Genomic DNA, 71,269 nt, shown 5'->3' with positions numbered 1-71,269 from the left:
TGGGGAGTATGGTTTGAATTCTTTTTTCTTTTTCTGGGCCGGCTGTTTAGAGGAATCAGCCGCCCAGACCCCTTTTCGTTTTTCATCCTTGTTGGACGACTGTTTCTGTCGTCCCTCTCTATTGTCGAACCTCTTCCCGTCCGACTGTTTCATCGTACACAGATCAGTCGCCTGTATATAGGCTTCTGCTTCAATCAAGGCCTCTTGAAGAGTCGCCACCCTTTTTCGAACTAAATCAAATTTGAAGGTAGACCCGTCTTTGAGACCTCTAAAAAAGTCAGTATAAGCTACCTCATCCGGTAACCCTTGAATCTGTATTCTCATCAGGTTGAACCGCCTGATGTAGGAACGAAGCCCCTCCTTTTCACCCTGCTGAATTGTTCCCAAATCAAGGGTCGTTTTCTTCGCAGGGATGTTCATTGCGAAGTTGGAGGCAAATAAGTAAGCAAGCGTCCTGAAGCTGTTTACACAACCAGTCGGCAGGTTGCCGAACCATTGCTGTGCAATTCCCTTGAGAGTCGCTGGGAAACACTTGCACCAAGTGGGATCATCCAACCCTTGAAGGTACATCAGGTTGGTGAATGCCATCAGATGGTCTTCCGGGTTAGTAGTGCCATCATAGGCGCCTACTAAAACATTTTTTACTTTGGCCGGCTGAGCGGCTTCAGTAATTTCCTTGGAGAAGGCCGACGGCTGTTCACCAAGTCTAAGCAGCCGTAGCTGCCAGTCCATAGGTTGGACGTTTTTTGCTGCAGGTCCACCAAATGGAGGTGGCTGCATAAAATACTGTTGTTGCGGCACAAATGGTAAGTTTGGTACCGCCTGGGCACTATGAAAGTCGGACTGACGGGAGGTGCCGCCTGACTGACTCTCATGGTACGACTGAGTTGGCCTCATCGAGGCGTTTCGCAAACTGTCCTGAAAATTTGAAGTAGAAGCCGACTCTGATAATCGGTCACTCTTCTTCTGCTCTAGCAGGTGCCGAGCATCTGTGAACGTTTGCTTTGACCCGTCCGCCTGAATATGACGAACCGGTTTCCTATTTCCCGTAGGGTAACGGAATTTTGTGAAATCAAGAGCAGACGGTTCCCGCTTCTTGGATTTAGGATGGGGAGTCGCCTCTCGCCCTTGAACTGGCTTCCTCCTCAGTGAAGTGGAAGGTTTCTTGGCCGACTGCTCTTTGACTGAAGCAGGCGGTTTTTTGTTGATCAACTCTTGGATCTCTCCCTTGAAGTCCCTCATGAAGGTCATGAGTTCGTTCCTTGTGATGGGAGCAGACCCATCAGTCGGCTGTTGCCGAGCAAGCGGTGCGCCTGCTGGCTCGCTTCCTGTTTGAAGATACTCCCGTTCCCTTATTTCAGTATGACGGGTACGGCGGGCCCTTAGGGTCCCGTCTGGAGCTGTATGAGTTTCAACTTCAAATTCACTTTCGGTATCATGGTCCGACTGAACTTGAGGGTCGTCTAGGGGACGCCTCTCTTCTGGAGTCGGTACAGACTTGGATGCCATCTCTGAAGTACTGTCCCCACTGACGGCGCCAAATGTTTCGGGGTTTTCTGATGTCCTGCGGGAGAGTTACAATTCCGAGACTGGAACCGGACGTCTGTACCTGCAAAATAACGGAGACTCCTGAGAGCTCCGCCTCCAACGGTCAAGTTAGTACCTGATTAAGGAGTAATCAATACAGAAAGTAAAGTAATGAGATCTCTCTAGGTGAGAGTGCTTAGTGTTGGTAATCTGCGTTGTTAGCGTGATTAGCCGGTTGTTAATAAGTCTGTTCTTCTCTGCTTGATCTCTTAATTATTCGGTTGTTTTTTTGTTCCCTGATTAATGAGGATTAATCGAGTATTTATAGCCTTGGGAAGCGTGCAACTCTCTAGGTTTAAGGTAAACCTAGGGCTGATCGGGCCTCTAGACTGAAATGGGCCTTGATGGCCGGTTGTCCCACTTGGCATGGGTGGACACGTGGCGTGTCTTAAGTGGTCCGTGGAGGACGTATCTGTGACTGACACGTGGCAAGCTCCTGTTGGCCTTCGTGAAGGACACGTGGCGGAACCTGGTTGGTCCACTTGTCAGACGGTGATTGGTGGATAAAAATCCCCTAATCAAAAAATATAATCGAGAACAAAGCTCATCAATATAAGAACATAAAATGAAAATCTAGGGTTTCAACAAAAACATAATTCAAGTTCCAAAAAAGCAAAAAATCAGCATAATGTAGGTCTAAAGTGATTAAAAACGTTAAAAATTCACAATCTAGGGTTCAGAAACTACCAGAAGCAACAATTGAATTGGTAGAAGTCGTTCCTTGAGTACGAGAACCACATTTTATCTTCAACACCACCATTTTAAGCAGCGAACAAGCGAAATTGAACGAGAATGTGAAGAAATGAAGAAATTGACAAAGAAATTTGAAGAACAGAGAGAATTAGAGGAGAAGAATTTGAGGAGAGAGAAAATGGAAGAAGAACAATTTGAGGAGAGAGAAAATCAAAACAGAGAAAACGAAAAAACTTTGGGTAAGAAGAAGGTTTTGATGTAATAAAATGAAAAAAAAGAAAGGCGCGTATTTTTTTTTTAAAATTAAAATAACAGAACCGTTTAGTGTAACAGAGCCCGTTAAACGGAACGGACTGGGCTAGCGAGTTGGGCTTATATATTGGCTGGCCACATGGTGTGGCCAGCCACATATAAGAATTAGTAAGGAAAGTGGTACAAATAATAAAATACGGAGGAAATATATGAGTGACACGTAATATTTTGTATTAACAAAATGTCATTTAAAATTACTTTTTAATGTCATTTTTAATTATTATGAACATTATGGTCATTTGATTTATCAATTTTGAATATCACTTATTCAATCTATAACTTTACATTAATTTTGAATATCATTAAGATATATATATATATATATATATATATATATATATATATATATATATATATATATATATATATATATATATAAATCAAGATCAAGAAGTTTACGGCTGATGATGATGTCCCTTTTGGGTTTCTATTGATAATTGACATTTATATGTTAAGAGTATCAGTATTATTGATAAAGAACATGATAATATTATGTAATGAACATTAGATGAAATTAACCAGCATGATCGATAGACAAAATTCAAATAACATTTCATATTACAATTACAATTGAAGAACATAAATATTCAGTACAGCTTTTTTTTTGGTTTTTTTTTTTAGGCATATTCAATATATTTATTGAAGAATGAATTGGATTCAGCTGCTATGCCATGGATGAATTCTATTGTGCTTTATGTGGTTTTATCAAAATATTTAATAAGAAAACATTATTTGAAAGAACATATTGTAATATTTTATGTTTATCTTTTCCTAAATTAAAGAATTTGAATAAATAAGCCGTATTGCATATGTATATAATGTTCTTTTTTGCTCCGTTTAAAGAAAATTTGAATAAAGTTACTCGTGTACTTTATATTTTTATGCAGTATTCTTTCTTTGTTTTATCTTAAAATTATTTCCTCCATATTTTATTACTTGTTCCACTTTCTTTTTGCGGTCATATCTTATTACTTGCTCCATTTTTTTATTTTTTTTGAAACTTTTAACAATATTTTACTGTTGTCCTCACTATTAGTGGTCACCTAATATCATATTTTACATTTTTTTGGGTGTTAAACACCGCCAACAATTTTTATCAACACCGCCAACATTTAAAGTGAATGGACACCAATACCCTTACTATGCCCCCACCTTTCTACCTCTTTCTCTATTTTTTTTCTCTATCATCACCCATAACCACCACTTATCTCACCGTTCTTTCCCTCTCATCACCCATTTCCCATCCACCATATCAATACAGCAGTGACCGTACGCCGAAGTTGAAGGGCAGCGATGGCCGTACAATTGAGGTGGAGGAAAGCATCGGTGGCGAACGAAGGTGACGAACTGGTATTGCGATGATCGGCAAAATCAGTTCGTCTTCCCTTATTTTTATCACCTCCAACGTTTACTATCGGCGCTCAAAACCGGTTGACGTCGCCGGTAACCGGCGCTCAAAACCGTTGCTTACCCAGGCCAACCGGTTTTGGGCTCCGATTCTAGGCCACAGTCAATCGGTTTTGGGCGCCGATCGACACTGGTTTTCAGTTTTCACTGCTTGAATTTTATTTTTTTATTTATAATTATTAGTGATTATTATTATGATTAGTTTTAAAATTATTCCTTTGTAAAAAAAAGTACTCCATAATTACTCCATCCAGTACTTGTTAATGCATCATGGTGGTGGCTTGGGAAATGCCGTAAGCCCGTAATGGTAGTGGCATGATGTACTTATAAATGAGGGTGGGTAATTTTGTTCTTTCATTACTTTTGGTGGCGATTTGATAAAAATACGATGGCGGTATATAGCAATTCACTTTTTTTTTCCATATTCTCTCTCTTCCCCACTTACCCTCACTTATATTTTATTTAGAATTTTTTTTTTCCAATTAACCCCACTTCTATCATAAAATAATAATTCTCCTTAATTTCTCCTAGAACTCCATGTTTGAAAAAACAAAGCAAGTAATAAAAAATAATAGGGGTGATGAAGAAAACAATCCTTAATTGACACAGTCTCACTTTGGACCTATTATCTGCTAGTAATATTGAAAAAAATAATCATTTCCCCAATTATTTAATTTAAAATTAAAAAAAAAAAAAAAACCTTTAATATAATGTACACTATGATAATGCAAAAGATAAAACGTTGCAATTTAAAAACCTAGAAAACATGTACTTTAGGCAATGATGACTCATGCAATTTGAAATTGTTCACATTATAGGAATCCATTGTTGAAGTTATTCAAAGTTTTGTCCATCTTTTGGATAAGGTTACGTTGAAATGCTTTTAATTTTCCACGAGGAATACAAGTGTTAATCTTTACTCCTATTATATTACTATTAATTATTCGAATCTTCTAGTAGTGCTTAAAGTTAAAGAAGTCGGTTTTTCATTTCTTAACAATAGCCTAATTAAGAAAAGGATCGATTCTTTATTATCACTAATAACACATGTAAGCACTGTATCTAACTAACCAACTAACAACCACCCTTTTGCAATTTTGCATCATAAGATGCACGTCATCTTTTGTGTCTCTTCAATCACACCAAAACAAAGATGTATGTATATGCATTCACCTCATTAACTTTTATCATATACTATTTTGCTTCCATTTGTTGTCTAGGAAAGATATCTCTCCACATGTAACTCATGAATCCCTATCCAAAGTTGGATCGCCACGTAAGTATCCACCTAGATGCTAACAATTGGAGAAGATAACCTTAGACGGTAACGATTGAAGAAGGCAACTAACTGAAATTGACCCAACTCAAACTGATCAGGAACAAATTTGGCTTTAGATTGTGTTGTTCGAATACAAACAACCCGTTTGCCTCGAGCAATAGGGTCTCTAATCTCTATTTGTTTGATTCCAAGTAAACTTAGTACTAGTTCACTACCCCACTAAATGTTGAAATGATAGCAATGTGCAACGTGATTCTCAACATACCTGATTAGTTAAGGAACTTAAGGACATACAAATCATGTGTCTACTTGAATGCCGAAAGCCAGGCAGTGAAAAGAATACAAAGGTATTTAAAGTAGACAAGTTCGATTGAATATAAGCATGGTATGCATTGATCAATTGTGTAGAGTGCAGCTATACACCATGAAAATCTGATGATTTTCGAGAAAGGAAATGGTGTTTTAAATCGGTAGGAAAGATTTCCTGGATTAATTTGTACAGAAAATCAGAAGTTCTATGAATAATGGATTTATTCTTAAGAACTGGAAATGGGAAATTTTAATACATGGAGAATTTAGCCTTGGTCTTCTCAAATACTTGCTCAGCAAGGACTGCTTGGTTCCCGTCAGCTTGTTTGATTTCAAGGTTAGCCTTTTGATAGACTCCGGTGCCTCTTAATGCATCAGCAATGAAATCATCAAAACCGATTGCTATGGCAGCTTCAGCTTTAGCCCCATACACTAACCTCTGTTTTAACCAAAATTATATAGATCAGCAAAAATCTGGGGATAATCATCAAGCAAAAGAGGTGTGCAGGAAATGATAAACAAACCTTGATTCTTGAAAGATGGATAGCACCAAAGCACATTGGACATGGTTCACAAGATGCATATATTTCACAATCTGCCAGCTCGAGTCGATTGAGCTTTTTACATGCCTGAAATAATCAACCTCATTAGAAAGAATTTAATTATTTGAAATATGTATAGTTTAATGAGACAGAACAGGGTGATTATATAATGGGACACTACTTTAATAGTGCAGATATAAACTTAAGAAAACACCCATGATCCTCGAACACAGGAATTCCTGTTATACTAGGGAAAAAAAAGGAGTAATTTCAAGCTTGATCTAGTTTATATTTAAAAGGCAGGTCAACCATTATGCTCAAAAAATACAACTAGCAGATTAATGCATCGTTACTCTAAGTGAAACAAGCAAGAAACAGAACAAAGAAACTGACTTGTATAGCCCTCTGTATGAACAGATTTCTTACCTTGAAAAAAAAACGTTCTCAGAAATGACTAAAAAAAACATATCATATCCCTCATACCCTTAATTTCTCTAGTCACTTAAACTGTATACTACAGCCAAACTAAAAAGGTAACGATCAAGGGCTAATAAAAAAAATGACTGACGTTTTAAAACTAGTAACATTAGATAATGCTGTGAATTTGCAGTAGTAACTTGCAAGAGGGATATTGTGTTTATTGGAGAATCCAAATACTCCTTCCTGTATTTTAGACATAACAATTTGTGAGGGCAAACACGTAGCTGAATTCAATTGACTTGAGCAATTTAGTTTTAATATATTGAATTCCTTAGCTTTCTAATGCTCAAACCCGACATTCAAGACACTATTGACAAACTTTGTTAGTAACCTAATCAATTTCCTCTCGTTTCAACCCCCCTGGAAGAAGTGGACACTTAGAAATACAAGCTATGTTCACGAATTCAAGAAAGCAACACGTTAAATATTACAATTCAATATTACAAAGCCAAACAATTAAATTTTCTAAATCTTTACAAAACGTATAACACTGGGTTGCTTAGTCAATGTTCTAAGCAAGAATGTACATAGGATAGCAAAGAAATGCATCCATAAATAGCCACAAACAGCCATAAAGCTAATCATCTAACCTCTCTTACGGCTGTGACCTCTGCGTGTGCAGTTGGGTCTGTGTACTCCAACACCATGTTGTGACAGCTTACAACTACTTCGTCATTACAAACAACAACAGCACCAAACGGACCCCCATGTCCACAATCAACCCCCTTATAAGCTTCCTCGACTGCTTTTGTCAAGAATTTGTGGTCTCTATCCTGTACAGCTGTTTAGATAGTACAAACAGGTGACGGAAACATTATGATCACTGGTAAGACATCATATAGGCGGTGCTTCAAACAAAAAGCGAATTAATATAATAAGCAGAAAACTGACAATAACATAGCTAGCTCACTCATCATACAACATATTTCAGACATCACATAAACAGATTTAGAATTGTGTGATTACCTTCTTGATGACCAGCAAATGCAGAAGCCAGAGAGATGGTTCCATCTATGGCTTCAACCACTGATGAAAGAAGGTAAATGCAAACAACTAAGTCAGTCAAATACGATAATTGATAATCATCAAAAGGAAAGCTATAAACACGATGTATAGGATAACATATCCATAAAAAGTTAAGCTAAGGCAAAAACTTGTATACAACGGGTGTATTGTATACAATAATTTAGTCATCCCAAATCACATAAAAGTCATTTTTGCAAAGGGACTACTAAACTTATTGTATACAATACACATGCTCTTTTAAAGAAGTGGATTTGTGATGTTGATACAGAAGTGATAAAGTCAAGGCAAATAGTTGAACCCAAATCAAATATACCAATGGTAGATTCCAAATAATCAAGGCAATTCATTGCCTCTTCAAAAATCATCAAACCCTAAGCAATTACACCCAATATTAGTAATAATAACAGAAATTAAAATTCTAATCATACAAAATTTTAAACTCAAAAGCTATTCAGATCACAATATAATCCTAGCTCATAGATTTATACCAAGAACAAACTCTTCAGAAGCAAATAACTACTGATCTTAGACCAATTTCAGGCCAAATTTTGCCAATCATATGATAAAATCTAAATGATCATCTCGGTTTTGTTTCAATTGCACATAATTCAAAAAGGGTAATTTTTTTTTAAAAAAAAAAAATTCAAAGTGGGTATGTAAATAAATAATTTTTTATTGATTATTCTTATCAAGAATTACATTACCAACCAGAACCTCGCACAGGTCAACCCCACCACAGTATATAAATCAACGATGTAAGATGAGAATTAACTAATGCAAAATCCAGAATCAATCAATCAAACACTATAAACAAAATCACCGGAAAAATTCAAACATAAAGCATCATCAATGAAACAAATAATTAAACACCCACAAAAATTCATCAAAAACTTGATCAATCACAACAATTAAATTAAGCAAAAACAAGATTAAGGGCTAAAAATTGATACATACCATTACCATTAGCATCACCCATGATTAAAAATTAAGATGAACAATGAGGGAAATTCCCAGATGGGTAATCAATAATTGGAATGAAAATAACAGATAATGATGGAAAAGGGTAGACCAAGAATTAGAAAGATATTGAATTTAATAGAGAAAGAAAAAGAGGAGTCAAATTTTTATAATATTCAAAAGAGAGGAAGAAGACTCCAAGAAAGTGTGAATGTGTTGAACTACCGATCACAGAAAACTACAAGGAAGAGAGAGAGAGAGAGGATGAGAACGAGATTGAGAGAGAAAGAGAGAGAGAGTGTACTCTTTATATAATAATGGAGGATTGGTGGTGGTGGAGAATGGAGATGGGAATTGAAGGAGAAAGGAGAGGTGGGTTGCTTCACTTTTTTTACGTTTTTTTTTTTTTAATATATAATTTTTACAAATAACCCATTATCGCTGTTTAAAAAAAAAATAAAATAAAATCCTACAAATAACCCATTATTGCTAAACATTGCTTAGCCGCAACCACAAAGGTTAAATGCGACAATAAGTAGCCTATAAACCGTTTTTTTTTTTTAAAAAAGTGCAATTATTTACAATATTGTCAATAGATTGATAAAATTTGTTAATTGTAAAGATTAACTTGTATTTTATGATTTTCACAAAAAAAAAAAAAAAAAAAAAACCTTGTATTTTATGATGATCATATCCTTTACGTTAATGGTAAGCCCCTAATCTCTTGTTTTCTTTTTCTTTTTTTTTTAAATATTAAATGTTCACTCTCTGTTTCTCTCTACTAGAGTATATCCGTGCAATGCATGGGATATATGTTTTACAAAATAATATTACCAAAAATCTAGGAAATTTTGACTTTTACCACCAAAAAATTTAGACAAATTGTTTTTTACCACCTGCTATTTTATAAGTTGTATTTTACCACCAAATAATGTTCTAAAAATTGTTTTTCACCACCTACCGTTAAGAAAACCGTTAAATCTAATGGTGTTAAAAAATATTCTTCGATTTTCGTGCCTGAAACATATTCTTTATAGGTTTGGGGGGCATTTTGGCCCTACGGATCAAATTTGAGGTCAAAATTGATAAAAAAAAAAAATGATCGAAAATACCTCGTTTTGCGTGTTCACGCAATTCGATGTATTTTTAAACACACAAAACGAGGTATTCCGATCATTTTTTTTATCAATTTTGACCTCAAATTGGAACCGTAGGGCCAAAATGCCCCCCTAAACCTATCAAGAACATATTTCGGGCACGAAAATCGAAGAATTTAAATAAATTCCGTTATATTTAACGGTTTTCTAAACGGTAGGTGGTAAAAAACAATTTTTTGAGTTTTATTTGGTGGTAAAATACAACTTTTAAAATAGTAGGTGGTAAAAAACAATTTGTCCAAATTTTTTGGTGGTAAAAGTCAAAATTTCCGAAAATCTAATAACAAAAAGTATATTTTAAATATGTTATATGGTAACTAACTCTTATATGTGGTTGGTGGCCAGCTGTTATGGGAGTTATTTTATCAGTTTTATAGGGATTATCCATTTAGTGTTATAAAAGTTATCCGTTAATTTTATAAGGGTTACTCTTTCAGTGTTATTGGTAAGATTGGAATTCCTTGTAAAATATATATATATATACATATATATATATATATATTGGGATTGGTAGAAAACATGATGTATACATTTTTTTTTTCTCAAAATTTCACATGTGGCTGGATATACCGTGTTGTCGAGTTATTTATTTAGTAGTTACTTAAATTATTTGGCCAAAGGTTACTCGATTAGGGGTTATTCGGTCCGTTAGTAGTTACTTGGTCACTTGGGGGTTAATCAGTTAGGGGATGTTCGATTAGTCAAGGGTTACTCAGTCAAAAGTTACATAGACAAGGGTTACTCAGTCGGGCAATAATTACTCGTGTTTTGTGTGTGTGTCAGCCGGCCACACGGTGTGGCCATCCATACAGAAACGTGTTATTCTGGTTTTGATAATTATTGAATGAATAAAAAGGTTGTTATTATTATTTTTTTTTATAAGAAATAAAAAGTTTGTTATTATTGAGTGATTTATAAAAATATAATAGAAATACATTTGTTAATTTTTTTAAAGGAAAATAGTGGATCTATGGTGTTTGTATTTTCTTTTAAATGAAGTACACATAATTTAAAGAATGATTTTGATGTGTTATGCGGAAAAGTTAGGAAAAAATGTGCAATGATAATATAGATTCCTTGTAATTTTGGAGTTTCTAAAAAGCAAATTGTTGGATGACATATTAAAATAGGTAATTTTGTGTGTGTGTTTTGAGTAAAATGGATAGTATGCGTTAATAGGAAAAAAAAAATAGTAGACTGGAAGTTATTTGGAGATTTTTTTATTATTTTTTTTATAAAAAGGGTGGAAGTTATTTGAGTGTAGTGCAAAAAAAAAAAAAAAAAAAAGGAGTGCATGAGAATTGAGGATTGAGGTTTTGGAGAAACCTCATTAACTTACTCTGCAATTATAATATAGATTAGAGAATTTTTCTATTCAATTCTTGGGATATAACTACAAATCGGGTTTTATTTCTCTCTTTATTAATTTAAGGCTATTTTTTTGTTGTTTTGGAAGTAGTCCCAAAGGACACTCTATTTCATTAATTAAAGTCACACTACATCTGCAATCGACAATTAACGACAAATAAAATAGGTTTAATAAAATCGAACAAGAATTAATGAAAAAGGGTTGTTGATTTATTTAGGAAATTTTAAATTTTACCACCACACAAAACCCGAAATTGGGTTTTAACACAAAAAAAAAAAAAATAATAATAATAATAATAATTAACACCATACAAAATTCCAAAAAATGGATTTTACCACCACTTAACTTATTCCGTTTAGAAATCCGTTAAGTAGGGTATTAAAGCCACGTGTTGCTTTATTATTGACCAAAAAAAAAATATAACAAACCTAAATGACAAGCTAAAGTCGTATCACATAATCAAAAATAAATTCTAAATCCTCCAACTAATGTCGATAGGGAAGTAGAGTCGAATCCACAGAGAAACTGGTCTTTCTATTCCTAATTAATTAAAACAATCTAAATTATTAAGCAACAAATTAATACGAAGTAATATGGAAGGGAAAATAAACTACTAAGATTAAGGGTAGTGATAATCAAGGAAAAAAGGCCTAGGGCTAGGTTCACCAATAAATAATATTTCAGGGTAAAACATAACAATCAACAATTAACATCGCACAATTAACATGATTAACAGGCTCTCGCAATTTACTAGATTTAAGTTCCTATTGAAAATAGCCTTTAATATCAAATTAACATCTGCTCGATTCATCAATTCAATATTGCTATACTTTTACAAGCAAATCACATCTGCTCGATTCATAATCTGGTTGTAAAGCGTTAAAGCAATTCAATAAGAAATTATCATGCAACATCAATAATCAACAATAACAAATTATCCCTTCCTTCATATTATTTATGGATTCCCATAAACCCTAGAAAGAAAACTACTCAGACATAATTAAAACTAAACTAATCAAAGCAATTAAACAAGACATGATGAAAAAAATAAAGTAAATAACTGAGATTAAGTAGAAGGAATCGTTACCAAAGTAATCGGAATTAAGAACAAAATAGTGAACAAAGTTGTAGAGAGAGAAAATAATCAAAGACTAAGTAGAGAAAGAAAGTCTAAGAGAAGAAGTATTAAAACAAAAGGCATTAAATCGTTATTATACAAAAATAATTACTCCTAATTAAAACTAAGAAATATTGCTGAACAACACCTCTAAAAATCTCGCGCCCGATAAAGGGCCCCCGATCGGGCCCGTCTTTTTTCCAATATATGCGTCTTTCTCGCCGGGCCGGGCACGAACTCGGGCGCAAGGTAATCTTCCTTGCCCGGCCGGGCACGCCTTCGGGCGGTGCCTATTTTGGCCAGGCCCGGACACTTGGGCAAGCTTGGACTTCTCAATTGGGCTCCGATTCTTCGGCCCAATCCGGATTTCCTCTTCGGGTCTTGAATACTCGGTCCAAATGCCTCGGAATCTCAAATGCTAAGCCCTTATACACAGGTTCGATGACTCTAACCGGCCCTGGGCTATAAAAACTGGTCGTGCTCCTCCAATGCTCGTAGTCACTTCATAATATCCCGGCAAAATGCTCCAAAAGTGAAAATCCCTACAAAAGTCAACCAAAACTACGAAAACACTAGAAAACACCAATTAGTAATAAAAGTGGTTCTAAAGAGCCAAAAACACTACCAATTATGACCAAGCGACGGGGGTAAAACACTATATAAAATGGACATATCACTAAAACTACCCCAGCCCCACCATCGCCCTCCCCCCAACCCACCACTGCCCTCCCAAACCCACCACAGGCGACGCACCCACACCCCTAACCCACTTGAACCCTCCCCCTGCCGGCTAATTTCGGCCATTTGTGGCCGGATTCGTGGTTGCTTTGGGAAGGAGGGTTTTGGGTTTGGTGGTTTTTGGGAGCGAAACGACTGCGGGAAAGGGAGGGGAGGGTTCAAGTGGGTTGGGGGTGCGAGTGCGTCGCCGGTGATGGGTTCGGGGAGGGCAGTGGGGTGGGTTGGGTGAGGGAGATGGTGGTGGCTGGGTAGTTTTAGGATTTTTAATTTTATTGTTTTTTAAAACAAATAAAATGGTGACACGTGTCATTGTGGACAACACGTAATGGAATATTTGGATGGAAATCGTTAAGTGGTGGTAATACCCATTTTTTTTTTTTTGGAAATTTGTCTGGTGTTAAAATATTTTTTTTTTATTGGGGTGTTAAAAACCATTTTCGGGTTTTTGTGTGGTGTCAAAATCTAAAATTTCCATTTATTTATGAAAATGTCATATGATAAACAAAATTTGCTTATCACTACAATGACCTTGTATTTTCAAGACTAGGTGCTCCCTTGGCGATTAATGGCAACACATGTATTTTTCATTGGTTATTGATTAAACAATTTTATTATTAGGATTCGATATATTTTATTATTTATCTTCCACACTAACCTCATTAGTACTACAGAGTAAAAACAAATTATTTAAAATTTATTTAACACTAAATGCACTTACACTACTCTCTTCCTTTTTTTTTTTTTATCTTTCATAAATTCTTAATTAAGGTTGGTGTACTAAACTTTATTTTGGGTTTATTTTTTTATTAATACATCAATTTAAACATGATAAATGATCAAATTATAAAGCTTCAATTTATGGGATCAAGACCTAAGAAGAAAGTAACCGAGATTGATTTGGTTTCTGAATTGATGTAAGGGGAGAAAATAGTGGATTTGAAGATGGAATTAGAGGGAAACGTTAAAGTCTAGGCCCTACTAAAGAATTCAATTTGTATTGATAAGTGATGGCAATTATAACTTTTAATTTTTCTTTTTGGTAGTAAAATAAAAAATTTATTTGTTTAAATTGCGTGGTAAAAGAATGTTATTTTTCGGGTGTTTTAAGTTAAAGCAACCCTTATTTTTTCTTAGAAAAGTTTTGTCTTCTTTCATCTCTAACTTACCTAAAAAACTATTATCTAATGGTTTTCAAGAATTCAAGATTGAAAATCACTACTTTAATCTATTGTCAATCTGGGAAAAAAAATTCCCTAATTGTTGGATGTAGATGATGGATTGGAAAAATGCTTTTAAAAAAAAAGGACCATATGTGTGAAATTGGAGCATTGTCTAGCAATATATTATTGAGGGAAAGCATCCAATTATTGGCAACGTTTAACATGTTGAAGTGAAATAAAATTGAATTATGGTTTTTAAATGAAATATCATTCAATGTGATATTATTAGCTTTTTTTCGATATGGTTTATAAAATATTAACTTTTCATTAATTTTTATTAACAAGTAGTTAAAAATATTAATTTCCTTCAAAAAAATTATTAATAGTCCAAATCATACTACAAAAATAATAAAAAGTCAAATGTAGAATTTATTATGGGGTGGAGAGAGTAACCAATAGAACTTTAATTAAATTAGCCCTTGCTTTGTAGAGGCATATTTCAAAAATACTCCATATTGTTTTAATTCAGTTTCGCAAATCCCAATTAAGTCCCAAGCTTACTTAAGAAATTGATTTTATTTGTTCTCCCTATATGGCCATAAATCATAGTAAAAAGGAAATATATTATTTTTCCTTATAAAGGAAAGGCAAAGGTTTATTATTTCTGGTTTATAAGGAAAAAAAAATGGATTGTCAATAATTATTACTATGACTTTAATCTAGCAAAGAAGAGGAAAGCCGAAATTGAATTTAGGGGAAATTGACTAAACCATGTAAATCCTTGTACTTTTACCCTCGCCCTCCTACTCTTATCAATATAAGTATTCTTGTTGCCTTTGTTTTATTAGTTTCAAACACTAAAACTATTGTTCAAAATAAGAATTGATATCAGAGAGAAGTTCAAGTTAATAAGTTCAAGATGAAGGCTATCTTGGTTCATGACGGTTATTACAAGGCCCTTGATGGTGTTTCTAAGAAGCCGAAGACTATGACCATGGAGGAGTGGGAAGAGATTGATTTGAAGGCTCTTTCAGCAATACAACTTTGTCTCTCTAATGAAATTCTGAGAGAAGTTGCCGATGAAACTTCTGCACTAGGTTTGTGGATGAAGTTAGAGTCCTTATACATGACAAATAGCATTACCAACCGTCTAATCCTCAAAAGTAGACTTCATGATCTACATTTGGAAAAATAATACAAACAATTTCGTGATACCATGATACGTAGTAAGAACATTTTGAGCGTGAATGATGTTACTAATGCCCTTATCCAAAGAGACATAAAAGATAGTAAAATTCTTAAGTCAGGTACTCCTCAAAATGATGTTTTGGTTGTCAAAGATAGATTTTTGGAAAATGAAACACCTGATAGTGGCAAGAATGTTAATATGCACAATGTTTGTAACTATTGTCATGCCAAAGGACATATCAAATATACGTGTTGAAAGTTAAGAAAAAAGGAACAATCTAGAGGTGGTAAATCTGGAAAAGAAGATGGCAATATTGCCGATGCAAAACCTGGTATCGTTGGCACAAGTCTTGATGGTGGACTACCATAGGTTACAAATTTCAGTTTTGGTTTCTACAATATAATTCCAATTTGTTGCATTTGAGGAATTTAGATACATAAAAGAGAAAGTGATCTTTCTCTCTCTATATCTTTAGTTTTACCTAAGATGTATTTTGTAATAATCGACTTGCAATAATCTTATTTTGCATAATAACAAATTTTTTGGTCATACTTTATTTATCATCACGACTTTTGGTACTTATTGTGTTTGTGAATACATTTATGTGCATTAAAGTTTGTTGCATTATTATTATTATTATTATTATTATTATTATTATTATTATTAAAACTCATAGATACAACATGCTAACGCCATGTGTCACCTTTATTTATTACTTTATCTGCTCTATTACTTTCTCTGTTCTTTTTTACTTGACCTGTTTCTTTTATCACGCTCGCCAATACAAAACTTTAACGATCAATAACTTAAATTCTCCATAAGTAAAATTTATAAAAGTTATATATTATGATAGTACTTATTGAGACGAATCCAAAAAGATCATACATGAATATATTTTTCCTTACATACTATTCACAAAATACGGTTAAAAGAGGGGTGGTGAATAGTGTAAAAGTCAAAGCGGGTCAAGTAATAAAAAACGGAGGAAGTAGTATTGCAGCAATGAACTTATTGCACTATTCATCACTCTTGTTTAACCCTATAATATGATTTATACGTTAAGCAAAATATAGTTATGTAAGATCTTGTTGGATTCATTTCATAAAAATACTTTCACAATATCAACTTTTTATAATTTCTACTCTTACACAATTATAGATATTTAGCATATAAAATGTGTTTTGGGATGCGTGATTTCCTCCTTGTTGCAATATTAATAGAATGGAGGAAGTATTTGGTTCCACATGTGCGTCATGTGTCATGTCTATCATGTCATCTTATGAGTATCACCCTTCGCTTACCGTACTAAGTTGTAATAATGTGTAATTAATTTAAAAAATTCTTTATTGGAGTACCTTTAATCCTCTATAATAATGTAAAATTTATTTTAAAATTAAAATTCTTTATTAATATAACCTCTATATCTAAATTTGACATATTTTATATGTTAATGGAAGATAATATAAATTTTTGTATTTTCACCCACTTATTAATCTTGTTCAACATTAACCTTTTTCATTAATTTTGATCAAACTTATTAATTTACGATGTACCGGGACATCGCTCGGACCAATAACTAGTTTTTATATATTAGGAAAGCAATAATAGTGGAGATGAATGATTTTTTTTTGTTAATTGTGTTATTTTTGCACTATATTATGAATGGCAGTGTTGTTGTAGTTAATTTAATCTTAGTTTTTAATTTGAAAATCGATTTATGCTAAAGGTTTTATGTTTGGAATCAAGTGTTTCATTGATTGATAATAAGAAATTCTAATGATAGAAAATCCACTGGCTATGCTTTGGTCAATTTTGAGTGCGAAGGATGTTAGGCATCCATGCTGCCATGCCCTAAGTCAATGTAACTTTAAATAATGGCGGAATTAGAATATTCAAATCAGATAGACAAAAAGGTATCACATAATTTGACAAAAAAAATTTAAAAAAATTACTTGACCCATAAATAGTTAAATAATTATCCAAGATACTTGGTCATATAATCCAAAATAATAAAAATTACATAAATCAAGCACTTTTGTTCGAGGAAAGTTATGGCTAGCTTTTTGGTTGGAAAGTTTTTTATTAAAAAATATAAGCTCTCCTCACCGCATTTCTTTAATTTAGAGGATAATCCATTATGTTCATTATTATTTCTCTCGGATCACGAGGAAGAAACTCAACATCACATATCAATTCTTCATCTTCCCATGGTACATTACTAGTACTTATTTTCAAATCATTTTCTTGAGTTAAAATAATCATTTAATTTTCTTCGGATTTCATTCATTTAAATGTGAATTGTCAAAGATTGCTTGTGTAGTTTTCTAGTTGTCGTGGACTTATTTGAATTAAAGGGACACTTGAAATCTTGTCTTAATTAAATTGAAAATTTTGAATCAATAATTCAATTAAATTATCAAACAACTTAACACAATCAATAATTTAACATTTGAACAACCGTAACATTCTAGCAAACTAACAAATTTCTATAATTCTATTTAAAACAAGTGTGAAAAATTTACATGTTAACAAAACAGCTCAAGTGATACAAACTATCCATATAAAATAGTATCATTCAAACAATTAGAAATTGGGATTTAAACAATTAAACTTAAAGATTAAAAATCTAATTTCGCTAATATAATTTTTTAAGTGGGGTGACAGTTGTTCCCCCTTGTCCCCTTCTCCCTCCGCAAGCTTTATAGATAATAAAATTGTTGAGGAAGCCCTCATTATCATCACCTTGATAAACAAAATTTGTTTATCATCAAAATAGCAAAATGGTAAATAACTCAACAAAAAAAGTCTACCCATATAATGACATTTTTGTAATCATATCAACAATTATGACACCCAATTTTAATAAAAAGTTGTTAATTTTTTACACTTTTACCATTTGTTTATCATAGTGATAAACTTGTAGTTTCTTATTGTTAAGTAATCCTCAAAATGGGTGTTGTCTATACACATATTAAGATTTTAAGAGGAGGTAAATGTAGGAGAGAAGATAAATTAACACCAACAATGCCATTTATGGTGCATTTACTGATTTAGGCCCTGTTCATTTCACCTTAAAAAATTAATCATATATCTAAGGGTATTTTGATTTTTACCACCTTCAAATAACCAAATAATTGAATTTACCACCTCCAAAAAAAAAAGATTTACTTTACCACCACCAAAATTTCCAAAAAATCGATTTTACCACCAACTACCAGATTCCGTCCATGAATCCGTTAGTAGGGCCCACATTTTTGACGTTTCTTCTTCATCTTCCCCGATCTTCCATGTCAACCAACCAGCAACGAAATCAACTACCTCGGTTGGTCGGAATTTCGTGTGGGTTTCGCGTCTGGGTGGTGGTGGTTTCGAGTCGCGATGGTTTCGCGTCTGGCTGGCGTGGTTTCTGGTGGGTGGTGGTGGTTTTGAGTCGGGGTGGTTTCGCGTCTGGGTGGCGGTTGTTTCTGGTCTGGGTTTGGATGGTGGTGGGGTTGGTCGTAGCTGTTAGGTGGTGGCTAGGGTTTTGAGGTCGGAAATTGGTGGAAAGGGGTAGAAATCGGTGCGGCTGTGGTGTGCGGTGCGGTGGTAGCGATTAGCTGGTGGGTTGGTCGTAGCTATTAGGTGTTGACTAGGGTTTTGAGGTCGGAAATTGGTGGAAAGGGGGTCGAAATCGGCGCGGTTGTGGTGTGCGGTGCGGTGGTAGCGGTTAGGTGGTGGGTTGGTCGTAGCTATTAGGTGTTGACTAGGGTTTTGAGGTCGGAAATTGGTGGAAAGGGGGTCGAAATCGGCGCGGCTGTGGTGTGCGGTGCGGTGGTAGCGGTTAGGTGGTGGGGTTGGTCGTAGCTGTTAGGTGGTGGCTAGGGTTTCGAGGTCGAAATCGGTGTGGTGGTTGTGGGTCCCGACGGTGGCTGGTAGCGGTTAGGTGGTGGGGGCTGGTTGTAACGGTTAGGTGGTGGGGCTGGTTGTAGCCGGTCCGGCGTTGGGGGTCCTGACGGTGGCAGCAACCATCGGTTGCTTGATGGGGATTTTTTATTTTTTATTTTGTTTTTTTATTTATTTTTTTAAAACTTAACCAATAATATGGCGACACGTGTGCAAGGTAGGCCCCACTAACGGATTTTTGGACGGAATCCGTTAGTTGGAGGTGATTGGTGGTAAAACTGATGTTTAATTTTTTTATGAGGTGGTAAAGTAAATCTTTTTTTTTGGAGGTGGTAAATTCAATTATTTGGTTATTTGAAGGTGGTAAAAATCAAAATACCCATGTCACGAGGCAGCAACACTTGACATTCCAACTTTTTACCAAGTGTCGCCACGTTGGATAGATTTAAATTGATTTCATAAAAAAGTTAGTTTAGATTTCTATTTTGGATATAATTTTAGGATAAAATTGTTAGTTTAGAGTTTTATTTTCAATAAAATACCTATATTTTAGATGTACAAATAAAATTATAATTTTATTCAAAAAAATATTAGATTATAATTCTAAAAAATTATTATATAAATTTATTTTTTAGATCATAATTTTTTACACTTTTACCATTTGTTTATCAAGGTGATAAACTTGTGGTTTCTTACTGTTAAGTGTTGAAGCTTAAAGGTTTTGATGATAATGAACTTAAACTAAAGTAAACTCAACTAATAAAGGTTTATAAGTGTTTGACTAGTACAGGTGAAGTTGACCTTGGAGGTGGAAAAATAACTTGGACTATGAAGACATGAAGAGTCCTTTGACGAAAAGTCAAACAATATAGAAGAAGAGTTCTCTAACAAGAACCGAGTTCCTTAACAGGAATGTTCCCTAACAGGAACTTGGAGGATGCAAGCTAAAGACCGTAAGTTCTGGAAGGAACTTAGTCTGCGTGAAGCCCAAGTAACTCTGGATTACAGAAAACGCGGCACAGAGATATTAATTTAGTTAAGATTTTATCTTCTAGATTTATTGTTAAATATGTTAAGTAGATATGCAAGAAATTTATTAGAAGCGTGACAAGAAAATTGAAAAATATAATTAAAACGGAAAAAGATAAAAGATAGATTTTAAGAAAAGATTTTCGAATTGTTTTGTTTTTTAAAATCAGTTTTAACAAAAGATTTTATTTGTTTTGCTAAAACTTATTTTATCTTATTTTTCGAAATAGATTTTCTTCTAAAAGATTTACTTAAAATTATATTTTGTGATTTAGTTAATTTAATTTATTTATCTTTTGAAAAACCCTACTAGCTATACAAGTTAATCTTGTATAAATAGTAGAGATCACCTCTTCATAAGTTTTTGCGAGTTTTGGGTGAAGAAATCTCTGAGCTTAATTTGCGTAAGTTTGCCAAGCTTTAATCTTGTCATATTAGTTTCGGGTTTCGTGCATTGCTTGCCTAACATATTCTAGGTGTTATAGTTTCTGTAATTGGTTGGGTTATTGGGTGTGGGTGTACGAAATTTATATTGCATACAGGTTATATGGCTTTGAGTGCAAGAACTGTGTAATTGTACTGTGAGAGTACGAGAGAATTCAAGTTGGGAACTTGAATTGGGTAAGATAGAGTCCTACTGTGTGGCAAGTTCTAATTGGAACTTGTGAGAAAAGGTCTGTCTTATAATAGGTTTGTAAATTGGTGTTTGCGCTATTATAGTGGATTGGTTTTTGTGTTGAAATCCCTTAGAAGTGTCGAGGTTTTACTTCCAGTTGGGCCCTGTAAGGTTTCCTCATAAAATCCTATGTCCAATGCAAAGTTCCTTTTATGTTCTGTATTTTAATTTGCAAAAGTAGTTACTAGAAACTCACCTACAATTCACCCCTCTCTTGTAGTGTTCGTTTCAACTTGAAGGAAGTGTGTCCTCGACTTTAATGCAATTACTTAATATAATCATGGATCGTATTACAGAGATAGTAATTCGTTTATTTGGGTCGTCTATACGTCTTGCTAGAGAATTCTATAAAACTTTGGGTTAGTAAGTAACAAACTCGAAGCCCGCCTAAACGGATCTTACAAGGTCACACATTAGGATTGGATCAATAAAGAAACCCGAAGCCCAGAGTGGTCCTTAGGGTGACCGGCCAAATAGGGAAAGGGGAGAGAAAACCCTAACCTAATTAATAATAATATGATTATATATTAATTAGTTAGGGATAATTAAAATACACAGTATTCAGTTTTCTGAAAAACAACGTAAGTTTTCTCTCAATATTTTCTCTCTAAAATTGGTTCTCAACTCCAAGAAAGGTGAAAGGTTTTTCCCGTCCAACTAGCATTGGTGGAGTGTTGATTCAATCCGGTGGACCGAATAGAGGAGTTACAATTTAGGTTCTTTATCTCCGGTAGAGAAGAAGATTGCGCTTCAAAGGTTAATTCTAAACTGTTATGTGATCTTTATTTGTATATGCATGAGATCCTGTTTAGGTGCGTATGAATGTGATTCATGAAATTCCGCTTAAAGTACCTAAAACCCTACAATGGTATCAGTTAGCCCCTTGCATATAATTTACTGATCACAATAATATGATTATTTTGATGTGTGAATTAGGCTAATTTTAATTTGATTAAGGGGAGGAATTGAATTATGGATTAAAATAACCTTATTAGAATATGATTTTAATTGATTGGAATTGATTAAATTGTGAATTTAATTGCTCAATCGCCTCTAACCATATTTTTTTTTAAGAACCCTAAAGCCCCAAAAATTTCGAATTTAATGGTTATGAACCTTAATTTTCGATTTTAATTGTTAAACTTATATAATATAATCTATTTTTCATATTAAAAATTGTTTTGATATGATTAATTAATTCATGAAAAATTGGTTTATTTGAATTGGAGATTATTTTATATAAAAAGCCCTAATTAATTAAAATGGAGATTTTGATTAATTTTTCTGAAATTATGCATAAAAGAGTTTGTGTTTAATTATAATTAGATCACCAAAATTAATTTTGCAAAAGTTGTGAAATTAATATAACTCAAAGAAAACAAAAAAAAAAAGGAATTAAATTAAAGCTTAAAGGAGCAGCCACGGTTGGGTGGCAGAACAGCCACGGTGGCTGCTCCGGTGGTCGGAAAGGGCGCAGGGGCAGCGGCAGGTGGTCGGTGAGGGCAGGAGCAGAGCTGAACCTGCAACTGTTGCACGGTTTCAGCTCTGCTCGAGCTGATAGGGGAGCTGGGCAGCATCCTGGTGTGCCGCTGTGGCTGGGCGGTTGCCTGGCTGCAGCGGGCAGCTGCTGCAGTGGCTGGGCAGCAGCTCAGTCACGTAGCTCTGTTTTTTCATTTAAAAATTTTGATAAAAAAAAAAAAAAACTGATTTTTTTTTTTGGATAATATTGAAAAACTGATTTAAGCGGATATTGAGCAATTCCAATTAAGGTTGTTTTGAATTGATTATAAGATAATTACATAATTTGATTTTTTAATCTAATTAAAATTAGTTGGTTAGCTTAATTTTAGGATAAAATCTTTTAGGTGGTTAGGATTTCAGTTTATCAAATATGATTTATATTCTAGGATTTCCTAATTAATTGATTTATCCACTTGACATAATTAAGAATATCTAATATTTTAATTGTTGGCAAGTATAATATGTGATATTATTATGTGGCATTTATATATATATGATATATTATTGCTATAAATGACTAGTATGGCCCTAGATTTAATTATAATTAAATACGATCTGCGTATCGTTATGTATTTTTGTAATTTGAATACGATCTGCGTATCGTTAAGTATTTTTGTAATTTTATTTAATTAGGAATTAGTTTAATTATTTAAATTCTTTATTAATCCAAAGAAGAGCCCAGATGAGAAGGCCCATGATGAAGGTGGATGGAGATCCATGAAGAGTCCAAGGAGGTGCCCATTCAGGCTTAGTTCTTAGGATTAGGGGCCATACTAGCTCATATTTAATTTTGCATTTTATTATTATTCTTAAAATGCTTATAAGTTTATTGTATGTATGTTATCAATGCGCTAGAGTTCACTAATTAATAACGACATAATAAACTTAGGTCCCGCAAATATTGAGGTTTGCTTTTCCAAATATAAAGTACTTATTAACCCTTAATTAATAGTAATAGGTCATGCCTCCGCAGGGTATTGTTATTAATTTTGGGAGGTGAGGTAAAATTGCGAATTTTGCACACTTAATTTGGTTAACCTCAACAAAATCATCAAAAGCGTTTTGGGTTTTGAAGCAAAGGGACAGTTAAGCATGAGTTGTTTTTCTGTCTAACCAAGAATTACAAATGTTGTAATTAGTAAAGAGTTTACTTACCTTGAAAATGTAATTTTAAGAAAAGGCCTCCGTCTGCTTAACGTTGCATGTTGATAGGATCTTGGAATCACTTATTCAAATAGGGACATTAAAATTGAATAGAGTGCTAAGTAACCTAGAAACTATTGCATGTTTTAGGTGCTTTTATAAACATAAAATTGAACTTTGCCTTTTTCTGTCTGTAGATATCATGACTAATAACATCAACAACTCGATTTTTAGCGTCCGTCCCTTCCTTGAGAAGGATAGGCTGAACGGAGAAAACTTCATCACTTGGGAAAGGACCCTAAGACTTCTTTTAAAGTCGGAGGGTAAAGAGGATGTCTTAGAAAACCCACTTCCAGTAGTGACTAATGAATCATCTGATGCTGATAAACGTCGTGCTAAGCAGGCTAATGATAGGTCTACTCCAATCACTTGCTTCATGGCGGCGGCTATGGAACTAGACCTCCAAAGAAGGTTTGAGACCAAAGATGCTTACACCATTATGCAAGAGCTTAAGGTAATGTTTCATAAACAGGCCAGGATTGAGAGATATGAGATCAATAAGGAGATTTTGGAGTGCAAGATGGAAAATGGTGAATCTGTTCGCCAACGTGCTTTCAAAATGATGGGTCTTTTTGAAAGCATGGAACGTCTTAAAACTAGCAAAAGGCAAGGTGGAGCTTCGCGTCGGAAATGGAGCAAGAGTTGCTGCACTTGCCGTCGGAAGTTATAGTCTGCATTTACCGTCTGGATTAATTTTAGAGCTTAATAATTGTTATTTCGTTCCGTCAATTACTAAGAACATTATTTCTGTTTCTGTTTTGGATAATGAAGGTTTTTGTTTTGAGATTAAGAACAAATGTTGTTCCATTTCTTACAATAACATGTTCTATGCTAGTGCAAAATTGATTAATGGCTTATATGTACTTGATAGGACAGTACAAGTCTATAACATAAATAGCAAGAAACAAAAGTCGAATGATTTAACCCCAACATATCTATGGCATTGCCGGATGGGTCATATAAACCAAAAGCGCATCCAAAAGTTACAAAAGGATGGAATCCTTACATCATTCGATTATGAATCATTTGATGTATGTGAATCATGCTTGTTGGGGAAAATGACAAAGTCACCTTTTACTGGAAAGGGTGAAAGAGCCAATGATCTCTTGGCACTTATACATACAGATGTTTGTGGGCCTATGAGTTCAAAGGCAAGAGGTGGGTTTAGTTACTTCATCACTTTTACTGATGATTTAAGTCGATATGGGTATATCTACTTAATGAAGCATAAGTTGGAATCATTTGAAAAGTTCAAAGAATTCCAAAATGAAGTACAGAATCAACTTGGTAAAACAATAAAAGCATTATGATCTGATCGTGGTGGGGAATATTTGACCCAAGAATTCGATGATCATCTAAAGGATTGTGGAATAGTTTCACAGCTAACTCCACCAGGGACGCCACGGTTAAACGGTGTGTCAGAAAGGAGGAATCGAACTTTACTGGATATGGTTCGATCAATGATGAGTCTTGCTGATCTTCCAATTTCTTTTTGGGGATATGCTCTAGAAACAGCTGCACACACACTAAATAGGATCCCGTCAAAGGCTTTAGAAAAGACTCCATATGAGATGTGAAATGGAAAAGTTCCGAACTTATCCTTTCTTAAAATCTGGGATTGTGAGGTCTTTGTAAAACGCTTACTGTCAGACAAACTTGCACCCAAATCAGATAAATGTCTCTTTGTGGGATACCCAAAGAGACAAGGGGTTACTACTTCTATAACCGTCAACAGAACAAAGTGTTTGTTGCTCGTGATGGTGTCTTTCTTGAAAAGTAATTTATTTCCAGAAAGACAAGTGGGAGTAAAATAGTTCTCGAAGAAATTCGAGATGAGCATCAAATGGATGTGGATCCAACCACGTCAGAGGCGAGGGCGCATGACTCTGCTATGACAGGTCAGGTGTCGGAGCAAGCTAATTCATTAAGCGAAACTCCTGTCGTCCCACTTGAATCTAATTCATGCGAAAATCTTCAAGATGTTGAAGAGAATATTTCTATTGATGCTCAAGCCCCACATAGGTCGAGTATAACAAGGATCCCAAACAAGCAGTTGGTTGATTTCCTGTTAACAGAAGACTCAGAAATATGGATTTTGGAAAATTCTGAGCCTACTACCTACAAACAAGCTTTGACGAGCCCAGACTCTGAGAAATGGCTTGAGGCCATGAAATCTGAAATGGACTCCATGTCTGAGAACAAAGTTTGGACCCTAGTCGACTTTCCTGATAGGGTTAAACCTATTGGATGCAAGTGGGTGTTCAAAATAAAAACAGACAAGAATGGAAATGTCTATATCTATAAAGAAAGACTGGTTGCAAAAGGATTCAAACAAATACATGGTATAGACTATGATGAAACCTTTTCTCCAGTGGCAAAGATTAAGTCAATTCGGATACTTTTGGCGATTTCTGCACATTACAATTATGAAATTTGGCAGATGGATGTCAAAACCGCCTTCTTGAATGGGTTCTTGATGGAGGATGTGTACATGACACAACCTGAGGGTTTTTGAAGATCCAAAAAATCCCAAAAGAGTTTTCAAGCTTCAGAGATCCATTTATGGATAAAAGCAGGCGTCTCGGAGCTGGAATCTTCGATTTGATGAGGCAATCAAACAGTTTGGTTTTCTCAAGAGTGAAGAAGAATCTTGTGTCTACAAGAAATTTAATGGGAGTAGCTTAGTCTTCTTGGTTTTGTATGTAGATGACATACTACTCATAGGAAATGACATACCAATGCTTGAGTCAGTCAAGGAAGGGTTGAGAAGTTGTTTTTTTATGAAAGACCTTGGAGAAGTTGAGTACATTTTGGGAATCAAAATCCATAGAGATAGGTCTCGTAGGATGCTTGGACTGAGCCAAGAGACTTATATTGATAAGGTTCTTGCAAGGTTCAATATGGAAAACTCTAAGAGAGGATTCATTCCCATGTCACATGGCATTTCTCTTAGCAAGAGTCAGTGCCCATTGGAGCCTAATGAGTTAAAGCGAATGAGTAGCATACCTTACGCCTCGGCTATAGGTTCTATCATGTATGCCATGATATGCACTCGACCGGATGTTGCATTTGCTCTGAGCTTATGCAGCAGATTCCAAGCAAATCCAGGTGAAGCACACTGGACTGCGGCTAAGAACATCCTAAAGTACTTGAGAAGGACTAAAGGAATGTTTTTGGTCTATGGAGGAGTAGATGAGTTGGTTGTTAAAGGTTATACTGATGCAAGTTTCCAAACCGACAGAGATGATTACCGCTCGCAATCAGGGTACATCTTTTGTCTGAATGGAGGAGCAGAGAGCTGGAAGAGTTCAAAGCAAGGCACTGTAGCAGACTCTACGACAGAATCAGAATATTTAGCGGCGGTAGAAGCAGCTAAGGAAGCTGTTTAGATAAAGAAGTTCCTAACAGAGCTAGGGATCGTACCTAGTGTTCTAGAAGGAATTGAGTTGTTTTGTGATAATAATGGAGCTATTGCGCAAGAAAAAGAACCAAGATCAAACGACAAATCCAATCATGTAATGAGGAAGTATTACCTCACTCGCGAGATTGTAGACAGGAATGATGTCAAGATCTGCAAAGTTCACACGGATGAGAATGTTGCTGATCCACTTACTAAACCTCTCCCTCAACCCAAGCATGAACGTCACGCTAGGGCTGTAGGGTTGAAGCAAGTGTTAGAATGGCTTTAAATTGTTTTTGTTTAGAGAAACTTGTTACAAGTTAAAGACATGATTTCATGTTTTATGTTTATATAGTATGAATTTTTCATCTTATTTAATTTTGGTTTAGTATTAAATAAAATGTCCAACATATTTATTGAATTTAATGGGATTGTCAAATACGTGATTTGATGAATGAAACCCCATAAGTGAACTGGATTCATAAAATATTTAAGTTCCTAATCTGAGTTGTTAATTTGGACATAAATGACTCAATAAAAGGATTAGCATATAAGATTGATTGATGGTGTTGTTTCATGCGCTATGGAAACATGGAGATGTTTAGTCAATCATATGGATATGTATAGTCGATACATGATCGAACAGACCTACTTAGAAGTTTTAAAACTTCGCGAATTATATTAGCGGATTCCTTAGACATGAGTGGAACACTACTCAATTCAATGATTAGTGTAACCTTGATGTTGTCAAACGTCATGCCGTAAAAGGGGACTATAAAGGCGACACTCAGGTTGTGCTAAAAGTTGAGTGGGAGTTTTGGTTGCCACAAGATTGAATAGGTCCTCCTATGTTAGATAGGATGGGTGTCTTGGCCTCTTGAAGAGTAAGAATTGAAAATGCATGGCCGTGCTCAAATGGATCATAAGATGATCATTTGTTTAGCAATTCAAACTCGGATTTCAAGAAATAATTTGAACGCTGGTATGGATAACATAGAGATGTGATCATACTATCAAATTAGACACTAAGAGACTTAAGGAATTTGAATATTGCATACTTGTCTCGGACAAGTGGGAGATTGAAGGAAGTGTGTCCTCGACTTTAATGCAATTACTTAATATAATCATGGATCGTATTACAGAGATAGTAATTCGTTTATTTGGGTCGTCTATACGTCTTGCTAGAGAATGCTATAGAACTTTGGGTTAGTAAGTAACAAACTCGAAGCCCGCCTAAACGGATCCTACAAGGTCACACATTAGGATTGGATCAATAAAGAAACCCGAAGCCCAGAGTGGGCCTTAGGGTGACCGGCCAAATAGGGAAAGGGGAGAGAAAACCCTAACCTAATTAATAATAATATGATTATATATTAATTAGTTAGGGATAATTAAAATACATAGTATTCAGTTTTCTGAAAAACAACGTAAGTTTTCTCTCAATATTTTCTCTCTAAAATTGGTTCTCAACTCCAAGAAAGGTGAAAGGTTTTTCCCGTCCAACTAGCATTGGTGGAGTGTTGATTCAATCCGGTGGACCGAATAGAGGAGTTACAATTGAGGCTCTTTATCTCCGGTAGAGAAGAAGATTGCTAAGAGGATTCACGCTTCAAAGGTTAATTCTAAACTGTTATGTGATCTTTATTTGTATATGCATGAGATCCTGTTTAGGTGCGTATGAATGTGATTCATGAAATTCCGCTTAGAGTACCTAAAACCCTACACAACTAACATTAAGTCATCCTCAAAATGATGTTGTCTATACGCATATTAAGATTTTAAGAGGAGGTAAATTTAGGAAAGAAGTTATATTAACACCAACAATGTCATTTATGGTGTCATTTACTGATTTAGACTAAGCTAGTTGTGAAATTGTGATGATTGACCATTTTAGCACTTAAGATTTAGGTAATTATTAAAGAAAAATAAGATATCAAAAACTGAATTCGTCCTATAAATGTAACTCCTTAAATCTAAAATAATATTACAAATCATTCCATATTAATTATGCCTTCTTACAAAAATGTGTTTTCATGGGATCAGATTCAGACAGATGGTTTTCATGGAATAATGTGAGCAGCGCAAATCCAAGCATATTGATTGATTATTGCTGTATTTTTATTTTCTTAAGCACTAGATTTAGGAAATTTCTCAAATATTTCCTCGGCGATGATAACCAAATTATGCTCAGCTTGTTTGATCTCGAGGTTAGCTGCTGTTTGATAAACTCCGGTGCCCCTCAACGCATCAGAAATGGGAGATCTATAACCCATTGCTCTAGCAGTGTCAGCTTTTGCTCCATAGATTACTCTCTGTTAATAAAATGCAAGCGTTTAAAACATTATTATCAAGAACAAAGATCAGCAAGAATCTGGGCATAATCATCAGAAATAAGTGGTATTCATAAACATTACTACAAACCTTGATTCCTGAAATCTGTATCGCGCTAAAGCACATTGAACATGGCTCACAAGACGCGTACATTTCACAATCTGACAACTCAATTCGATTGAGTTTATTACATGCCTGAAAAAACCAATGTTGTGAAAAATAAAAAGGGAGGTCACAACTGAAAACAAATACAACTAGCAGAGGATTCACTTGGCTACACTTATTTGAAGCAGACTAAAAAAATTTATAGATTGCCTCCTAATAAGATATACTGTTAACCGAAAATGATTTAAGGAAAAAAAAACTGAAACAAGGCCTGATATAGATGACAGAAACTTAAACCAGGAACTGATAATCAAACTATACCAAATGAGGCCTCAAAAAATCATCTGAGCTCTGGATTATAATCAACTACTAGTCTCCGTTTCACTAATTTGTACAACCATATGGTTACACATTTCCAAGATACTCAGAAAAAGAACCCTGAGTATTACAGCATTAGCCAACCAAGAGGGATTGCCCATTTGCCCTATGGTTTATGAATTCCCTTGTCACACAAATTCAGTTTTAATTTATTACAGTACTATCCAACCAAGATGGAAACGAATTATAACATAACCATAAGGCCGTTTTAGAGTTATACAAGTACAAAGAGAAGTAGAAAGTGCAGAGGAAAACTATAATTTCTTGATCAAATTGCAATAAGATAGCAATTAGGCTAACAGAATGAAATAGCATATTAATCACAGAATCAGCAACTAAATTCGAGAAGTGTCAGGTGTAGAAACAGCACTAGTGCAACAGGCAATTGTGAAAGCCAAAAACTTATTTTATAGGCATATTGGGTTTGTTGGAGCAAAGAAGATTCTAATTAGCACAAACATCTCATTAACGTTCCATCCCTAACTAAAGCATCTTTGACAAAACAAAAAGAGATAAATTAAGCTTGAATAATAAGGCAAAAGGAACCTGAAGATGCCCTAGCTTATCATTCAAGATACAGTAACAAACTAACAACTTAATGCATAGCAACCTCAAAACTGTCTATTCTATTCAACAACCCGGAAGAAACATAAGAATTGAAGTACAAGAGATGCAGTTGATCGATCTTATTCACAAAGAAATAAATCGAAACTTTAATTTTCCTAAACAAATATTAAGAGACCATATAACATAGCTAAAAAATAAATGATGTTTTATATCGAAACTTTTCCTAAACATATAGTACTTGTTGCAGTAAATCAATGTCCTAAGCAATGAGTTTCATTCTGTATGTAGCAAATTAATGCAAGCACGAATAACTCCTAAGGCATCATGCAACAGCTTTTGTAACTCCTAACCTTACTATTACTTAATTGATCACTTCCTTTTCTCAAAAAAAAAAAAAACTACGAATCTAGTAATTTAACCTCTCTTATGGCTATGACCTCTGCGTGTGCAGTTGGGTCATTGTACTTCCGCGACATGTTGTGACAGCTGACAATTACTTGATCATTACAAACAATAACAGCACCAAAAGGAGCCCCATGTCCACATTGAACTCCCTTATAAGATTCTTCAATTGCTTTTGTCAACAGTTTGTCATCTCTATTTTTTATAGCTGTTTAGACAGTCCAAATATGAGAACGAAACAATATAATTAGCAGTAAGTCATACACTGGGTACTATTACACAAAAGGCGGATTAACTTAATCCCCTTCGTCCAAACATACAACTATATTATAGTAACGGTTTATGATTTGATTTCCTCTTATGTTACTATTTAATTAAGAGATGCTAGAAGATGAAAACAGAATTGCTGTGAGCGAGTACAGTCCAAATACTAGAAAGGGAACCTTATAATGAAAATGTTTTACATCAAACCAAACGGGGTTAATGAAAAACATATATTCAAGGGAAACCACACTTGCAAGATAGTTTTCTTTTGTTTGGTTTTTACAAGAAAAGTTAAAGAGAAATTAAAACAGGTTTGAAAAAATGTGGGAATGGATGAGAGGAAAGTAAAATGGAAATAAGAAGAAGGGAGAAAAACTTAGCTTCTCTTGTTTTGGAAAGGAAAATGTTTTCCACCATTGGAAAAATTATTTTACGCTCCTTCACAAACCAAACATAGGGAAATGGAACGTAATGGGAAAATCATTTTCCATGAAAACATTTTACATCAAACCAAACGGGGCCTAAGGGATGTGTAGAAGCTAAAATCGGTGATGACAAGGGAAATTCCTAAAGTTGAGCAAATAGTAAGAGGGAAAAAAGACCACTGCCATTAGATTGGCTTAAATCACAATTAATAAATATTAGTACATGAATTATGTAGCTTGCAGTAAGCATCTTAACATATAACATGTTCAATACTAATAGTATATACACTGATGCATACTTGAGACAAAGTATAGAGTCTGAGTAACAACTAACTTTGGGTAATAAAAGGGAACACAAATAAACTAGTCAATAAAGTGAACACAAATAACTTAATCAATTACAATATAGTCAAATTGAAATTAATTCAGGCAAAATAGGATCATTAATAAAAAGGGCTAAAAGTTAGAGACATACCATTAGCATCCTCCATGAATTGAATTGAGCTTAAGAATGAGTAAAAGTCCAAGATATATTGGAGAAAGTGTGGAATGGAATTGACACAGTACAAATATTTTAAGAATGGAGTATTTGTCAAACATGTAGCTGGACCTTTAATTATTGGAATGTTATCCTCAATATTCAATAATGCTGATAAATGACCCTATTCCACAAATACAATCTCTTTTTTTTTTTTTTTCCAATCTATTATTCATGGGTTCAAGGAGATTTAAAAAAAAAAAAAGTACAGCAATAACCACTACTTGAAGTAACAGTCATCTTCAAGTAAAGGTTTTCAAGTATGAAAAAATTGCTACTTCAAATTTCGTGTACTGATAAAAAATAATACCTTCTACCAAGGTAATAAAATGTAAAAAAGGATGATATTTTTGAAATTTGAGCAATTTCTAGCATTTTTGGGGAAAAATGTTTAATTATTGGTCACTTAACTTAGTGAAATAAAATTTAAAACTTCTTCTATAAATTTTCATTTACGTATATTGATGCAAATCTTAAACCGTATTTATCTTTAATATCACACTAGCAAAAGTTATAAAAGTTGGATTTTAATAATGGGAAGGGAGTAGTTTTTATTAGTAAGCAATTAAACATATTAATGGTCAAAATCATACCAAGAAAAATACAATAATAAAAAGTCGAATGTAACGGTAATTTTGGGACGGAGGGAGTCATTAAGGTCTTGTTCTCATTGACTGAACTCAGCTGAACTGAACTGAGCTGAACTGAAATGAATATTTTATAAGAGAAAGAAATTAGGAGCTGAACTGAATTAAATTGAATTTCAATGTATGAGAACAGGCCCTAACAAGACTCTCAAAACCATTAGTCTTTGTTCTTTTAATGGTATATTTCAAAATTTCATTTCAATTCAACTTTGTTAAGCTCAATCAAGTTCAATTTAGCTCCATTAAATTCTATTCAATTAAGTCAAGTTTAGTTCAACTCCATTCAGTTTTGTCCATTTCAATTATGTTCATTTATATTCAATTAAGTCAAGTTTAGTTCAGCTCCTTTCAGTTTTGTCCATTTCAATTATGTTCATCTCTAGTAGTAGTAGTAGGACGAGGAGGAAGAGGTGGTGGTAAACTAAACAAAGGCTTAAGCTTACATAAAGAAATTGATTATATTAGTTTAATTAAAGCCATTAAAGACTCCTTTGTATAATTCATGAACATCTTCATTGAAGATAATAAAAGTTCTTAATCCCCACATTGGTGGAGAAATGGAGTCATTTTACAAAATTCGAAAATTGACTGACTGCTGTACTTATTATTAAGCACTGGATTTAGGAAATTTCTCAAATACTTGTTCAGCAATGATGGCTAGATTGCCATCAGCTTGTTTGATCTCGATGTCAGTCGTCGTTTGATAAACTCCAGTGCCCCTCAATGCATTAGAAATGGAAGCTTTATAGCCCTTTGCTATCGAAGCTTCAGCCTTAGCACCATACATTAACCTCTGTTCAAGTATAATAACTAAATAAGTTTTTTGAAATATGACAGGCTATAAAGATCAGCAACCTGGGCATAGTCATCAGAATTAAGTAATGTTCATAGACATTAAAACTAACCTTAATTCTCGAAAGTTGTATAGCGCCAAAGCACATTGAACATGGCTCACAAGATGCATACATTTCACAATCTGACAGCTCAATTCGATCAAGCTTATTACATGCCTGAAATAATCAATCTAATTAAAAAAAAATGAAGTATCTGATGATCATGATTTATTGACATGTTATAGTTCAAACTGCAAAGTTTGTAACTCGCAAATCCTATCACAGAGAAGAATACCACAATAATCCTTAAAGATCACGACGTCCACTTTTGGCTCAGAATTTCAAACTGACTTCACTACAGTCTCAGGAGCATTACCCAACAAAATTCTGGTATATAATGGACATCTAGCCTCCCCTTTTTTTCTCATTTGTACAATTGGTAAGGTTACAATGTTACATGCATATATCTATACTATAATCCTCAAAATAGGCCTTGAGTGATTGAAAGTGTTGTTCAAAATGCTGTATAACTTCTACTAACACACATGTCATGAAACTTAAGATGTGTAGAATCTAATGAACGATAATGTAAATTTCAATAAATTAGCATACAGTTACAGGATTACAGCTTCAGAATTATACAGCACATCAACCCTTGTATTACTAACTAAATTCACGAAGTTTCTAATGATAGAAATAGCACAAGAGCAACAAGTAAATGTGATAAAGCCAAAACTTGTTTAGAAGTCAATTTGAAAGGCATATTTGCTTGTTGGAGCACAGGACAGTTCACTAGGACAAAACACATAGCAGAATTCAGTAAACACAAACATCAAATCGAGTACTCTGCAGTATTTTCTTAGCCCTATTGAAATGAACTTCAATCGTGACACTCAAGATAAATGGAAGCAATCAACAACCTTTAAAGTTTGAATTATCCACTCTATTTAAACATTGAGTGGATATATTGTAGCACAAGATATACAGTTGAACGAATTCACAGAAGATAGACACACATTGATCATACAAATCCATAAAACCTGTCAAACAAATATCACTGATTTGCTTTAGTCAATGTCCTAAGCAATGAGGTCCATTGTGTAGCAGAGCTAGTAATCTAACCTCTCTTATAGCCGTGGTCTCTGCGTGTGCAGTTGGGTCTTTGTTTTTCGACACCATGTTGTGACAGCTGACCACTACTTCGTCGTTACAAACAATAACAGCACCAAAGGGGCGCCCATGTCCACATTCCACCCCCTTGTAAGCTTCCTCTATTGCTTTTGTCAAGAATTTCTCATCTCTATCCTGTACAGCTGCATAGGCAGTCCAAATTGGATTTTTTTTTTTAAAAAAAAAATACATTACATTTAGCATTGTTGATCGTGGCATTAAAATGCGGGTCCCATAAATGTTGACTTATTTACAAAAATGTCATACTAGCTAGCATGTTTTGTTGATTTATTTACGAAAATGCCACTAAATAAACAATTTTTGTTATCACGAAGATTAATTTGTATTTTCCCTGTACATATCATCATACAAATTTTCAACTCAATTTTGACTTCATACTGACAAGATCACAAGAATCATATAGTGAATACTATCAAGATTAGGATTAGCCCAACTATTATTAAACATGTCATACTTTTATTAAGATACCATTAGGTTGAATCTATTGTTACTCGGACTCAAGTACTTGTGCTGGACTGGTAAGTGCGTAAGTATTTGACTTGGCTAATGGTCATATTGTGAAAATATTTCATGATTTTGGCTTTAAAATAAATGTTGAAATGTCATGTTAGAGTGTCGAGGATCCAACACGGGTAATAGAGATGTCACATTACTCACACAGGTTGGAAGAATCTCAGGATAATTTCTAGATTGAGTGGACAAGCAAGCAATCAGCTATCTCAATCACGGATTAAAGCGGATAAATGCAAATGACTACTAAATCATTCATATATGACTAACACAGAACATCAGAACAAATAATTCAGTACCCACTAAAATTCAATAAAAAGTTGATCAATAATTAGGTCCAATTGAATTTCAGGAAAACAGGATTTTAAATGAGCAGAATAAGAAAACAAAGGAAAATAAAAAGGGCAAAAATTTAGAGACATACTATTAGGATACTCCATGATTTGAATGCAGATCAACAATGAACAGAATTCTGAGTATTCAGAAATTGGGACATAAACATAGAGAAAGTGTTGAATGGAAGGATAAATATGTCCCAAACATCTTTTACAGCCTGTTTGTTTGCTGGGATAATAATTGATTAAAAATAGTTGTATTGTGTAACGACTGTAACCTGGTGTTTATGTTTGCATTAAAAAAATACTCAACACATCACACATGTTTCAATGTTTGTTACCTCTATATTTTAGGTGTCGGTTGATCGCTATGGGAATTTACTTCCTATAGAAATTTGTATTTCACGAGAATTAAATATTTAAATTCTTATATCAAATTTATGGGAATTGTATAAAGTTATTTGGTTGACTGAAGGAAGTTACAAATCATGGGAAGTTTGACTTACCTAGAGGTTTAACTTCCAATGTTTTGTAGAAAGTCAAAATTTCCATAAATTTGCAATTCCCACATTTACGCTTTTTATTGTCAATCAAACAACTCACCCATTTTCAAATTTCCATGATTTTCCACTTCCACCATTTTCTTTTTGTAACTAAACAACCCCTTAATTTTTTTGGGACTGGTTGTTATTTTTAATCAATCAAACTTGTATTATTCCATTATTTCACTAACTTATTTTTCCTGTCTTTAGTAAAAAAGGAAAGGAAAATGAAGTTCAAAAGTCTTACCACTATTCCAACCTATTTTATCATGTAAATTGTTTCCCGTTGATCTTTTTATATATAGTAATTGAAAATCGAGAAATACAACTATACAAGTTTATCGCTAAGATAAACAATTTTATTTAGGAAAAATTGATTTTTGCTACCTATCAAACACATCAAATTGAATTTTGCTACCTATCAAAACTTTTATTTTATTTTGCTACCTAACAAATGCCCTTTTTAAAAATTTTGCTACCACTGAATGGAATCCGTTAAGTGGGTCCATAACGACACGTGTCGTGTTATTATTGGCCAAAAAAATTAAAAAAAAAATAAATAAATAAATTAAAAAAATAAATTAAAAAAAAAAAAGAAAAACCTAAACTACCCAGCCACCACCCCCTTCCCCCCTAACTCACCGCACCCCTCCCCGAAACCACCACCAGCGTCGTACCACCAGCCCCAACCCACCTGAACCCTCCCCCTCCCTTTCCCACAACCGCGTCGCCCCCAAAAACCCAAAACCCTCGTCCCCAAAAACGGCTAAGAATTTGGCCTTAGAAGGCCGAAATCGGCCGATTAAGGCCACTGAGCCCCAAAATCGGCCGATTTCGGCCATTTGTGGCCAGATTCGTGGCCGTGGTGGGATCTAGGGTTTTAGTTTTGGTGGTTTTTGGGGGCGACGCGGTTGCGGGAAAGGGAGGGGGAGGGTTCAGGTGGGTTGGGGCTGGTGGTGCGACGCGGGTGGTGGTTTCGGGGAGGGGTGCGGTGAGTTGGGGGGAAGGGGGTGGTGGCTGGGTAGTTTAGGTTTTTCTTTATTTTTTATTTTTTATTATTATTTTTTTTTAATTTTTTTGGCCAATAATAACACGACACGTGTCGTTATGGACCCACTTAACGGATTCTTTAACGGATTCCTTAACGGTGGTAGCAAAATTTAAAAAAAGGACATATGTTAGGTAGAAAAATAAAATAAAAGTTTTGATAGGTAGCAAAATTCAATTTGATGTGTTTGATAGGTAGCAAAAATAAATTTTTCCTTTTATTTATCACATGATATTTTCGTTAATAAATCAACAATTTTTTCATTAAAATCGAGCCCCACTGTTGATCATGAGTCATATTACATATACTGGCATCCATTTGGTTTACGATTTGGATTTAGCCCAAATCTAATCCGATGCGAAATACTTTTAATTTTTCAATTATTAAATCCAACCTGATCCGAAATTTCTCACTAAGGGTCTGTTCACTTCAGCTTAATTTCAGTTCAGTTTAGCTGCAGTCAGTTCAGCTCCTAATTTCCTTCTCTCATAAACTATTCATTTCAGCTCTATTTAGTTCAGTTCAACTCCAATCAATTCAGTTCAGTAAATGTGAACAGACCCTAAATCCAATCCAAATTAAAATTCGGTTATTTGGATTTGATATGAAAATCTAAATGAAAATAAGTTGCTGGTTTTTCGAGCTTAAATGTGATTATAAAATAAAAAATACAATTATATAAAATCAATTCTTGAAAATATAGTTGTACATGATTAATATGAGTAAAATCAATTCTTGAAAATATAGTTATACATGATTAATATGAGTATTGAAAACATATTTTTACATGATTAATGTAATTATAAACATAGTTTAATATAATCAATATTAAAAATTCTTATTTATATATTTTTTTCATATTTCGGTTTTTTTTTTTTTTGGATTAAAAAAAAATCAATCCAATTCAATACAATATAAAGTTCAGATCCTATCAAAATCAATAATTCAATTTGATTGGATTGAATTTCGATTTTAATCCAAATAATGAATGATTATATAATTTCACTAACATATAATTAGAAAAATTTATGGTCAAAATCATATCTCAGCATACGTGTTTGATCAAACTATAATACTTATTAAAAGACGGAGGAAGCAGTAATTAGAAGAGTGAGCATACACTACTTCAAAATATGCTCTAAACCCCTCCCGGCTTCCCCCCACCAACGCCGCCATCGTTCTATCCTCCAACACCAACATCACGGTCAGTTCCTCCGTCTTCTTAGCGGCACCACCATCTCTACCACCACCTTGCAGTATATCTCAACCTGTGACTTTCAAATCAAGGTTAGATTCCCTTCAATTCTTAATAACTTTGCTTATTTTTGGGAATAATGGGTGTACTGGGGTTTTGATTTTGAGTTTTAGCTTATAGTTTGTATTGGGTAACTTGCAAATTTCAATATGCCCACAAATTTGCTACATTTTTGTGGTTTCTTGTACATTTAAGGGAAAAATTTGCCTGACATTAACATAGCTTCGTGATTATGGAGAATATAGGATATAACAAGTTTGGTAATCAAATGAACACATGTAGTAGTATGTAACAAATTCAAAGTTATGAAATACTATATGCTTTGAAATATTGTTGGTCATGTTATAATTTACATGTAAGTAGGCTTGAATTGGAGTTTTGCATATAGGGTTTATTCATTGTTAATGGGTCATTACATTAGTGATGCAACCTACTATATGCTTTGGAATTTTATTATTTAATTTCTTTTTGATTTTTCAGTTCTTCCCCATTAATTTATCAGTTGTGTGAATTTTTTAGGTGTAATCAAAACACCCAACAAATAATATTTAGCAGAATTGTGGTGATCATGACTCTATGCCCCTTATCCTCCAAAGAATGAGCAAAATATTGCTGGGATTGACTCTAAACAAGTCATCTCCGCTGCTTTCAACGTTTTCTTCAAACTCTTATTCTTTCATCTTCGGCCAATTTCGTATCATTCGATTCTCATGCGCCCACATCAAGTTCTTGAGCAGCAGTGACCATTCTTCCACAGATACCCTTGGAGGATTGATTGATTCTGATGCTCTCTCTAAATCAAGCAACTATCATGAAGATACACTTTCCAGCAAAGAATTCTCACAATTGCGTGACTGCATTGTGGGTTCTTCGGATTCTTCATTGCTGGTAGCAGAGCAGGGTAATTTCTCAGCTGATGCTTTATTGATTTCAGGTGCAATAAATGAGAGTAGCAATGTATTTGAGTTCAAAACCCAAAACTTTCTTCGGAAGTTTAGGGACAAATTGAGCGAATCTTTATTAATTGATGTGATGAAGCTTATTAAAAACCCTCAGCTGAGTGTTCAGTTTTTCTTATGGGCTGGTCAGCAAGTTGGGTATAGTCATACTACTCCTGTTTATGATGCATTGTTGGATGTAATGGGGTGTGATCAGAATGATAGGATACCCAAGCATTTTCTTCAAGATATTCAGGACGAAGATAGGGGGGTTCTGGAAAACTTGCTTAATATTCTGGTCAGGAAGTGTTGCCGTGATGGGAGGTGGAATGTGGCCTTGGAGGAGCTTGGGAGGCTGAAGGATTTTGGTCACAAACCATCTAAGTCCACATATAATGCTCTTGTTCAGGTATTTGTAGAAGCTGGTAGGTTAGACACTGCCCATCTACTTCATTCAGAGATGTCAAATGTTGGGTTTAAAATGGATATCTCTACGTTGAATTCTTTCGCATATGCTCTGTGCAAGGCTGGAAAGTGCGGTGAAGCCCTGGACTTGGTAGAGAAGGAAGACTTTGTCCCCGACACAAAACTTTATACAACAATGATATCTGGTTTATGTGAAGCTTCTCTTTTTGATGAAGCCATGGATATTTTGAACAAAATGAGATGCAGCTCTTCATTGCCCAATGTAGTAACATACAGGGTTTTGCTTTGTGGGTGTTTGAAGAAAAAGAAGCTGGGTAGGTGTAAGAAAATATTAAGCATGATGATTGCTGAAGGATGCTACCCTAATCGTAGAATATTTAATTCACTTATTCATGCATATTGCGCTTCAAGTGACTATTTTTATGCATACAAGTTGCTTGAGAATATGGCAAATTGTGGTTGCCAACCCGGCTATCTGGTATATAACATATTAATTGGTGGAATTTGTTGTAAGGAGCTACCTAGTTCATATGATTTAGAATTGGCAGAGCAAGTTTATGCTGAAATGATTGACCGGGGATTGGTGTTAAATAAGGTTAATGTAAGCAGCTTTTCCAGACGCCTTTGTGAGGCTGGGAAGTTTGACAAAGCATATAATGTTATTCAAGAAATGATGAGTAAGGGTTTTGTGCCTGATAACAGTACATACTCAAAGGTTATCGAATTCCTTTGCAATAATTCACAGGTTCAGAAGGCTTTTTTGCTATTTGAAGAAATGAAAAGGTCAGGTATTACTCCAGATGTATATACTTACACTATTCTGATTGATGGGTTCTGTAAGGCTGGTCTTATTGTCCAAGCACGTAAGTGGTTCAACGAAATGGTTTTAGATGGTTGTTCTCCTAATGTGGTGACCTACACCACATTAATTCATGCGTACCTTAAAGCACGCAGGATAGGTGAAGCCAATGAGCTATTTGAAATGATGTTATCAGATGGATGTGTACCAAATGTTGTGACTTATACTGCTTTAATAGATGGTTACTGCAAATCTGGAAACATTGACAAAGCTAGCCAAATATATGCTAGGATGAGAGGACAAGAAAATTTACCTGATGTAGATATGTATTTTAAGGTAAATTCTTCTGATGTTAATGCACCTAATGTTTTCACTTATGGAGCCTTGGTTGACGGGTTGTGCAAGGCACACAAGGTAAAAGATGCTCACAACTTACTGGATGCAATGTTTGCTGATGGTTGTGAACCAAATAACATTGTCTATAATGCCTTGATTGATGGATTTTGCAAGGTGGGGGAGCTTGATAAAGCACAAGAGATATTTTCAAAAATGTCTGAACGTGGATACAGTCCTGACATATACACTTATGCCTCTTTTATTGACAAGATGTTCAAAGATAAAAGGATGGATCTTGCTTTAACGATCTTATCGAAAATGCTGGAAAGTGATTGCGCCCCTAATGTTGTAATTTACACTGAGATGATTGATGGGTTGTGTAAATTACTAAAGACTGATGAGGCTTATAAGCTTATGCAGATGATGGATGTAAAGGGTTGCAGTCCGAATGTTGTGACTTATACTGCAATGATTGATGGATTTGGGAAAGCTGGTAAAATTGAGAGATGCCTTGAGCTATTCAACTTGATGCATGAGAAGGGGTGTGCTCCAAATTATGTGACCTATAGGGTTTTGATAAATCACTGTTGCTCTTTTGGCCTTCTAGATAAGGCTCACGACCTTCTGGAGGAGATGAAGCAGACATATTGGCCTATGCATGTTGCAAGCTATCAGAAAGTTATCGAGGGATTCAACCAAGAATTTATTGTCTCCCTAGGTCTCCTAGACGTTTTAAGTGATAATGAGCTCGTGCCTATTGCTCCTGTTTACAAAATTCTAGTTGATAGCTTTTGTAAGGCAGGAAGACTGGATGTAGCAGTACAATTGTGTAAAGAGATATCGTCATTTGCCCCCATTCATTCAGTGGCTCATGTTTATTCCTCACTGATTGAGAATTTGTGTCTTGCATCCAAAGTTGATGAAGGTTTTAAGTTGTTTGCTGACATGACAAGGAATGGAGGAGTTCCAGAGCCAAGTGTATTTTTCCACCTTATCATGGGGCTCATCAAATCAAATCGCTGGGAGGAAGCTCTTCAAATTTCACATAGCACATGCCTGATGGTTTGTTTCTTCTCTCCCTCTTTTCTTACCTTTGCATTTATAATTTTCGTTGTGTGCTTAAAGAATGTTGATGAAGTTGCTATTTTCCTGGTTCCAATTTCTAAAGTGGCTTGATTTATTAAACTTCTTAAGTTTCTAAATTTTGTATAACTTTAAATTATTTATCTTTGAAGTTATTGCCTGAACCTTAATGTTAAGAAGCAAGACACTTATGTACAAAACCACAGAGGCATATACGTTTTTGATGTAAGGTCCCATTTCATGATATAAAAACACATAAAAGGTCCTTTTCTCCACCTTTTTTTAAAGGTCCTTTCTCACAAAATGGGTAACATAAAAGGTCTTTTTGACAAATATTCCTGTTTTTTAAAGGTCGCTGTTTTCAAATGTGAATCTTAGGGCTTGTTCTTTATCAACATTTTTGTCAGAATTTGTGTTCATTAGTGTAGGTTAACTTATTTTATTTCATAATTCTATTTAGATCTTGTGACTTTCAAAATCATAAAACCACAACTGATAGTATTGCCAAATGAGCCCTTTATTGTTGGTTTTTGGCAAATTCTCCAAATATTCTTGAACTTCAAGGTACCACAATTCTATAGTTGACCATACAAATTTGTTTTCAAGGTCATTTTCCTAGGATGAATATTAACTTTTTACTAATTTGCTTAGTAGCTGACTTGTCAATTTAGAGTGACAAATCTGACAATGCAGAGACAGCTCTAGTTGTCTGTTGCACCCTTTGTTGGCATATCTTACATACCTTTAGTCTTTTGATCAACAAAAGTGCCCATGTCAGATACTCAAAAACTAAATTCTCTGATAAATGTGTGTGGCCATCTGGATCTTTCATCTTTGGTCAAAGATGCAAAATTTCTAAAATATGGCCAGTCTGAGATCTAGTAATTCAGTATTTGTGGATAATTTTAGTCCATGTAGAGTTGCAGCTTAATGATATTTACCGCCGGTCCTTATTTTTCAGATGTTTGTTTTTCCTTTTTCTTTTGGGTGTATAGTTCGTGACAATTGTTGATTCTGATGACTTGCCCAGGGTTTAAAGTGGCTCCCTTCCGAGGAAATGGTTTAAAGAAACTAATTACTACTACTTGTTCATTACAACACGATGATGCTCGAAAGGAAAGCTTGATCAATTTTGTTAATTCCAGTCATCTGCTGCTATTTACTGGAGTCTTCAATATTATGGAAGTGGGCTCTGTATGAAGGATGTGTGCTTTATTACAAAGGATATCAAACTTTTAAAAGTTGTTCACTTGTTAGTTTGCTCCATCAACCAATGGATGTATCTGACATTGCTGTATGGCAGCTTTACACCTTTCACCAAGCTGATCCTCAATGTAGGCGAGCTGCGTGTTCTGCAGTTGACTGTTGTCTGATGATGCATATGAGATTTGTGAGTTCGATTCAGTGTAAATGAGGTATACCTTTTCTTGATATACAACTGGTGCCAATTTTAGGGCTCAATCAAGGCCTTGGAAGCAATAGAAAGTAAGATTGTCATACCTCTTGTTTCTTCATCAGAGGAAATTGTAAGAAATTTTAAGATGCAGCTATGCTCTTCAAATCCCAGAAGCCCATAAGCTTATGAGCCTATTAAAGGAAAGGGTACGAGTGACTGTTAGTCTCTAGCTTGGAAACCATTGTCCTAAGTAACAACGAAGCCTTGACTTCAGCTGGCTGGCAGTACTTCTTCAACGTCAAGTGTCCTTATTGGCCTCGCACCCAAGTGCATCCATTGCTTGCTGTAAGAGTGGAATCTACTCTCTTTCCTCTGTTTTCTTCTTGCTTCACAAGGACTTGTGAAATACTTTATTGCACAATATAGAGCATTATCCTGAATAGAAAGATTGGGAATGAAGGAGCAAGAACAACCCTCTTAGCTTTGCCTTATGTGATTTGAAAAACAGGACCAAATAGTTCTCATGAGTTTATTCATTGATCGATGTCAGCAACGTTGATCAGAAATTCTTCATCAAACAGGACTTGGAAGCAAACAAGGTATGTATAAAATATTATTACAACTGAACCACAGCTTGCCATATGCAGAATTTTCTTTCATCTTTCGTTACAATTATTTTACTCCAACTTGTCAATCTGATTGTGTGACAGATTGTTTGTACAATATATCCTACCTGACCGTTGCATTATTATGTATGTCCACTACCCCAGTGCTTTTTTTTTTTTTTTTTTGAGAACCACTACTTCACTGCTTTGTCTGTGAAGCTAAGAATAATCATTTGATAGCCTAAACGATTCAACCATTCTCCTTTTTACCTACTGTTTTTATATGTACATCATAGTTCCGTAGTCATCACATCAATGGACATCATAGCTATCACATTTCCGCTGATCACCTACTTTTACTTCAGGCTGCTGTTTTTTTTTTTTTTTTTTTTTTCCAAAGATTTTTTTTTTTTTTTGTTTGCAAGTCTTGGTCACAATATGTAAGTTTCAAATAATCAAATTGATCTGTTTACTTGCAGAGCTTAAAGAATTTTAGACAGATCTTGCCAAAGACTTCTGGCATGGAGGACAATAACTAAGAATCTAAAGGCAACAAGCATCAGGGGAAAACAGGACATCTTCTGACAGCATTCACAGAAAAGAATGACCAGGATCCCGTACTATGTAGAGATGATTATCATTATTATCAGCTAAAAATAAATTGTCTCACAGTCTGACTTGGCAAAGGTAGCTGCATTGGGAGTCTTCCTGTCCATAAATGTGTTACTTTTGAGCAACTTCTCTGTATAACCTTCTGGTAATTTTGCAAGATCTCTCTCTCTCTCTCACTCCAAATACAATATCTGGACAGTAGTTCTGCAGATCTTTACCCATCCATCCTGTTTAAATTAGTCTCTTGTTCCTATTTCCTAAGCAATTTTAGCAATTGAAAATGTTTTCTGCATGTCTAGTGCAGGATGTGTGCTTCATATTGTATCAAACTTCAAGAGATCTAAATTATACATGAAACTGGTACATAATCAGCGTGTTAGTGACATCCTGCAGTTCTTGTTTATATTTGACAAGAAAAATGCAAAAATGGATATCATCCTGCCATACGAGTTTTGGTAATATGGGTTACTGGGTTTAGGCCTGCACTGTTCATCAGCCATTAGTACACTTGATTTTTTCGTCACAAGTTGAAGTGAGGATGAAGCAGTCTTGAAGATGATTACTTGTACCAACTACAAGATGGCTACCTGATGAAGAAGGAAGATGGAATACTATCATGCCATTTCACTAAGGTCAATACATTTTCTTTTGTAAGTCCGTAGAAGCTATTGGAGCGAGTTTTCCTCTGAGTACAAGCATTTTTTGGCAGAATATGCATCTTTCTGTTGAAATTTGGAAAGCTAATCTAGATGGCTTTTGACTAGAATTTTATCCATGCTTATCATATGGCCATTTTTGTAGTCTAATAAAAGATTTGTGAACGTCAATGTTGCTCATTTTTGGGGAGCAGGGCGTATGGAGGAGAATGAAAAACTCTGCTATTACCATTAATGATTCTTGAAGTCCCTTAATATTTCTGTTACGTCAATGTGAAATGCTTATCCATGATGTACCTAATTGAATTAGATATGATATACTTGACAACTGGGCCTTTTTAATTTACTTAGTACGAAGTATATATTTCTCAATCATATTTTAAAAATTGCAATAAAATTATCCCCCTAGCATCTTAAAGAACCAACCATTACCAATGCTATGGTTGGACGTGATATGGATTGATAATTTTTAGACAAGGCTCGACCCTTTCTAGCAGATTTGTATTCAGGTTTGGAATTATTATTTTTGTTGAGCTGAAATTAATTTTTGAGCCACACTCAGTTGATCTACTTGATAAACGTTTTAGTGTTTTACGTAATCTTGGGGTAGTATAGTCTTCTCAAATTATAAGTTAGGGATATATGCGTGATTTGCAGCAAACTTTATTGGATGGGCTTTTAACTGACGTTGACCTTTGTCATCTTTCTCCTTCCTCACCCACCTTCATCTTATTCTTCCTCCCACAAATCTTCAAGCTACTTCGATTGGGACATCATCAACACCAACATCTTCTTCCTCCCACTCATCTTCAAGCTACTTCTATTTTGACATCACCAATACCAATTAACTAAAATCCCTAAAAACAAATTGAGAAATAAAAGGTAAGGTTAACCCCAAAGAGTAGGTGATGAGCTTTCCCTCCCCTGTTCACCATTGAAGCAGAACCTCCTCTTATTATCCATTAAAGCTAAGATTCATCAGTGGCAGCCTGTACTTTTGTGACAATTACTTTGCGAAATTAAAAGAAATTACCTCATTCTTTTGTGCAACTGATAATTATAATTTACATTGATAAATTTGTTGCTTTGTTGGTGTTATTAATCGATTGAAGAAGGGGGGAAACGATTGAGAAAGATAGAGAAAATGAAAACTGAAGCCCACTTTCAATTCACTGTTACTGCTGCCAAACGGTAGAAACATGTCGCTTTCAATCAACTTGAAAATAATAAAACAATAGCTTGTAAAAGTAATATTAAAATAATGAATAGTAGCGTTCATATTTACAAGTTTGCCACCTGATCAACAAAATTTGTTAATATGACATATCAACTTGGATTTACTAATTATTTTTACTGATTAAAGCTTGCAAATTTTTTTACTGATTATCAAGTATATTTGTTTTATGAAGTTACTAAATATTACTAGATAAAAATTATTTTTATTGAACTAAACTGACACTATTTTTACTACATGTCAAAAGAAAATTATATTTTTACTGAATTGAACTTATTTTTCCTGAATACTACATAGTTTTATTTTAAAATGAATTGAACAGAGCCTAAATTACAAAATTCGAGGAGGAAGATTAATTCCCTAAATAAGAATTTTGAAGAGTGGATAATCTATTGCACATAGACAATTTGATTTGCGATTAGGTACATTTTAGAGAATTTCGATCCTCGATAATAACTCTAGTGACTAGTGAGTGATGGAATTTTTACCTCCATTGAGTATTAATTGCAAGTTTGAGATATTATTTGTGAGATATAAATATTTTAAAATTACAACTATTCCGTAATATTTAACAGAGGTAGTAGTTGTTATTTGTTAGTCCAATTGACTAATTTCTAATTCCAAATCACACCACATCCCACGTGCTCCTCAGAAAAGTCACGTGCAATTAGGCTTCTAAATTAATTTTAAATTAAATTATACTGTAATTATTTTTACAAGTAAAATCTAAAATCCAAAATACAAATAGGATGAGGTTTTTCATTTTTGGCGCTGGAAAGCAGCCCACCACTCTTCCATTTCCCACCTTACTTCGATTCTATGGTTCATCTTCTTCAACAATATCTTCCCCTTTAAAACCCCTAAAAAAAATTAAAAATTTCACCTTCAAAATCCAAGCTTTCATCAATGGCAACCGCCTTACTTCTCGAACCTTCCGCATTAACCACGGCTAAACACCCTAATTTTCTCTCTCCTCAATCCACCCCTCTTTTGCGTCCTTACCCAATTCGATTAACCTCATTAACCCCTTTTTCTTCCCCTTCTATAAACCCTAAATTTTCCCCAAAACCCTTCAAATTTACCCCAAAATGCGACGCCAAAAACCCGAATTCTCCCGATTCCGAACTGGGTATCAAAGAGAAGACCCTAAATTCAATTGGGTTTGTTCTTGATAAGATTTCTGAGGCCTTAAAGGCGCTTAAGAAGCCTGCAATTGCGGCTTTGTTAGTTGGTGCTTTGTTAATGTATGACCCAAATTCTGCTTTGGCGGCTTCCGGTGGGAGAATGGGAGGGCGATCATTTTCTTCAAGATCGTCAATGTCAGGGTCTAAGAGCTACACTGTTCGGCCCTCGAGTCCCGGGTTTTCACAATCGGTACCGTATTTCGCACCATCGCCATTTGGAGGTGCTGGGTTGTATGTTGGACCGGCGTTTGGGGTTGGAGCTGGTTCTAGTTTGTTCTTTATTATGATGGGATTTGCTGCATTTATTTTGGTTTCTGGGTTCCTTTCTGATCGGTCTGATGGTGGGGTTATGACTGCTACTGAGAGAACTAGTGTGATCAAGCTTCAGGTAATGTGTTTTTTGTACTTTTGTTGTTAGTTTGATCAATATTTTAGTGGTAGCTTTTTTTATGAGCTAATTTGGAAATAACTCATTTAAATTTCTACTTTGGCTTTTAGCTTGATCAATATTTTAGTGGTAGCTTTTTATGTTCTAATTTGGAAAGAACTCATTTAAATTTCAACTATGGATGTTTGGAAATACATAAAGAGTTTTACTTTGTGTATCATTTCCCTGATTTTCATTTGGTAATTTTAGAGTTAGACAAGAATGTATTGGGATGCTTAACTTATTACTCTATTTCCGGACACTTTAGTAGGCCCTAGTTGGTAAGATGTCTTTTTATGAAATTGGCTTGATATACCATATATCCCTTGAAAACTTTTGTGACTATTGAGAACAATCATCTTATTAAGATACTGCAGATTTAAACCTAATATTAGTAAGATTAATATGGGAAAAATTATGGTTTTTGCTTACTACATATGAATAGTGGCCTATTATTTTTGGACGTTCCAAAGTAAATTGTGGCTTTGTTAAAGTGGGATGCAGGGAGTAGTAGCCTTGACTAGTGTATTGCTATCTTTTAGTTCAATAACTTGGGAATTGGATAAGGAGGGCTTGAAGTACAGCTTGAGGGATTGGCTCTTTTGCTTTCTTTAAATAGTGCTGATATTTTGTGATATTTTCACTTGATAATTGGGATGAGAAGTTGAGAACAAGAGCATTATGATTTTGGAAGTGAGCTGGAAAATCATGTAACTTATATAGGACTCTAGATGATTGTATATTTGACGTGGAAGACTTTAATAGATTTGGGATTACACCTTAATTTAAGTACTCATAGGAATCTTATGTTATAATTATTCCTTAAAATGGTTGTTTGTGGTTCACTTGTTCCTGAAACAACAACCTTTTTACTGGTTACGTTGGCCAGGGGTAAAACTGTACTGTGCATCTGAACCTTTTTTGAAACCACCATGTCCATTTGTTGAAGTGTTAAAGTATGTTTTTAAGTATTGTAACAGGGCCCTCCTCGCATGCATTATTTGCAGAAAATTGGCTCGACTATTTTTGGAAGTATTGAACCATGTTTCTAAGTATTGTAATATAGCCTTTAGCCCTTTATTGAATGTATGATTTGAATTTTCTGGTCCATATTATTGCTGTTATTTATTCATTAGTTCTGATTTTTTTTAGGTTGGACTGTTGGGCATGGCACGATCACTTCAAAGTGATCTCAACCGGATTGCTGAAGTTGCTGATACATCAACCCCAGAGGGTCTAAACTTTGTTTTAACAGGTGGGTATAGCATTACATTCTTCATTTGACATTAATCTTTCTCTGCTTAAAGTACTATGTCCATTTGTGATTTTTCATTCCATGGCAGTGTATAGCTTCTGTGGCATGTAATTATATAACTTCTTAGTATTGCTATGGTGTGCCTTGCATGTGATTGTTGTCTATTAAGATGAAATTAGGGAGTGAAGCTAGCAGGGGGTAAATGCCTCCTATGAGTCCTATCTATGGGTATTACTTGAAGCCATGATATTGCCTAGACCTTTTTAAAATTGGTTTGGAATTGCTGTATAATCTTCTTGCAATTTATAGTCCTTGTTGATTTATTTATTGGCAGTTAAGAGGACAACAGCTGTGTAGTGTTTAGTTGGTTTCGGCTTGATTAGAATAGCAATGGTAAGGGTGCCGGATTGTCTTTTTAAGTAAGTGGCAGTGAAGTGTTTTTTTTTTTTTCTTCTTCTTTTTCCTTTTTTAATCATAGCAACTAGCTACTGCTGGCTTAAGGGGTTGCAACTATGATTGCCGATAAGTGTAGACTAATGTGGGTTGTGAATATTTACTAATTCCTCAGATTTGCAGCTGACTAGCAGCTTCTTAATTTTTTTTTCCAATTATATTTGTGTGAATACTTTATCGATAAAGTAGCTTTTTACTGTGTTCTTTAATTTGCTCTTTCTCCTTTTTTTTTTGGGACCGTGTATGTGTGTGTGTGTGGGGGGGGGGGGGGGGCGGGGGGAGAGTAGGAGGAATGACTAGATTTGTTAGCTATGGTTTTAATGGTATTGAGTTAAATATTATACAGTATAATTTTCACTATGAATCACTTATTTTGAATTTATTGAGTGCTCTAATGATGATTCAAAATATTATCATGTTAGTTTCATTATCTGCAAACCTTTGATCACTCTGTGATCTTTTTGCCCATTTTGAAAAGAATAAATACAATGATCTTTCTGTTTTGTGATATTTTTGCTAGAAAATTGCTTTTTTCAGCTTATCATATATTCATATCGGTCATCTAGTTCACTTCTTGCTTCATCTTCCTATATCATGGGAGGCTTTACTGTATTTGCTTTCTCCTTTTCTGTTCTTCTCGGCGTGCTATTTAAGGTCTTAGCTGACGGTTCTTTGTTTCTTTCTTTTGGGTGGAGAGGGGGTGTGGGTGTTTTGTTGAAAGCCTATTCTTCTATATTAACTTTGTCTTACGCGTGCAAGATTGTTTAATTTTGATGCTTGCAGAAACAATGCTGGCCTTGCTTCGTCATCCTGATTATTGCATCTCAGCTTATTCATCTGTGAGTTGATTTACTGTTGGATTGGGAACGATTTTCTGTTACAGAAATTAAAACTTATTATCATTATTATTTATTATTAATTATTACACTCAGACGAGTTATTTTTAATTGATATGCTAATTGACATCATTTATTGAAAGAATTTATGTATTTAATATCTGATATCATTTTTTTCGATATGATATACGTAGTAATAAGAATTAGTTTCATATTTACTCCGTATAATTCTGTTCTCATAGTTGAAGAGTTTAAGCTGTGACATTCATTTTTTGCTAAATGCTTTTTTGTTGAGTACCGAGTATGCTAATATTTTGTTTTCTGCAAAATAATAGAAACCTATTGATTGGGAAAAAGAAAATAGACAGTGACACAGTGTCCCCCTACTTTGATTTTGTGCTGGCCACACTGTGGAGACACTTGATATAATATAATGCTAGTGATGGGACTGGCTACTAACATTCCTATATATCGGCTGCCAGATACTCTAAAATTCACACACTATTCCAGCACTAATGTCCTTGCAAGGTTCATTGATGGTAGTGAAATCAGCTTCCCACTTCATGAACAGGGGCCAGGGGGGTAGATTAAAAGGACCAGAATTGGTATCAAGAATGGCTGACTAATTGGTGTCTTGTAGAAGCTTGTGGGTCACCGTTTTATAATTACATGTCAGACACTCAGACCTGGTTATATGAGGCTAGAATCAGTAAAAAGAGAGGGAGCAGTGGGAATACTGCATCATACGGTATGTTTCCATAGAATAAAGTTTAGTCATTCCGGTGTGAAATCAAAGGAGCGTAACAGGAAGGACATTTTGCTTTAGTTACTGCTTTGAATAGATATCCGACTGTTGATCAAAAGATTTTGTAAGTTGAGAGACATCTTTCTACTTTTACTCTTTATTTAGGCTGGCTGGTTACTCAGCTTATCTTTCTTGTTTATGCTTCCTTTGGCCTACAATTCTTTCACCCTAAATTTGATAGCTGAAGCTGAATACCATTGAATTGATATCAAGTCCAGCTAATGTGTCTGAAAAAGAGAAAGACTGGCGATTACTTCCACTATCCTGTGTCCCTTTTTTCTTAGGGAATGGGATTAGAGATCATCATAAAAGTGGGTATGCACTAGTATCTTGATCAATTGCAAGGATATAAGGCTTTGGGGTTTTTTTCCCCAACTCAAAGCCTTTTGAACATACCTGAACTTGTTACAAATTGGTTCTTTACCTGAAGTCTGAACTTACTCAAATTTATGATTTTTGAAAATATTTTTTGAGATAATGAACAATGCTTAAGTGCATAAGCCATAGACTTGGTTTGATTTATACTAGCACGCTACTGCACAATTTCATCTCATGGAAACTTTCAAGATAATAAGCTTGTTAGCTGTATGTAGCTCACCAAAAGTGAGTTCAGTTTAAAACCAGATGCCACTAACTGAATTAAGTCTGGATGGATCAATTTGAGACCAACAATTGGGATATTGCGTGATGGTAGCACCTCTGAGGTTAAAAGGAAACTTCTATAAGCTGGCTATTAGACAATCGTAGTTCTATGTGTTGGAATTTTGGCCTTTAGGAGTATTTGAAATTTGTTTGTTCAAATAATTTGTGTGAACAGCTTAAGAAATAAAATATAGTTTAAAGATATATGGAATAAAGGTTACCATTGAGGGCTTTGAGGCTGAAATAAGAGTCATCTATGTTGATCAACTTGTGGAGCATTAACCAAGAAGATGAATAAGAAACTAAGAAAGTGGGCAGTTGGGGTTATGGGAATTTTAAACCAGCCGAGGGAGGCCAAAGATGACTTAATTGGTGAGAGTTAAGAATGATTTGAGGAAATTAAGTTTAGGGAAGTGTATATCACTTGATAAGTGAAGGGAGAGGATTGATGTTGTCAATCACTGAAGCCTAATTTTTTGGTTCATGTGGGCAGCCCCATCATATTGGGAATAAGACTTCAACATTGTTCATTGTTGTTGTTCAATGTTCATCAAAAGCTTTTGGTGAAATCACTGAATGTATCTTTATGAGGAGTTTTAATATGCTAATTGGTACAATATTAGAGAAACTCTCTAGAGCAGGAAGACAATCGGAATTACATTACCACCAAGTTGACTCTGTGGGCACACTATATCTTATCGCTTAGTCGTATATGCTCAGAAATTTTCCATGGTATGAATTACTGCTTTGAAAAATTGGCCCCCTGGGGATGAAGATTTGTTCTGAACTTCTTATTTAACCATTCATCCTAAGGCCTTCCTGACCATCGGAAAGGTTGAACCTGCTTGCTGGCTATTCATACCCCTTTCCATTGACCCTGAATAATTGAAAAGGGATAGTAAATGGATGTAATTATCTAGAGTTGTTGGATGATGATATGTTAAAGCCATTTTGGATGTAGGTGTATGACTTAATTCACAACCATCAGAATCCAGAGCTTCTCTTCTGGCAACAAAGAATATCTGAGAGGAAATCAGCTATTAGTCTATTACCTCTAAAATGATGGCTCAAGTTTTTTTTTTCCAATTTGCTTATGATATACATATTCAAAATTTGTGGAAGCACCTATGTAAGGCTTACCTTTGATCCAAACTGCTGTGGTTCTCATAGGCCCATAATTTGTAGGGAGGTGTTTGTGACTGAGGTAGAAAAGAGGAGTAAGCTCTCCCTTCCTCTTTTTCTTTTTCCTTTTCGTGGTTTTGTTGGGGCTGGGATTGGAATTGGAATTGGGATTTGGATCACTTTGCCTGTTTGCCCTTAGTATATGATAACTGATTATTATTTTGTTATTCAGATTTATGCCAAGGTATTACTTTTTTAATCTCTTTTTTTGCTTTATCTTTCCCTTAATGCAGCAATTTTTGTGACCTCACCTATTGATGCTACTTTGCTTATTTTTTATAAAATGGGTAATTGATATGTTCAATTTGACAATCATCAGGTTGACATCAAAAAGAGTATTGAGGAGGGAGAAAAGAGGTTCAATCAACTTTCCATTGAGGAACGTGGTAAATTTGATGAAGAAACACTCGTAAATGTGAATAACTTAAAGAGGCAGAGCACCAGAAGCACGAGAGCCAGTGGATATAGCAATGAGTACATAGTGGTAATCAACTAATCATTGGATAACTTCTTATGCTGAATTTAGTAATTGCTTGCTCTTTGATTGAGTAACTCTGCCCCCCCCCCCCCCCGGGGGGGAGGGGGGGGGATGGATTAGCATTTTCTCTTTTGTTTCTGATGTGGCTTTTCTGTTGGTTATTAGTGTGATATTTTGGTCAATCAATTAAAATAAATGTTTGGTAAATGGTTTTTCAATAAGCCAAGATGAATAAGCTGTCAAGAGCAGCTCTTTGGCACTTTTTTTAGCTAAAAGTGTACAAGTTGCTTACTACTACATAGTAACATCTAAGATCTAACAACCAGCAATTTATTTTCTACGAAACATTTTTATTTATGGCTAATGCAAATAGTTGACCAGCATTAAACAATTGACTACCATCATGGTCATGGGTTGTTTGTATCGATAGCTGATTCAAACAGTTGCCAAACAAGCCAAGTGAACTAGCCTACAATTGATTGCCATCATGTTAGTGGGCTGTTTGTATTATTTGAGTTAATAAAGATGTTTGATAAAACATTTTTTTGGTTGTTGAAATGACTACAGTTTGGTAAAAACTGTCATTTAACTTTTCTTTAGCTTTTTCTATTGAAAAGTCATTTACCAAACATATTTTTTTGATGTTTAGGCTCAAAGACGCAAACTTACCAAAATGCTAATATAAAGCTTGCTAAAAGCCATATTTATTCTAAATAAGCCTCTTCTACTTGGCCATTTTCTAATTGCTAATTAGATGCTTTAGCAAAATTGAGAATGGTGATGAAATTTGCTAAATTTTCAATAGTTCTCATTCTAGAAAAATAGAAATTCTTCTGTCTTATGAAAGAAACAATTAAATTCACCTGTAACTTTTTTTTTTTCTACTACCTCCGTTTCTTATTAGTTGCAACTTTGGGGTATTATTTGTGAGATATAAAATATTCCAAAGTTGCAACTAATACGAAACAGAGGTAGTATTTTTTTTTTTTGTAAAATTGGTAAGGTAAACACTAACCTTGAGAGGGGGGAATAAGGGAAATCCTCCCAAGGTGAGTTTGATGAGAATCGAACCCAGGAAGGAGCGGAGCTATAGGTGGGGCTCCCAGAGGCCCGGCCCCTCTAGCTCAAACCAGCGGCCCTTAATTTTATTAACCGGCCCCTCCAGGTTAATAGTATATATGTTAATAATTTCATATAAGTTGTTGAAATTCTGGTAGCCTAGTGGTAAGTGGGTTTACCATTTCCCCATAGGTTCAAGGTTTGATCTTACTTAGTGATTTATTATTAATATTTTTTCAACATTTTTATTTTTTCCTCTCTTTTTTTTTTTTTTTTTTTTTGCCAAAATTCTATACTAAAGTTCTTCAACTCTTCCATAAGCGAATTATCTTTTCAATTCTTCAATCTTCTACTTGTATTCAATCGGATAATTTTGTCTAATTAATTTGTCTATAGAATTGGATAATTTTGTCTACTAGTTCAGTAATATAATAATTTGTCTATACATCACCTTTTTTTTTTTTTTTTATTAATATGATGGGTATAATCATGAAATAAGAAGCTCTTAATTTAAAGTGAGTGGTTGATAGTCAACAAGTGAATTTACTCTGGTTTTATACATAAGAAAATAAATTGTCAATAATTTTAACATGAAATCTGTTATTATTGGCATTTTTTTTATTTGAAAACTCATAAATTGCAATTCAGGAAAAAAATGTTATAATAATAAGCTATATATTTATATAATTCAACCGTCGGCCCCCCTAGCTTAAAAATCTTTGCTACGCCTCTGAATCCAGGTCTCTCACCTGGAATTTGAGAGACTTGGCCAACTAAGCCAAGCCTCTTCTTGTATTTTATAAATGCTTAGTGTATAAACTCACAAGAGAATTGTGCCATTGGACATTGAGTCCTTGATATACAATAGATTTTGGTTTTAGCCATTGGTGCTTAAAAAATTGTGCGTATTTAACTAGTTATAGAAGCTTTTTGAGTCTCACCAACAGAGGTGATATTTCCCTTTTTTATTCTAGTTTTTCCGCGGCTTTAAGTCTATTTTGGCTCTGCTAGTAAGTATGGCATTGTATTCATAGCATGGCTGGCTATTGCTACATTCTTGTCATTTGATTTTGAACTTTTTTTTTAAACTTAATCCCCTTTCCCCACTGCAAATTGAAAGGGTACTTGTTGGAGTTTAATGAAACTTCATTTTGACTTAATAATCTTGTACTTTTTCTTTTTTTTTTTTTTTTTTTTTTTTGGAACAGTAATCATCTTGTACTTAACCACTCAAGATTTTATTAATGCCAATGTCAATATTTGTTCAGATTACCATTTTGGTGGCTGCTGAAGGAGTAGTTAAAATGCCTACCATTAACGGGAGCATGGATTTGAAAGAAGCCCTGCAAAAGCTTGGATCCACCCCGTCAAGTAAAACCATGGTAAGTAATCCTGCTTAATTTTCTTTCAATCCGTTAAAATTTGAACACAAGTAGATAATTTGCATAAAAGGAAGTAAGAGCAAGTTCTGTGGGAACAAATTCAGCTTATCTGATTTATTGTTCCATCGTCTTGGGCGTATTTTTAAAAGATAATAAAATCCTTGCAGGCAGTAGAGGTGCTTTGGACTCCTCAGAATGAAAATGATACATTGTCAGAGAGAGAATTACTTGAAGATTACCCCCTTCTGAAGCCTCTATGAGTACTGTTACTACCCACATTTTTCTTTTATTTACCTGTATATATATATATAACTTGAGTACTATGAGCTATACTGATAGGATATGTCATACTAATTGGAGTGTTGAACATGTTTTTCTTTTCTTTTTTCATTTCTTCGGATGGCCCTTTTTTACGTTTTTTCTCTTTCCATTATACTGTAGGTTATATAACCTATAAGCATTTGTAAGTAATACATAAACTCTTTGAGCTCCAGAAACTCTGAATACAATGCTAATATCAGATATAATTACTGAAAGATTTATCGTGGATAAGTTGAAAACAAATGGTGTACAGAATACTACAAAGTATTTAGATGAGAATAGTGTATAGTTTTGGAAGGCAGGGAAAACAGATGGACTGCGCTCATTACAACCGCTGTGATGGTAACAAGCGATGAGGGGTTAAACAATACAGGTCAGTGGCGGAACCAGAGTTTTATCTCCAAGATCCTGAAGGAAAAACTCACAATAGTGAGGTAGTAAATTTTAGCAATGGTGTTGGAAACAAAAATGCATGCTCCAATATAGAGAATAAATTTCGAAAAAAATCTTCATAAGATTATGAATGGTTGGTCTTTTACAGTTCATTCCATTCAATCATAGTAATTTATTATGATAATATCGCTTTCATCTATTCTATTGAGCATTGAAAACTAGTTGAGTACTCTTAGAGATTACTCCGTATTAATGATGGTTTGCTAGAATTTATGACAAGCTTTGCGTAACTTCGATTTGAATTTATAACTTCAAATTAGCCTCACGAGTGTATGTCAGAAGTCAGAACAATTAAAATGATGTGATAGCTGATATGAAGTTTGGTAATTGTCTATGGAGATAGGCTTTCTCATTTTTTCTGGAGTCAGTAAAGAACAATGTAGAAGGAATTTAAAACTTCTAACTTTGCCAATATGAATAATATTATGCTAAACGTCATATACCATCTTCGGAATGATTAACTATTGTGTAAGACAAAGTGACTTTCGTCTCATTTTGTGCTAATACTTGTGAATTTGTGATTGATCCTCAATGAAGCAAGCATAGTATCCTTGGTCCAAGACTTTCATGTAGCCTTCTCTCCTTATGGAAATGTTGTAGATGTACGCTATTGAGGCTAACTTTTTCTAAATCTGTTCAATGAATTTGCAACTTTAAATAGAAAATTATGTAAATGTCTAAGGGCCTGTTCACATGAGCTGAACTGATTAGAGCTGAACTGATTGATTAGAGCTGGACTAACTGAACAGAGCTGAAATGAATAATTTATGAGAGAAGGAAATTATGAACTGAACTGAACTGATTGGAGCTAAACTGAATTGAACTGATTGAAGCTGAACTGAACTGAATTGAAATTAAGTAAATGTGAACAGGCAGTAAGACTATATTGTCAAAAATCCTAAAGGTTCTAGGGTTCTACAAATTTGATCAACCTTAATATCTTTAATTTTTGGGAAAACTAATACACGTAATTTTAGAATTAGCTACAAGCCTACAACTATAGAGTATAGATAGCATAATAATCTTATACGGAGTACCACCCAATAATTTCTCAATAGAACCCTTGAGTGCCTATTAAAGTTATACTTTGTACAAGTTAGGCAAATTATTTAAAAAAAAAAAAAAAATTGTGTACAGAATTTGCTGAAGCGCAAATAGCTAGGTTTTGACCTACTAGTTTACAAGTCCTCAATCCAAAAAAGCAGCATCCTGAAATGGAAAAATGAAAGGGAGAGGTATTGTAACAAAGGGACATATGACAGTTCCAAGTATACATCGAATGGTCTTGTACGTAGTCTATGGGACACAAGAATGAATTGAAGTTGGCTCTCAATCAATATCGATCATTCGTTCATTTCTACGTGGTATATTAAATGCTTTGTTACGTCCCAAATATACATCACCTTTAAAAAATGTCGGGTTATTGATCAAAAATTCCTACACTTGTTTGGTTTACCTTTATTTATTAATTTTAGTCGAAAATCTACTACTGAATTGGGATTGGTTGTTTCACATTGAATAACAAGAATTATTGAATGAACAATATTTATGTCTAGTAAGTTATAGAGTAATTTACTTTTATATTAGAATTTGTTTTATATGAAGTTAAATTTTCTTTAACTATTCCTAAAGTTAAACGAGCTACTCTACTTAATTTATTACCATCGTGGAAACCTGATACTTTAATATTTGGTCAATCAAACTCCTCTAACAAGGGATTGGTCATAGATATGTGATTTCATACAGATCAAAAGTGTCATTTTATTTATCCATTTTTAAATTTATCACTTAATACCACCGCACACATGTTTAACAATAGAATTATTAACAGAAACTTACATATAGCTTTCTTATATATTTACAAAGAATTCATGATTCATTATCTTTACCATCATTTACTATCATCAACCAAATTATTAGCCGTTTTTATAACTTATAGTACAAACTACAAAGTGTTGTCATTAGGATATGATTTCTGCCTCAATTGATAATGTGGATCTAACGTTACTTTCATGAGCATTAGTTGTAGAATGGTGGGTGCAACCGAATCTCTCTTGTAATATTTAACTGGATTCCCATGCATGTATCATTCAATACCATACAAATATTCAATCTCTTTAATGTATATTCCTACGTTTTGTTTTACGTAATAAGAATCAACAGATATTTTCAATTTTTTGTATTATTTTTGTAAAACTTTCTAAAGATGGTAGACAAATTTGTCATGAATAGCCTCATCATGATTAGATACATTTTTGTCCTTTGTAATATGGTTGATTATATTTGACTTATAGTCCACCTTGGAATGTAATATAGTATGATTTAATGCCAAAGTCCAACATTCAGAATAAATTTATAACCTTTGTAAAATTATATAGTACTCGTATGATAAGAAGGTTAAAAACCATCAATCATGCTCACATATTTATTTCCATCCATTGTATTTCTCAAAAAGTTCCATATCTAGTCAGAAAATACCATCAAAATAGTCTTTAAATGATCCATATCAGTAAAGGTGGCAATAAGTTGTTAGAAATTAGGATTGATGCAATGGAGTCAATTTTTAATTCGAGTTAAGTATGTCCATTTACCTTATTTTATCGATCAGTTCGAATCAACAATCAATTTTTTAGACATTAATTATAAGTTTGGGTTAGATTATATGTTATTACCCAGTGGACTAAATATTTAATAGATATTAATCAAAATTGTCCAATATTTTGTCTACTTGGTAATAATGTCTAAGTTTAACAAGAACAAGTAATACAAGTAACTAATAAGAATGTTTCAAAATAATAATAATAATAATAATTAACAAGGTTTTTTTTTTGTTTTTTTTCTTTTTTTTTTTTGAAACAATAAGAAATGACAAGTTAAACTATGCAATAAATCTACTATTTGCCTATTAGCTTGACCTAATATTACTTGTCTAGTAAGTAATCATATCACCTATTATTTACTTCTTAATACAAATCACAAACCTTCTTAATTGAGTTTTGAATACACAATTTAAAAACAACAAAAGACAAATACGTCAAATATTTAATATGAATAACTAAATATGGCCAATAATAATAATAATAATAATAATAATAATAAGAGATGAGATGTAAAACACAATGTTGGTAGATGACATGTCGGCCATGCATGTAGCATTAACAAAGGTAAAAAGTTGTATTACACTATAACGTCGGCGGTTGGCTGTTTGGTCCATCACATCCTTTATAAACTCATGATTGGATTATTTAAAGATTAGGATAAAAACTTTGCTAGCTGCTGGAAACCAATAATAATAATAATAATAATAATAATTATTATTATTATTATTATTATAGTTTAATTGTATAGCCAGTATAGACTGTAGAGTATATTACCTAAGTTTATTATTAGTTGACATGTTTTGACTTTACACTATTCACATACCACCTTTTGACTATGTTTTGTGATTTAAATGTAAGAAAAAATATAGTCAAGTAAGATCTTGTTAGATTCGTCACCATGTATATTTTCATAATATCAATTATTTTTATAATTTTTGTTTATCGATAATTAAAGATATTAATGATTTAATTTGTGCATCAACAAACGTAACTAAAGAAACGGATAACTAAAAAGAAACGGAGGAAGTATATATTATAGAGTAACTTTATAAAAAATTTATGTATTAACACGGGTACAATTTAATCCTCCATGATGAATTGATGACTACGTATTGATAATGTTCCCATAACTAGAGGGGTCTAAAGATGGATAGCTTCATTTTATTCTTAATTTTTGTTAGGGAAGAATAGGCTTAAAATTTAATGAATTACAGACGTGCAAAGACTACTTTTATCAAAAAAAATTAAACCCAAAAAAAAAAAAAATGGCTCACGTAATAATATAAGTTAAAAACTAAAAATTAAAAAATAATGAACCTGGCCTGGTGTCCGTGTGCTGCATTGAACATGGAATCTATCTTTTATTTTGCTTTCTGAATTTTTTTAAAAAAAATTTACAAAAATGTTTGCGTCACTTTGCTTTTGTGTTTTCTGCCCTTTAATGGAACACAGGCGTTGTCAAATAATATCACTCTCTTTTGTGCTTATTAATGAAATTAATTAATCATAATCGTAAACTACTAAAAAAAGCATGTCATCTATCCATCATCATTATCTTCACATGATTGATATGAAGAAAATAAAGTTAAGTATGTTCCAAAAGTTATCTAATCATGACCTAACCTACCAATGCCATCACTTTATTTAGTCTAACCTCATCCTAATAATTCTTTAACCTTTCACCTTTATATAGATACATGCATGAATTAGAAAGTTCTACAACAAAGTCATTTATACTATATAATAATATTATATCGCCTTAGTTTAATTTCTTAATGTTTTATGTCATTAATTTAACATTAATTGGTCTGTATTTTATTCTCTATATTTTCGTCTGATTTCTTTTCTTGTTAATTTTTTACCCAATATTACACTTTTATCCCTTTACCTACACAAATGGCTCCAATTTGCAATATCAATGCTAATTAGATTCAAATATCATTCAATTGATAGATATTACTTGTTAAGTAAATTTTGGTTAAAGTAATGTACTTTGAACAAGAGAGAGCATGAAAATTTGGCTAGTCCAACCTTCTAGATCGATGTACACTAATTAAGTTTTCAAAATCCCTTTTACCAATTTCCTTACCTTGGTTTTATACAATTGACTGCTTGCACTTTTCAAAAAGGTTGGCCTTGCTTAATGGTGCTTGAATGTTGAATCTATATGTTTGATTATTAAGACCAAAGTATCTAAAAGATTTTACCTTTAGCTTTCAGTCAATATGTCAACTAATTCCTCTTTTACTGTTCATCCTATTTAAAATCTTTCATGAGCAAAAAATAAAATATAAAAAAGGGCGGAATTAGAATTAATTAGATGATTTTAAGCGAAATGAAAGCATCCTTAAACAGATATAATAAAACGCGTTTTATTATATGATGAAGTTAGCTATAATAGTGTTTAAAGGTGTATTATTTAAGTTCTATACATTAACTAGCATGTTATGGCAATGATTTTCTTAATAATTTGCATTTATCATTTTGCCACCTTGATAAATTTGTTGCAATAATGAGAAATATGATCATTTACAATATGGTTTGCACAATCATTGTGATAATGTAACTATAAATGAAAGACATTCCAAGTTTTATGAGAAAAGGGGTGGATAACCTACAAATCCTTTTTTTTTTTTTGTATTAAAAGTAGTTGTAGGTATTGCAAGAAATTCTGCCTGATTGGACAATTGGATAATGTAATTTATTGTAATTTTTCCTTTTAGAGTATAGTTAATTAGTTATTATTGGCTCACAATGAGTACAACTAAATTATTGTGTATCCCATATAAATGCACCTAATAAACTTTGATATATGTTTCCTTTGATTGGTACATGCATCAAATGTTATGTGCAATATAATTAATTGTGCATTAAACTCTTGGAGAAAATTTCTACCAGTCATACGCAAATTATGTTTCCACCATCAATTAAAATTTTTAGTTAGTCTTGTCAATGTTATATGAATGAATTAAGGGTAACAGTTGTTGTAAATTGTCGAGCAATTTATCTTTGTTATTAGAAACTTGTTTCAAACTATTTCTTCCGTTTCAAATTACATTAAATTATAAAAAAGTTTATAAACACACACTTGACACTTCAACAAATAGAATAGAGAAAATAAATAAAAAATAAAAACTTAAACTCCAGCTAAAGTTCTGAGTCATTAGATTATTAACACTATCGATTGATTTCACTTTGTTCTGCTATTAGGTCATTCAATCTTGAAGGTGTATCAATGTCATATTTGTGCTGTGTTAGAACTCGTAGACAAATGGAGGATGAAGTAGGTTTTTTTTTTTTTTTCAAACTACAAAGTTGGCAATCAAGAAGTGGTAAATATTATGTATTGAAAATAAAAAGGAAAAATTGTCAAAAATAATACAAATTTTGAGCGGTCCACTAAAAACAAGTTAATCTTTTAATTATTTAATAATACTTCATGCAAACTTTGAGGGATATCCGCTTTAAACATGTTATTTTACCTACAACTTATTTAGCCGCTTGAATGTTGAATCCATATGTTTGATTATACTACTGTTTTAATTAAGGTTTCATAATGAATTTACCAAATTAAGTTTTAGAAAATCTTATACTCATTTTATCACTATGTAATATAAAAGATCCGAGTGAATATAATTCGCATCAGTTTTACTATTATAATATTGTAACTTTGTAGGGTTTTTTTTTTCAAACATCTTATAATAGAAATTATTAATTTCAGATGGAGGCAGTATTTGAAGTAAGAGCAATAAATTCAATAAAATTATTGCAATGATGTTGAAAAAAATAGATTCATGGGAGGAACAGTCAAATTAAAAATCATGATCATGTGAAGGATCATGATAATGTGGACCTTCATTTAGTCCCAATACATAAAACCCACATCTAAGTGGGCCCATTGAGTAAGAGCCATGCTGCAAGTCGTAGATTACATGCATGAAATTGTGGGGTCCCTCTTCAAAGCTCTTCTATTATTGGAGTAAAATTTAAGAATTCATTTTTTAACAATAAAAAATATAAGTATATTTAAGAATTCTTTTTTTAAAAATAAAAAATATAAGTATATTTATTTCATTCCAATAATATTACTATAAGGATGAAATTACGTATCTCAAAATACATTTTACGGAGTATACGTTAAATATATACTATCTCCGTTAATTGTTATGTGCAACTATGGGTATTATTTGTCAGATATAAAATATTCCAAAGTTGTACATAACATTTAACGAAGATAATATGATTTTATAAGAGTAATAGTTATAAAAAAAAAGTAGATATTATAAAATTATTTTATGAGATGAATCTAACAAGATCTCACGTGGCTATATTTTATTTAATGTATAAATCATATTATATGCTCAAACAATAATTAAATAGTGCAAGAGTTCAAGTATTGTAATAATATTGAGACGGTGGAAGCATTATATTAAAAAATTTAAAATTGGAGTTTCTTTCTAGTATGGCAGCTTATGTAAACTGACAAAGCCAGAATAATTGAATTGAATTTCATCCATCACTACTCACTCGCTCCTATTGTCTTTTAATGCAAACCTTCTTTATGAAGTCCACCTTAGATTTTGCTTTCTTCTTTGGTTGTTTTTAGGAATGGACAGTGTGCTGAACATTGAATCCACCTCAATATCCTTATAATTCTTCTCTTACTTTTCTTTTTTTTTTAAAAAAAAATTATCGTTAATCCATAAGACATAAACAAGAAAGGTAAAGAAGAATAAGGATCTATTCTGATTTATTAAACTGAGCTGAATTGAACTGATCTGATTGGAGCTGAACTAAAATGAACTGAACTGAACTAAATAGAGCTAAAATGAATTGTTTACGAGAATAAGAAATTAGGAACTGAACTAAATTGTAATGATTGGAGCTGAACTGAAATTAAGCTAAAGAGAACACGCCTTAAGATGAATAACAAGAAGGAATATGTCAATTAGGTTCACAAGTTAAGCAAGAACAAAGGTCTATTGATTTTAAGGAAAAATGGTTGCATCGCCTAAGGGCCTGTTCTTTATAGATTATTTTCAGTTCAATTCAGTTCTTAATTTCCTTCTCTCATAAAATATTCAATTCAGTTTAGTTCGGCTCATTTCAGTCAAGTAGGATAGGCCATAAGTTTATTTTAAAATGCATTCAGATTCGAATATATATAATCCTAGAAACAAAGTTCTTGACTTTAAGCCACTCAATATAGTAAACAGTCAAAACTCCATTCACTCTGTTTTTATTAGATCTTTGATAGTCTAGAGATACTGAATTAGTCACCATAAATAATTTGACGAAAAGGAAAATAATTTATATTATGAGAAAATTAATTATAAGATAAACACATTTCCTTTCCTAATCTAAGGTAAATGAGTAATGTACATGGATGCCAAATGGACCCAAACATCGCTAACCCGGGAGATTTTACAAGTCTCTCGAAAAAAATTGACTAAATATCTCATAAATAGCTACCACAACTCCTCCCAATTTCTTGACAAAAATGGGGATACTGATATGGTTTATACAGGCCAGGCTCTATAATTGGTATCGAAGTCGATAAAAAAAAGAATCATATAAACACCTCACAGATTTTATTATATATAAACAGCATCAACAGGAAGTGATGTAGTCCTGTGAAGAGCACTTGGTAAGAGTGAACCAGTAAAGTTCTTTGTAGTAGCCAAATTCTGTGTAGTATAAGAACCTTCCATCGCCTCACATTTCTGAATCCTTGGGATTCTTGAAATGGGGCAGCTCTTTTTTAAGTCTTCGATATTTGGTGAATGCTGAACACTCCTCTCAGACTCTGACTGCAAGACACTTCTTTCGTGTTTGGGGCAGCTCCTGTGTAAATCTTCGATGTTTAATGAATGCTGAAGACTGTCAGACTCTGACTGCAAGATCCTTCTTTCGTGTTCTAATAACAGGTTAAGGTGTAAAGATTGTGTGAACCTGTCATCTCCTTGATCTTGATCTCCATGACAGGAACGTGGAGTTGACGGTTTTGATGAAATCCCGAGCTTCTGGTCTTTGACTTCTCTCAACTCTATTTGGTATTTGGCTTTAAGCCATCTGAGCCCCCACTGAACTTCATTTTCACCATCATTGGATTCGTATTGGGTCAGGTTTTCTACATTATTTTCAACCTTAGGCAAACCAGGGTGACCTGATGTTTCATGCTCTTCATCGGAATGAATTCCTCCAGAGCCAGGTGAGCTAAGTTCCACACTTTCGCAACCATTAGTATGGCATGAAGTGGATAGTTTTGAAGCTTTCACTCCATGATCCTCAGATCCATCAACTTGAAATGTGATCTCTTCAAACCTTCCATGTATAGCAGCAGCACAACCATTAGGGCATTCCAAAAATGCTGGATTGAAGGCTCCAGGATTGCTCGATAAAAAATCCATTAAGGAGCCTATTGAAGTATGGGTAGAAGCACAATTTTCACACAATTTCATATCAGAAAAGCAGGGAGTTTCTTCATATCCGGGACCTTTCTTCCAGCCAGGTACCAGTGCGGCTATTTCCCCATCAATCATATCTGCAATGCTAGTTACATCTTGATCAGTAATTTCAAGCTCAGCAACCATTTCGGTTGCAACACTTAAAGCTGTATCCAATTCGATGTCAAAAGGAAAGTAAATATTCCTGATTCGTCCTGCACGAATAAATAATTTGACAGGCTTAGATCCGTGCACGCACAAAAAAAAGAACCAAAAAAAAAAAGGTTTACATGGTATAAACATGAATGAGAATATCAAGAGGATGACCTTCTTTATCAGCTATTCTAAGTCGTAAGAAGATGCTTCCATCTTCCCTGCGCTTTCCTTTAATAGTGATGTCGACATCTGCAGAATGGTCATCCTCATGGTGTTCAAATAAGTCAATACCAGAACTTTCAATCTCACTTGGATGATACCCCCACTCATAGGATTCCAAATCAATGCCATTGGAGTACCCATTAAGGTAGGAGCTGTCACTGTTGTAATGTTCAAGGAAAGAAGGCTGTCTCATTAAAGAACCAAGATCATCAAATTCACTTTGACACTCAGTTGGCCTAGAATCATCATCATAATCATCAATTTGGAGAAATGGGTCATTCAAAAGTTCTCTTGCCGAGAGCCTTGATGAGACAGTTGCCAGACATTTATCAATGAATTGCCGCACCTCTGGATCTTTCACTTTGTACAAAGCATTAGGCTTCTTACCCTAAAAATTAGTAGTGTATGAAATATGGGTAAGAATATGCAAGTGTCCCTTCCAAAAGGAATAAAAGAAGTACAGATAAAAAGTGAAATGTACTCAAGAAACCCCATGGTGGGTTTTTATTGAAGGAACAGATTTCTTACAGAGATAACTTTTTTGTAGATTTGAGCCGGATTAGAGCATTCACTATATGGATACTCAAAAGTGACCATTTCCAGTATGCACATCCCAAATGAATAAATATCAACCAGCTCATTGTATTCTTCTTCATAGACTTCCGGGGCCATAAACTCTGGTGTTCCTGAATATTAAAAAATTCCACACATTGATCATAAAGCTTCTAAACCTATTTGCCAACAATGCCAGTATCTTCTACTCCCTAGTCCCTATAGTCCTAATCACGTCAATAACTTCTAAACTTTATAAAACATGTAAGGTTATAATGACCTAATCAGATCATATTCAGCTAAATGTCACAACTGAATGACAGGACATCAAAACCTCATTTAAAATAGTGAAGTTATTTTATTTACAAGAACTGCATCAGCAAACCACACCAAATATAGAGCAATGCAAATGACATGAGCTTGTATAATCCAATTCAAAGTGGTCAAAGCTCGGTAAAATTGAGATCTTTAAAGCTAAGCAATCTAAGCAATGGGCCGAAAGCTCAAAAGTAGTTTACAGTAACTTTTTTCTAGCATTCTTATTATACCTTGACATAGCTTTGTAAATTAAAGAGTATAGATTTCAGAACATGCTAGCAAAGATTGTAAATTAGAATATGGTGCAACAGAAATATTGCAACTTGAAGCTAAAGTTGCCTCATTGCAACTTATTGCTCAAGCACAGAACAACCTTAACCTAGGCAAGTAGAGCAAAAGAATAGATTCTCCAAGCTCAACTAACTCGAGTTTGAACTATTTCAAGCAGAGCCAAAAAAGTCCCACGCTCAAGCTGAGCTCATTATTACCCCCTATTACCAACACCTAAGTCGACGGTGGGGTCAAGGCAGTCCATTACATAACCAAATCAGACACCATACATGCATAATTACATTATTAGAACAATGACAACTTAGTGTCACGGTATGCTTATTGGGGCATTGAAGAGGTCACAGGTCTGCAACTTTTACACCATACAAATGTCAACCTTCCAAGAGCAGACACAAAACCCATAAATAAAGCTAAGTTAAGAAGATGATTGAAGAAGCATACCGACACAATGAGCAGCATGAGATTTCCTGAGTATTGCTGCCAAACCAAGGTCACCAATCTTAACTTCTCCTTGATTACCATTAACAAATATATTATCACACTTAAGATCTCTGTGAATCACTGGTGGGTCATGGCTATGAAGATAAAGTAACCCTTTTAAGATCTGCCTACACCAGTGCTTCACTGCCCTGATGTTTACTCTCCTATGCTTTAGCCTATACCTAACCAAATTAAAGATTGGCAAATAATAAGTAAAAAAGTATCAATAACATTATAAAATAAATCCAATTGGTCAAGGAAAAAGAAAAGTTGGCAGATGTTAATATCCGAGATTGATCAATGTCACACACATGACGAACAATATATATATACAGCTAATTCTCGCTAATCCAGGAAGCGGATTTGCAGCTAGTTCATGTGTGTAAGATTGATAAATCTCGAATATTAACACAAACTTCCAAGAGAAATGTTGACTTACTGTCTTAAAGTGCCAGAAGTGAACATTTCAGTAACAAAGTTGATATTCCTCTTAGCTGTATCAACCCAGGAAGTGTAGAACTTCATAATATTCTTGTGTTTCAATGTTTTTAGTAGGTGAATCTCACAGTATAGCCTTTCTAGATCTTCTGGACTTTGAAGAAAATCATAAAGTTTTACTTGATTCCAAGCAACTTCAATCCCTTCATATTCATCAAATGCTCTATATCTGTCAACACAAATCACCCAAAAAAAAAAAATCAATTAATTTACAAATCTAGCAAATACCCATCTCAAAAAATCACCCAAAAATATTTCCCATTAACAAAATAATTAATCTTAATGAGATAAATCAATGAAATCAGTTCTACTCATTATCACAAAAAAAAAAAAAAAAAAAAAAAAAAAAAAAATCTAAAATTAAAGGGTAGAAGTTCAGATTTCATACACTATCTTGGAAGCTCCTTTTCCAAGGATTTCATTATACTGCAACACAGAAAAAAAATCAAACTAAAATGGTAATCATAAATTTAAAAAATTAAGAAAAAATAATTAATTTCTGCTTACTCTGCCATATCTACCAGTTGGATCAACTTCAACGAACTCAGAGCACTCATCTTCAAGATGTGAAAAACCATTCATTTCCTTCACCAATCACTAACTCAATAAACCCCTTTAATTAATTTTCCCCCAATTTTTTCTTCAATAAATATATATATCTATAAAAATGTAACAGCTAATTTTATTTTTAATTTGATTTAATCTTTAAACTCTGACACCACACACAAAAAAATACCCACTTCTTTTTGATAAAAAGTTTGATCAATTATTCATGTGATGAGAAAAAAGGAAGGAAAAAAACGTTATGCAAGACATTTACAGAGCTACCCACTTCTAAGCAGGGAACATGACAAGCAAGAGAGAGAAAGAAAGAGGAGTTGTTTCGATTTTTATTTGTGTGTTTGGTAATAATAATACTGATTATCCTTTTTATTTCTCTCTCTAAATTTCGTGAAAGTTTTAAGTATACTTTCTGTACCTTTTGTTGCAAATTATGAATTGAAATGAAATGAAATTTTGAGGGGATTATATATTTTTATATGTGTGGAGATTCTGGCACATTGGATCCAACTTGTAATACTCTTTAAGAGCGTGGTGCTCTAGTGATTACAACTTTCCTTCTAATTTTTTGAGATTTTAGGATCGATTCTAGTTATCTTATTTTGGTGGCTCTCCTATCACAAAAAACTTGTAGCAATCTTTTCGTGTCTAAGGGCCTGTTCACATTTACTGAACTGAACTGAGCAGCTGAGTTGAAATAAATATTTTATGAGAGAGAGAAATTAGGAGCTGAACTGAAATGATTGGAGGCTTGGAGCTGAAGTGAACTGAACTGGTTAAAGCTGAACTGAACTGAACTGAATTGAAATTAAGTAAGTGTAAACAGACCCTAAATAACTGTGATATACTAAGTGAAATTAGTTTTCTTATTGAATTGATATTAATTTTACTGAACTTAAATAATATTATATTAATTCTCTATTACTCCCTATGTATTTAAATAAATAAAACGTTTTTATTTTTCGAATGTGTTCAAATAAATGAAATATTTCCCTTTTTTTGTATCTTCTCTCTATTTTATTAATATTTTTTTAGTGGAGTATTTTTTTTTTTAATAATATTCTCTCTAGATTTTAATAGGGAGTAACATTCTACTCTGTACTAACTAATGGTCCCCACAAAATTCCTTACTCTTTTATTTTTCCTCGACTTATACCCCACTATTTATTATTTTATTAAATTTAACTAACTTTTCTAAAACTTCATGAAAGTCAAAACGTTTTATTTATTTAGACACAGAGGGTAGAGGGAGTATATTTTTTTCTATAATGTTATTTTCCTTACTAATTTCAAACTAAAATTATTTTTAATCAATTAAAACTACTCCAATTTTAATAGAAACTCATTTTTACTAAACTCAAATTATTTTTATTGAATATTAGTTTTTTTGTTTAATGTAAATAAAATAATGCTTTATCTGGCATTCTGCACTACTTTTTTAAATTTTTGAAAAAACCACAAGGCTTCAATCTAAGGGTCAGTTCAAGTTTACTGAATTGAGCTGAATTGAACTGAATAGAGCTTAAATGAATATTTTATGAGAGAAAGAAATTAAGAGCTCAACAAAACTGATTGGAGCTGAACTGAATTTAACTGAAATTAAGTTGAAGTGAACAGGCTCTATGTTTTACTAATTCAACAATATATGAATTTACTTGAAATTTTTTAATACTCACTTTGTTCTTTATTAATTGTCCTGTTTGATATCAGCATGCTTTTCAACATAATATTGCAATTAAAAGATCTCAAACTACGTATTGTATAAAAATGTAACAATTATATATCTGGAAATTAAAAATCAAGGCGAATCTACAAATCTACAAATCTCATATGAATATGAATATATTTTGTAATATATATCTTATATTCTTATACAATAAATATTAGATTCAATTTTTATTGGAGTCTCCTAAGATTTTACATAGGGCAAATAATACATTAATATTTGGTTGATTTTGAATATATAACACATACCGCCTCTGTTTTTATTTAGTCAACACATTTTGACTTAAGCACTGTTCACACACTCGCCTTTGATCATGGTTTGTGCTTTAAACGTAATGGAAAATATAGTCATGTGAGACCTTAGCTTGTTAGATTCATCACGATATATGTAATATATCAACTTTTCATATTTTTTTCTTAATGGTAATTAAAGATATTAATAGTTGAATTTGTA

General features: G+C 33.8%; 6 protein-coding genes across 9 annotated transcripts; 2 read left to right on the top strand and 4 right to left on the bottom strand.

Moving 5' to 3' along the window:
- Positions 1 to 5,628: 5,628 nt before the first annotated feature.
- LOC110708476 (guanine deaminase-like) lies at positions 5,629 to 9,015 on the bottom strand. Its single transcript, XM_021886609.1, has 5 exons — positions 8,590 to 9,015; positions 7,576 to 7,635; positions 7,200 to 7,390; positions 6,112 to 6,216; positions 5,629 to 6,026 (listed from the first exon to the last, which is right to left on the bottom strand). The coding sequence occupies exons 1-5, from the start codon at positions 8,609 to 8,611 to the stop codon at positions 5,838 to 5,840; spliced, it is 567 nt and encodes a 188-aa protein (XP_021742301.1). The 5' UTR covers positions 8,612 to 9,015; the 3' UTR covers positions 5,629 to 5,837.
- Positions 9,016 to 28,949: 19,934 nt separating this feature from the next.
- On the bottom strand, positions 28,950 to 32,173 carry LOC110708475 (guanine deaminase-like). Its single transcript, XM_021886608.1, has 4 exons — positions 31,981 to 32,173; positions 30,834 to 31,024; positions 29,455 to 29,559; positions 28,950 to 29,345 (listed from the first exon to the last, which is right to left on the bottom strand). The coding sequence occupies exons 1-4, from the start codon at positions 31,994 to 31,996 to the stop codon at positions 29,160 to 29,162; spliced, it is 498 nt and encodes a 165-aa protein (XP_021742300.1). The 5' UTR covers positions 31,997 to 32,173; the 3' UTR covers positions 28,950 to 29,159.
- A 1,013-nt stretch (positions 32,174 to 33,186) lies between these two features.
- LOC110708474 (guanine deaminase-like) lies at positions 33,187 to 35,818 on the bottom strand. Its single transcript, XM_021886607.1, has 4 exons — positions 35,649 to 35,818; positions 34,646 to 34,836; positions 33,596 to 33,700; positions 33,187 to 33,483 (listed from the first exon to the last, which is right to left on the bottom strand). Exons 1-4 carry the CDS (start codon positions 35,662 to 35,664, stop codon positions 33,298 to 33,300), a joined length of 498 nt encoding a protein of 165 aa, XP_021742299.1. The 5' UTR covers positions 35,665 to 35,818; the 3' UTR covers positions 33,187 to 33,297.
- Positions 35,819 to 38,226: 2,408 nt separating this feature from the next.
- On the top strand, positions 38,227 to 45,636 carry LOC110708472 (pentatricopeptide repeat-containing protein At1g06710, mitochondrial-like). Of its 3 annotated transcripts, XM_021886606.1 has the most exons (6): positions 38,227 to 38,436; positions 38,924 to 41,965; positions 43,017 to 43,727; positions 43,891 to 43,981; positions 44,467 to 44,744; positions 44,899 to 45,636. In XM_021886606.1, the coding sequence occupies exons 2-3, from the start codon at positions 38,981 to 38,983 to the stop codon at positions 43,050 to 43,052; spliced, it is 3,021 nt and encodes a 1,006-aa protein (XP_021742298.1). In that variant the 5' UTR covers positions 38,227 to 38,436; positions 38,924 to 38,980; the 3' UTR covers positions 43,053 to 43,727; positions 43,891 to 43,981; positions 44,467 to 44,744; positions 44,899 to 45,636. The 3 variants fall into 3 exon arrangements, with proteins under 3 accessions (XP_021742298.1, XP_021742297.1, XP_021742296.1); XM_021886605.1 differs by having other exon boundaries at positions 43,017 to 43,981; positions 44,904 to 45,636; XM_021886604.1 differs by having other exon boundaries at positions 43,017 to 43,981.
- Positions 45,637 to 47,212: 1,576 nt separating this feature from the next.
- Positions 47,213 to 56,756, top strand: LOC110708471. Its single transcript, XM_021886603.1, has 6 exons — positions 47,213 to 48,061; positions 49,253 to 49,355; positions 50,592 to 50,647; positions 53,593 to 53,757; positions 56,079 to 56,192; positions 56,360 to 56,756. Exons 1-6 carry the CDS (start codon positions 47,396 to 47,398, stop codon positions 56,450 to 56,452), a joined length of 1,197 nt encoding a protein of 398 aa, XP_021742295.1. The 5' UTR covers positions 47,213 to 47,395; the 3' UTR covers positions 56,453 to 56,756.
- Positions 56,757 to 64,855: 8,099 nt separating this feature from the next.
- LOC110708470 (probable serine/threonine-protein kinase WNK9) lies at positions 64,856 to 69,534 on the bottom strand. Of its 2 annotated transcripts, XM_021886601.1 has the most exons (7): positions 69,037 to 69,534; positions 68,918 to 68,955; positions 68,471 to 68,698; positions 67,993 to 68,213; positions 66,919 to 67,076; positions 66,340 to 66,778; positions 64,856 to 66,227 (listed from the first exon to the last, which is right to left on the bottom strand). In XM_021886601.1, exons 1-7 carry the CDS (start codon positions 69,109 to 69,111, stop codon positions 65,161 to 65,163), a joined length of 2,226 nt encoding a protein of 741 aa, XP_021742293.1. In that variant the 5' UTR covers positions 69,112 to 69,534; the 3' UTR covers positions 64,856 to 65,160. The 2 variants fall into 2 exon arrangements, with proteins under 2 accessions (XP_021742293.1, XP_021742294.1); XM_021886602.1 differs by lacking the exon at positions 68,918 to 68,955.
- Positions 69,535 to 71,269: the final 1,735 nt, after the last annotated feature.

This window comes from Chenopodium quinoa, unplaced genomic scaffold, assembly GCF_001683475.1.
Source record: "Chenopodium quinoa cultivar QQ74 unplaced genomic scaffold, ASM168347v1, whole genome shotgun sequence".
NCBI lineage: Eukaryota > Viridiplantae > Streptophyta > Magnoliopsida > Caryophyllales > Amaranthaceae > Chenopodium > Chenopodium quinoa.
Note: the sequence above shows the minus strand (reverse complement) of the source record. Positions and strands in the feature narration are given on the sequence as shown.

What these genes read in the sequence shown, in the direction of transcription:
- LOC110708476 (XM_021886609.1), bottom strand. Translation starts at nt 8,611, where the DNA reads ATGGGTGATGCTAATGGTAATG. An exon ending in ATTTGCTGGTCATCAAGAAG is followed by an intron (nt 7,391 to 7,575) that starts GTAATCACACAA and finishes CTATCTAAACAG; the next exon opens with CTGTACAGGATAGAGACCAC. An exon ending in AGGTCACAGCCGTAAGAGAG is followed by an intron (nt 6,217 to 7,199) that starts GTTAGATGATTA and finishes TGATTATTTCAG; the next exon opens with GCATGTAAAAAGCTCAATCG.
- LOC110708475 (XM_021886608.1), bottom strand. An exon ending in AGGTCATAGCCATAAGAGAG is followed by an intron (nt 29,560 to 30,833) that starts GTTAAATTACTA and finishes TGGTTTTTTCAG; the next exon opens with GCATGTAATAAACTCAATCG. An exon ending in TACAGATTTCAGGAATCAAG is followed by an intron (nt 29,346 to 29,454) that starts GTTTGTAGTAAT and finishes TTTTATTAACAG; the next exon opens with AGAGTAATCTATGGAGCAAA.
- LOC110708474 (XM_021886607.1), bottom strand. An exon ending in AGACCACGGCTATAAGAGAG is followed by an intron (nt 33,701 to 34,645) that starts GTTAGATTACTA and finishes TGATTATTTCAG; the next exon opens with GCATGTAATAAGCTTGATCG. An exon ending in TACAACTTTCGAGAATTAAG is followed by an intron (nt 33,484 to 33,595) that starts GTTAGTTTTAAT and finishes ATACTTGAACAG; the next exon opens with AGGTTAATGTATGGTGCTAA.
- LOC110708472 (XM_021886606.1), top strand. Translation starts at nt 38,981, where the DNA reads ATGCCCCTTATCCTCCAAAGAATGAGCAAAATATTGCTGGGATTGACT. An exon ending in CACATAGCACATGCCTGATG is followed by an intron (nt 41,966 to 43,016) that starts GTTTGTTTCTTC and finishes TGACTTGCCCAG; the next exon opens with GGTTTAAAGTGGCTCCCTTC.
- LOC110708471 (XM_021886603.1), top strand. Translation starts at nt 47,396, where the DNA reads ATGGCAACCGCCTTACTTCTCGAACCTTCCGCATTAACCACGGCTAAA. An exon ending in TCTAAACTTTGTTTTAACAG is followed by an intron (nt 49,356 to 50,591) that starts GTGGGTATAGCA and finishes TGATGCTTGCAG; the next exon opens with AAACAATGCTGGCCTTGCTT. An exon ending in ATAGCAATGAGTACATAGTG is followed by an intron (nt 53,758 to 56,078) that starts GTAATCAACTAA and finishes ATATTTGTTCAG; the next exon opens with ATTACCATTTTGGTGGCTGC.
- LOC110708470 (XM_021886601.1), bottom strand. Translation starts at nt 69,111, where the DNA reads ATGAATGGTTTTTCACATCTTGAAGATGAGTGCTCTGAGTTCGTTGAA. An exon ending in CAACTGGTAGATATGGCAGA is followed by an intron (nt 68,956 to 69,036) that starts GTAAGCAGAAAT and finishes TCTGTGTTGCAG; the next exon opens with TATAATGAAATCCTTGGAAA. An exon ending in TCATGCTGCTCATTGTGTCG is followed by an intron (nt 67,077 to 67,992) that starts GTATGCTTCTTC and finishes TTTAATATTCAG; the next exon opens with GAACACCAGAGTTTATGGCC.